At 41.2% G+C, this 65914-nt stretch overlaps 1 protein-coding gene across 1 annotated transcript; it reads left to right on the top strand.

The window, feature by feature from the left end:
- Window positions 1–5233: 5233 nt before the first annotated feature.
- Window positions 5234–46619, top strand: SPATA18 (spermatogenesis associated 18). Its single transcript, XM_064285818.1, has 12 exons — window positions 5234–5547; window positions 18379–18484; window positions 18618–18733; window positions 23404–23507; window positions 28988–29083; window positions 31621–31688; window positions 31863–32040; window positions 33903–34173; window positions 36212–36370; window positions 37197–37372; window positions 42851–42974; window positions 46081–46619. Exons 1-12 carry the CDS (start codon window positions 5461–5463, stop codon window positions 46240–46242), a joined length of 1647 nt encoding a protein of 548 aa, XP_064141888.1. The 5' UTR covers window positions 5234–5460; the 3' UTR covers window positions 46243–46619.
- The last annotated feature ends 19295 nt before the right edge of the window (window positions 46620–65914 follow it).

The following is a 65914-nucleotide window of genomic DNA, read 5'->3' as shown; positions in this document are numbered from 1 at the left end:
AATAGCCTGGCACACGCAGAAGAGGATTAAGGCGTCTGAAAAGGAATCCAGGCCAGAGCAGAGCACAGACTATTCCTTTAGCTACGCTGGCTAAGGGTTTGCAACTGTCCTGAGTGAGGATGGCCTGGAAATGACAATGAGGATCCCACCATATATCCTCATAGCTTATCGCGTATATTTTTGTTTAGTGTAATGTGAACTACATACATACTTCACTGAGTGGATTTGCTCAATCTTTGTTGGCTTCTTAAAATCCCAAATGAAAAAAAAAATCTCTCCCTTGACTGATATAGGTAAAATTTAGAGGGGGCAAAATTAAGCAATTCAGAAAGCCTATTCCATCTGGAATTGCACTTTTCTAGAACAAAGGGCTCCTGGCTGGTTGGTAGAATTATAACACCAAGAGAACAACTAACTGGCTGTTAAATTTGCTTTCTTTTACTTCAGTGGATTATGACATCAGATATAAAGCAGCCAGTCATTCCCTTCCTCCCTTCCCCCTCCCTCTCTTACTCCCTCCCTTTCTTACTCCCTCTCTCTTTCCCTTCCTTCATCTCTTTCTTTTTAACAATTCAGTTTAGCTAACTTTTATAGAAGGCCTAGTATGTGTCAGGTGCTGTGCTGAAAGTATAAAACCAAATAAACCTCTGTCCTTTCCTTCGAGAAGCTCACAAGCTTATAAAGGGGGCAGATACGTATGTATAATGTAGTGTGATAACTGCAACAATAGTATGTATAATATAGTGTGATATCTGCAAAAACCCACTGCAGAAGAGTCGATTCTGACTCATAGCAACCCCATAGGGTTTAGAAAGCTGTAAATCTCTACGGAAGCCGGCTGCCACATCTTTCTCCCTGAAAGCCACTGGTGGTTTAGAACTGCCAGCCTTTCGGTTAACCACTTCGCCACCAGGAGCAACAATGTTAACGTGTCCAAAAGTTAAAGAGAGAGATTGAGAACATGAAGAGTGTGAAGAGCTGTGAGGGGTTAGGAGAGTTAGGGAAAGTTTGTCAGTTTAAGCTAAGTTTAATGTATTTAAAGTGCAATTGCAGAGAAGTCCTTGTTTATTGACTGGAAGTTAGGAATATTAGTTATTCCAGCAATACTTAGGAAAAATTGTACTCAAGAAAGGTGCTGGAATTTTGTTGTTGTGTGCCAACAAGTCGATTCCGACTCAAAGTGACCCTTTAGGACAGAGGAGAACTGCCCCACAGGGTTTCCAAGGAGTGGCTGGTGGATTCAAATCGCTGACCTTTTGATTAAGAACCTGAGCTCTTAACCACTTCACCACCAGGGCTCTAATCACTTGGAATCAGGTCTTGACCTGAACTGAACTGTGAGCCAGAAATGGAAACAAAGGGCAAGATTTGCTCAACCCTGAACCTAGTCGTGTTTAAAAACAGTATTAAGGAATGTCAGAACTGCAAGAGACCTTAGAGGCTGATCTAGCACACATTTTTTGTTTTATAGATGGAAAAAATGAGGCTCAGAGGGATTAAAGACTCATGTAATATCATGAGAAAATACAAACTGCAGAGTGTGAGATAAAGCAATGGTGTTCCCATCCCAAGTTTAGTGTTCTTTCAGCTTATCCAAGAATACCTGATGGTGTAGCACAAATGAAAGGTTTTATTTTTATTTTTTTCTTTCCAAAAAATCATCTAGTTGAGAGTATCCTAAAATCATCATATTGGGACAAAATTGTTGTTGTTGTTAGCTGCCATTGAGTTGGTCTCTGACTCATGGCGATCCCAAGCACAACAGGATCAGACCGTTAGTGATCTGTAGGGTTTTCATTGGCTGATTTTCAGAAGTAGATCATCAGGCCTTTCTTGTTAGTCTGCAAGCCCCACTAAAGCTCGCTCAGCATCATAGCTACACGCAAGCCTCCAATGACAGACGGGTGGTGGCTGAGCACGAGGCCAGGAATTGAATCAGGGTCTCCTGCATGGAAGGTGAGAATTCAACCACTGAACTGCCACTGCCCCCGGGACAAAATTAGAACATCGAAATATCCTCTAAACAGAATCTTTACTTATTTAATATCTTCCAAAGAACTGACATGTGTACTTCTAAAATCTAATGAAAAATAATAATCATAAAACTCCTTTTCCTTTCTGCCTTGGCTTCCACAAAGCCCAAAAACAAGTGTAAAAGGAAGTTCACTCTTAGTACATACACACAAGCTTAAATTTGGGGCTTATTTGTGTTGTCTCTCTCTCTCAAAAAAAAAAAAAATCCTATTCTAACAAATCTTTTACTCCAAGCCATCTCAGATCCTTTCTTAGAAGTTGGTGTTGTTAGCTGCCCTCACTGGCCCCCTACTCATGGCGACCCTGTGCACAACTGATCGAAAATGCTGCCTGGTCCTGCACCATCCCCAGAATGGTTTGTGACGTATAGAGTTTTCATTAGTTGATTTTCAGGAGTGCCAGGCCTTTCTTCCTAGGTGATCTTCCTACTACTTTTTGGAAGTAGTGGGGATACATAATGAATAAATACATAAAACATTTGCTTTGTTTTTAGTCACTGAGTAGACACCCAATGCTTCTTTGTTATCAATCAACACAAAGTTGCTGCTATGAAGAAGACTGGCTCCTGGTTTCTACAGAAACTAAGAGGTTTACGAAATGACTAGAGGCCTGAAGGGTCTTGGATGTAATTGTAGGGTTAGGACATATGTAGACATATCAGATGTTACAGTCTAAGGTGATTTCAAAGGCCCATTCTACCCTAAGACTATGAGTCTAATTACTAAATTAGTAGTGTAGAAATTTGGTCAGAGCATAGTGTTTTTGATCAGCAGTTTAAATATTGATATTTTGGCAAACGCTTTTCTAAGGTGGTAAAGTTTTTGGGTTTGCCATTTTTGTCACTTTTTTTTCTGAATGAATTTGTATAAATGCAATTCATGTTCATGGTAGAAATTTAGAAAATCAGGCAAGTGTAAAGGGGCAAATTAAAATCATCAATAATTATGCCTTGGATTCATATAGTACAACATAACACAATATACACAACTTAGTGTCCTATTTTTTTCACCTAACATTATATGAGAATTTCTATAGCCTAGATATTCTTCAGTAACAAGAATTTCATTGTGCAACATTTCCTTGAATGATTTGCTCACCCCTGTTGTTGGAGATTTAGACTGTTTCCAAGTTTTCTCTATTAAATATAATACCGCGATCGACATTCTTAGTAATGGTGATCATAGTATTCTTCAGGCACTGTGTTAAGTACTTTACATGAAGTATCTTATTTATTCTCACAATATTTCTATGAAGTAGGAACTATTGTCTCTAACAGATGAGGAAACCAAGGCTTAGAAGCTAACTAAGGTGTCTACAGCTAAGAATAAGCACTAACCTAAACAAATCCTGTTGTTATCGAATTGATCTGGATTCATAGTGACCCTATAGGACAGAGTAGCACTACCCCACAGGGTCCAAGGCTGTAAATCTTTATAGAAGTAGACTGCCACATCTTTCTCCACAGAGTGGCTGGTAGGTTCAAACAGCTGACCTTTCAGTTAGCAGCTGAGTGCTTAACTACTGTGCCACCATGGCTCCTAGAATAAGCACTGGGAGACATTAATCAAGATTTAACCTCAAATTTTTGTAACATAAACAAATGCTCCAATTTGTTTTCCACGAGTAAGTAAATTAGCACTGTTGGAAGATCACAATTGTTGTAGGCACTTGTTGGCTCCAAATTAAGAAATCTGTGAGGTTTTTCCCCCTCCCATTTCTTCTTCCCTTTCTTTTTTTAAGAGGAAGAAGACATCTAATGATTGTTTAGCAGATTTTTTTTTTTTGATAAATCCATTACTGTAAAAAATCCATTGCCCTCAAGTCGATTCCAGAGTAGAGCTGCCCCTTAGGGTTTCCAAGGAGCAGTTGGTGAATTCAAACTGCTGACCTTTTGATAAACAGCAGCAGCTTTTAACCACTGTGCCACCAGGGCTCCTTTTCTTTTTTTTACTTTAGTAATCTTTTACTATGACAATAACAATTATGTATCCTTATAGCCCTTATTTTGTGATCTATAAAAAAAATAGCAGAAACGCAGGCTTTAGAAATGAACCTTTTGTTTTCATAAAAGGACAATAAAACCACTGTAATTCAGAGAAATAAAGAGTTGAAAATTCTAAACTTTACAGTACTCACATATATGCAATGTTCATATATCTTCAAGTACCCCCCAAAATAAACCTGAGTTAAACGAGCTAACCAGATAAACCAGACTCTGTTCCACCCACAATGGTTTAATGAGTAGATAGCAATGATTTGCAATCAGGGTATCAATCAAGGTATTCAAAACAAGGGCTTCTAAAGTTCTTAAGGATGGTTGAAATGGTTTCATTTTAATTCAGGTTATCACTGTGCTTTAATACACCCTTTTTAAACAGTGACAAACCGGGCTGGAACTTTCAGTTTTAATTACAGAATTGAAAATTTAATGAAGCTTTATAAAAAAAAAAGCTTTATAGAGCTCAATAATTTAAAAAATGTACCATCAAGTCCTGCCAAAAGAATTGACATTCATCTGTGAACATCCTGGAGCTAAAATCCACTTGTTCCCACCCAGGACCAAGGAACAAAGCAAAAGATAGAAGCTGGAAGAACTGAAATTTTTAGTTAAATAAGTTTCATACAAGTAAGCCCTTGGGTGCTACAAATGAAGATTTAATTAAAAGTGTGAGAGAGGAAAGAATAAAGAAAGGATCCAAACAGGAACTTTCCTAAGAGCCCAACCAAAAACTTCTGTGGAGAAATAACTCTTGCTTTTCTAGAGGCGAGTTGTCGCCCTGAACTCCGGGTGGGGAGGAGGGTTCTGGGCCTCCGGCTCCCCCAGACCCGCTGCGGCTCAGCGAGCCGTCCTGCCGCCGGCGTCTGGGGTCTCGGCACCCTCCAGCCCCCACCCAGCCCAGAGTCTCAGTGGCTTCGGGCGCCCTCGCCTTCAATCACCAGCAGTACCAACAGCAGCAGGAGGAAGAGGAGCAGCGGCAGCAGCAGCAACCACATGGCACGCTCGGGCGGGTGCCCGGGGCAGGGGAGGCCGTGGGAGGGCTCCGGGAGGGCCCGCGGGAGGGGGGGGCGCGAGCGTTGCTAGGACGCGGCACTCGGGACGCGCGCGTCCCTGGCAGCCGCCGCCCACGTCAGGGTTTGTTTAATCATCGCGGGGTATTTATGGCCGGGGCTAGCGGGCTGCCGCCGGGGAGCACAGTGAGCGCGCGGGGCAGCGGATGAGGCGCGGCGGCTGCGGCCCAGGGCACCTCCCCCCGGCTTCCCGAACCCTGCCCCGTCCGACCCGAGGGGGAGGATGCAAACAGCAGCCGCGCTCTGAGCCTCCCAGGAAGATAACACCCTTCCCGCCATTCCACCCTGCGCTCCCGCGGAAGCCCCCGGCTCGGCCCCTCCCAGTCTCTCAGAGCCGGGCCAGCGGAAAAGCGAGCGATGGCAGAAAATCTGAGGAAAATAGTCTCCAACGAATTTTTACGATCACTGCCGGAGAAGCTCGACTCCTGGCTGAGGGAGTACAACGTGAGTTTGGGTGGGGGATCCCCCGGGCCCGCCTTCTGTCCAGTTTCCCGCGCAGTCCTGGGCGGCGGTTTCTTTTTATTATTATTTTTAAGAAAAAGAAACTTGTTGTGAAATATCTATAACAAAACGTTTCAGCCATTTTTACGTGTACAATTCAGTGCCATTAACTACATTCACCATGTTGTGCAACAATCACTACTACGTTTCCAATTTTTTTTTTATCACCCTTAAGCAAAAACTCTGTACAGCTTAAGCAATAACCCCCTTCCCCATTTTCTCTTCCTAGGCGGGATTTTTTTAGGGCTGGCGTGGGGTGGCTGCTTTGCAAAGCCCGGGCGGTTGTGATTCCTAAAGGGGATCGCGGCCTCCGACGCTGGTCGCCGGGACGCTACCTCACGTGTCAGTCTGTGCGCTCTTCTCTCCGCTGGGCTGGGCGGGGCTGGAACTCCTCCGCTAGGAGAGAACGCGTTTGCTGGAGCGGTAACCAAGGACGCTGGCGGTCCTAGCAACAAGGCGCCCGGCAGTCCGCTTAGGATCTGAGATCTAGTCCGCCGTTCATTCCCCACCTCCGTGTGTTCATTCCACGCCTTCCCGCTACACCCCTGCCCCTTCCTTTCTGCAAGTGTAGCACTCTGAGGGTACCCAGGAGTTGCCGGTAAACCTCAGAGTAGATTTTTATAAAAATACATCCAAGTGTCAGTGAAACACACTTGTCAGCGTTGCGGGTTTCACATATGTACTGATTAGCGTGGAAAGTAAGGCAGTGTTTCAATACCAAGGCTGATTACGTCTGTAATAAACCAATATTCTGTCATCAAATTTCAAGTTCCATTAATCCCCACCCTCGCCTCTGCTCCCAGTAACCTCCTACACACGAAAAGTAGAATCTGAGTGTCAAATTTACTTTACATTCCATCCACCTTAAAAAGGAGGTTCCCATTCTTACATAGCAAATAAAGAGGGCAGGTGAAAGACCTATGGACTAGGAGTCAGGTCCTCCCTCCCTCGTTCTTGGTCTGGCTCCGCACAGGACCAGCTGTATGACCTTGGGCAATACATTTAACCTCTCTGGGTCTCAGTCACCTCGTTTGTAAAATGGGAGGGATTGGACTAGATGATATGGAAAGTTCCTTTTCAGATACCAGTTTTTTTAAAATCTAGATCAGCTTCGTTTCTGAAACCCTACTGGAAGAATCCAGTGGTTAAGTGTTTGGCTGCTAACCAAAAAGTTGGCAGTTGGAATCTACCAGCTGCTTCTTGGAAACCGTATGGGGCAGTTCTGCTCTGATCTATAGGGTCGCTATAAGTTGCAATCCACTCGACAGCAACAGTTTACTAGGAAGAGTGCAACTTTCTGGTGTCGTGAGTCCGGTGGGCTTCCTCTTCACCCTTTAATCTGGGTTCCTGAGGTGGAGGGGAGCTCAAGGACAGCTGCAGCTTTCTCCTCAGCCTTCACTTCTAGTGTTTAATGTGTACCCCCCAGCCCACCCCTTTTATACCATTAGCATTGACTCTTCCTCATCAAGATTGCAGGAAAATTAATCTCTTTATCACAAAAAAGACTGGGTCTTACCACCATCCTTACCAACAGTTGCCATCCGATTCAGACTCATGGCAACACCATGTCTGTCAGAGTATTACTGTGCTCCATAGTGGCTGATTTTCCAGAAGTAGATCACCAGGCCTTTTTTCTGAGGTGCCTCTGGGTACACTTGAACCTCCAACTTTTCAGTTAGCAGTTGGGCACCTTAACCATTTGCACTGTCCAGGAACTCCTCATCACCCTTGAAACTTCATAATTACTACTCAGTCTCAGAAGGCTGAGAACAACAAATGCTAATATATGTATTCACCCTTCTTAAAACTACCTCACACCAAAAAAAAAAAAAAAAAAAGCAAAAAAAAATTTGTTTTTACTACCCTGGGTCTTACCTAAACTTTGAACTAAAAAATATATGTATATATGTTCAAATGGTCACAGGATAACATTTAATAAAAATGACATTAGCTTTTGATGGGACCAAATTTCAATGATAGTTTTAGAAAATACCGGTAAGCCTTGAGAAATGCCACAGTTTATTACACTTTTACTTCTCAGTACCTGTGGTCCCTCTGTACTCACTGTCTTCTCTCCTCGCCACTCAACAGTAGGGACTTCACTTTCCAAATCTTGTGGCCATTTCCCAGGCAACATCAATCTTCTTGAGCTCTTGGGCATTCTGTTGCTTTTGGCTATCGACACCCCATTTCTCCTAAGGCTCTGATACTTTTTGTCTCCCTGCCCGACCCACCCTTCTCTTGTGACTGTTCTTCAAGGTCCAGACATTAGCAGTCTTCTCCTCTACCTCCACTCTTGTTTCGACTCTTACACGTATGCTGATGAATCTCAAATCCATATTCAGGGCCTGATTTTTTCTTAGCTCTCATTTCTCCCATTGCCCCACTGGACATTTTCAGTTGCGAGTGCTGTTGTGATCTCAAAGTCAAATCAGTCTAAAATCGAACTCATCGTTTCCCACACTCAACCACAGACCTCTTTTAATTGTCTTTCACCCTCTCCCACACCCAACCACAGACCTCTTTTAATTGTCTTCCTGATGATATACTCCATATCCTTTTCATCAGCCTAGTCTATTGGTGCCAACTTCAAAATTCACATAGAATCTGAACAGTTTATACACCTCCACTGCTATCACCCTTGTCAACCTTCCTCCTAGATTATTTAAAAAAAAAAAAATCCAAAGTAATTCTTTTAATTGTAAAATTGCATCGAGTTACTCTCCTGCCAAAACCCTCTGCTTCCTTAGAATAAAAGCCAGAGTTTCTACAATGGTCTTCAAGATCCTACACAACCGTGCCCCTTTAACCTCTCTAACCTCATCTGTTACTCTGTCCATTACTTGCTCAGTCTGCTCCGGTAACACTGGCTTCCTTGCTCTTTCTAGAAGAATGCTGTCAATAGAGCTTTCTATGACGATGGCCATGTTCTATATCTACTCTGTCCAATATGGTAGCTACTGAGCATTTGAAATGTGGCAAGTGCAACCGCAGAACTGAGTTTTTAATTTTATTTAAGTTTAATTAATTTACATTGAAATAATCACATGTGGTTGGTGGCTGCTATACTGGACAGCATAGTTTTAGAGCATGCCAGACAAGCTCTTGCTTCAGGACACTTGCACTCATTGCACCCTCTGCCTGGGAAGGCTTTTCCTCGCTTCCTCACCTCCTTCAAGTCTTTGCTTAAATGTCATCCTTTTAGAGAGTCCCACCTTGACCATCCTATTTACAATCTCCTACCCTCATCCCTAAGGAGCCCTGGGTGGTACAATGGTTAAGAGCTTGTATGCTAACCAGAAGGCCATCGGTTTGAACCCACCAGCCACTCGAAGGGAGAAAAGACCTGGCAATTTGCTACCATAAAGATTACAGCCTAGGAAACCCTATGGGGCAGTTCTACTCTGCAAGACAGTATGGGGTTGCCATGAGTTGGCATCGATGGCATACCAAACAACACCCTCATCCCTAGTACTCACTGTCTCGTTCCCTGCTCTATTTCTTCCCTAATACCCACACCTAATTTTTACTTACTCATCTATTTTTACTGTCAGCATCTCTCCACCCTTACCCCACTAGAATGTAAATTCCAGAGGGCAGGGATTTCTGTCTTGTTCTGCTCACCACTGTATTCCTAGCACTTAGAACAAAGCTTAACACCTAGTAATTGCTCAACAAATATTGATTGAATGATTGCCACCACCTTTTCCCAGACACACAGTTTCTTTGATTCATGTATCTTCTTTAACCTTTATATCCAGTCTAGAATTTCAAATCCCCAAGATAGCTTCAGTCTTTATTATAATTGAAAATGGAAATTGCAGTTTCCAATTAGGGCCACAAGTGAGAGGATGCAAATGCTTTTGATTTACAATTAGTATTGTTCTCTCTAAAAAGATGAGAAAATATCTATATGCCATCTACTGTAAAAGTTAACTTAAATCTAAATTTATTATGTATCTTCTTACCTATTGTTTGGTTTCAACTGAATTGCTGAGAGCTTTCCTGTAATACTACAAGGTTCGTTTTATTAGTTCTAAGGACTTTCGACTTGAAACCATAAGAGGAAGACTATTCGTTGTAGCAAAATGAATTTGTAAAAATGTTGTAAAGAACTATTAAAAGCCGTAAATCATGTTTGCCACAGAAGGTTGATTTTACTCGACAATCCTAGAATGGTTAACCTGCTGGCTGTGACTACACTGATTTAGTTCTAATTAATTCAAGTAGAATAAACTGGTTGCCTTTGAATGGACTCCAATGCGATGGCGACCCCATGTATGTTAGAATAGAACTGTGCTCCATAGGGTTTTCAGTGGCTGATTTTTCAGAAGTAGATTGCCAGGCCTTTCTTCCTAGTTCAAGTCTCTGGGTGGACTTGAACCTCCAATCTTTCAGTTAGTAGCCTAGTGCTTAACCATATGTGCCACCCAGGAACTCCCTCCTGGGTCCTAAGCCCTCAGAAACACTCCTTGCTTGATTATTTTTAAATTTCCAAGAAGGGATATTTTCTAAAAACCCCTAGAGAAACAAATAATAAAATAGTAGCAGACATTGCTGGCTCAATTTCTTGCACTCAAGTGCAAGACCGTCCCAAGTTTTGATGAGGGCTTTCCCTTAAACTTTAGTTTTACTGGATTTAAGGGACAGCTTGGTTTGAACACATACTTTCAGAATTTGTTTTCTTCTTTTGTGGTTGAGACTGTGGGTGAAAGCACCATAGAGCATCCCCTCTTTTTCAACCAGGAATCAAGCCAACTATCAAGAGCTTAACAATCCATTCAACAAATGATTATTAAGCTTCTACTCTGTATAAAACCCTGGATTAGGCACTCTGCCTTTATTGACAGTTTTTAGCTTTCTGCATTTATTCATTCAAAAAAATTTTTTTCAGAGCTTACTGTATGCCTATGTCTGTGCTAGCTGCTGAGAATAGCTCTTGCTTTTCTAGAGGCGAGTTGTCGCCCTGACCTCTGGGTGGGGAGGAGGGTTCTGGGCCTCTTAAAGCTGAATTTCCAACTGGGGGAGATAGAGGAAACAGCATATTCCAAAAAAAAAAAAAGCAGGGTGGCATGAAAAAGCTGTCATATTTGGGAGGGCCTGTAAATGGTTCAGGAGCCCTGGTGGCACAGTGGTTAAGAGCTCGGCTGCTAAGCAAGGGATCAGTAGTTCAAATCCACCAGCTGCTCCTTGGAAACCCTATGGGGCAGTTCCACTGTCCCATAGGGTTGCTATGAGTCAAAATTGACTCGGCAGCAACAGGTTTTGGGTTTTTGTGAATGGTTCAGTGCAGGGAGTGGAAGTGAGATTAGGTTGGGTGCTTAGGGCCAGATGGCGATGGGCCTTGGGAATGGTGTGTTAAGGAGTTTGGACTTTATCCTGAGTGCAAGGGGGAGAAACTAAAAGCATTATGCAGGGAAGAGACATGTTTGGATTACATTTTAGAAAGTTTACCTTAGCTGTGTCATGTTGAATTGTGGTATTGGCAAAGAGTATTGAATATACCAAAGAATACTAAAAGAATGAACAAATCTGTCTTGGAAGAAGTACAACCAGAATGCTCTTTAGAAGCAAGTTTGGACATGTTGTCAGGAGGGATCAGTCTCTTTAGAAGGACATCATGCTTGGTAAAGTAGAGGGTCAGTAAAAAGAGGAAGACCCTCAATGAGATGGATTGACACGGTGGCTGCAACAATGGGATCAAGCATAACAACGATTGTGCATATGGCACAGGACCGGGCAGTGTTTTCTTCTGTTGTACATAGGGTTGCTATGAGTCAGAACCCACTCGACAGTACCTGACAACAACAACAACAACGACATTAGCTGTAGCATAACCAGGAAACTGGAGAACAGACAAGGTTGGACCATACTTTAGCCAAAAGACTATGTCAACCTCTTGTAAGCTACTCTGGCACATTTGGTAAACAAAGTCAAAAACTTTGAGGTTTATGTAAGATCATGCTGCCCCAGATTCTTAAATTTATCAGGCAACATCCGTATGACTTTGTTGATCAACAAAGGGGTGTAAAGGGGTCAAATAACCTTCTTGGAGCTTGGTTATTTGCAGAACTGGATTCTGATCACCTAGTAACTCCACAGAGATGTTAAGATGTTAACATGTTGGCAATGCCTGGAGTAGTTCAACTCTGGCCAAAACTCTCCTCCCTCTGAGATGCTTTTGTGTGCCCTCAGGGCCGTGTGGAGTAGGGAGTTAACCTGGGTCAGGTGCGCTGAGATTTTTTTTTAAATGTATACTCTGTGTAGTTACAGTTGTTGTTGTTGTTAGGTGTTGTTGAGTCAGTTCTGACTTGTAGCAACCCTATAGGACAAAGTAGAATTGCCCCATAGGATATCCAAGGAGCGGCTGGTGGATTTGAATTGCCAGCCTTTTGGTTAGCAGCCGAGCTCTTAACCGCTGCGCCACCAGGGCTCCATAGTTACAGTAGTAAATGGTATGAATTTTCTATACCCTTAAAATTCTATCCTCAACCTAGGATAAGATTGCATTTCTTAAGGTAAAATAATAGACGCCAGGACATTACAATCTCGAAGCTTTTGATTGCTCAGTATGCGAGTGGGCATGGTAGGAAGGACTGGTACTGCTTCCTCTTGCATTATTCTGCTCTTGTGTTACAGAAATTTGCACTAACAAGTGAAAACAACGTATTAAAACCAACACATAAAATGAGACCCTAAAGAGGTATCTCTTCTGTTTGTCTTAGGAAATCTTTGTGGCTGAAGTAAACGCTACCTCTATGCCAAAATATATCTGATTCCAAAGGGTTGTTGTAGTTGCTATGGTGTGTTCAAACAGACTCTCTGCCCACCTTCACTCCTCCCTTCGTCAACGTACTTCTACATTCTTGAGGGTTTAATCTAACTAGTAAATTTATAGAGAATGGTTTTCTTTATCTCTTTACTAGGCAGGCTATGCTGCAGTAATGAATTAAACCCAAATCTCAATATCTTAACATAACAAGTTCTTTCTCATTCATGTAAAGTCTGACGGCAGCTCTCATTCAGCGACTTGCTTCCAGGTGCCCTCTGTGGAGCAGCTATCTCATCACTTGAGCTTTAAGGGCTTAGCTGCAGAGGAAGACAGAGAAAGAGCAAAGAATTTGTACTGCTCTTAAAATACACATATCACTTCCATTCATTTTCCATTGGCCAGAATTTGTTACACAGCACCTATCTAACTTTAAGGAGTCCCTGGGTGGTGGCAAAGGTTCAACGTTAAACTACTAGCTTAGAAGTTGGAACTCATGACAATGAAAGAAATTGACAAGTGATTAAGGGGAGTTGTTTTCTTTTTAAGAGAGAGACTACCAACTTTTTAAATTTGACTTTTCTTATTTTTATATTAATGTAAACAACATCATTGTTTTCTATTTAAGGAGAATAGGCAATGAGCTATGGAAAAAGGAAGTCTAATAGGAATTTTAATTAAGGGTCAAGATCCTTAATTAAAGGGTCAATCCAGTGGAGAAGACTCAAGGTAAGAATAGAATGATACGAATAAGAGAACCATTGGGTGGAGCGTTTTGGTTGATCAGGCTCTCATGAGGGGAAAGAGCCTGTTAATAAGGTGGAGAATGCTCAGAAGTAACAGGAAATGAAAGGGTCCAAAGGATTGGTGTTCACTCTGGATAGGCGCCCCAAGAGTACAAAGCAGAGCAGAATAGTGACTGGTGTGGAGAGAGTCACTCTAGCAGAGCAGAGGGGAAAACAGATCAGGAGCTTTGGTGTGGGCAAGTGAGTGGTGACATTGAGGGGATGGGAACAAGGCCACTATCCTGTTGCTTTCCTTACTTAAACTACTAAACTTCTTGAAAGAGTTGTCTGTCTTCATTGCCTTTGCTTCAACTCCCATTTGTTCCTCAACCCAGCGCAATCTGGAGATGCCTCAAGTTCTCTCCACACCATTCTGTTATAACTGCTCCTGTAATGATCACTAGAGGCCACCTGGTAGTAGGTCACATCTTTCTTTCTTTGTTTTTCCAGTTCTTATCTGCTTGATTTCTCTGCAGCAATACGGTCAAATTTTATGGTTTCAGCTACTTTCCAGATGCTGGTGACTCCCAAATCTGTCTCCAGCTTGGGCTTTCTCCAGAGCTCCTGACATGTGGCTGTTCCAAGACCCTTTTAACCCAGAGAATGGAACTGGTTATCACTTCTACAGTCTTGTTCTTCTACTGTGGCTCCTGGCTGGGCAACTGCATCACAATCCACCCTGCAGCCCAAGTCAGAGATCTGGGACTCCTTCTTTTCCATCTCTGTCACACCTCACGATGGGTTCATTAAGCCTTGAGGATTCAACCTTTTAAATCTTTCTCAAATCTCTCCTCTCCATAGAGATTTGTTGAGACCATAATGCATGAGCAAAGCCGAGAGTAAACCATTCTCTCCTGCTTCTTAAAACCATCTTTCTTTGGCTTCCTGATTCTTTGTCTTTCTTCCTGGTTGCCCTCTCACTTCTTGCTGCTCTTGTTTTAATGTTTTGTTTTTCATTCCTTGGCCCTTCATCCTCAGCCCACTTCTGGAACAGCAAGATTGCCTTCCACTCTGCCTTCAGCCCTCTCCCTATTCTACTCTACACTCTCTCTGATGACCTCATCTACACATACGATGTCTATTCTTTCCCATCTGCTGAAGACCTCCAAAGCCACACCTTCAATCCCATCTTTCTTCTGAGCTCCAACTTATTTTCCATTTGCTTTTGGGTATAGCATGTTTCAGAGCTCCGGCTCCAGTGCTGGAGGCTGCGGGAATGGGTTTAGGTCCCAGTTCAACCTTCGTCTCTTCCCAATTACTTAACCTAGCAGCAGTAGGAGCTTGGCTGACACAGGTGTGATTTGGGGCTGGGAAGGAGCTTTAATGGACCCTTCATGTCTGCACAGCCCTTAACATCTCTATGACAGACTGTTAGCAACCCTGTACCTCCCAACCAGACTCGCCCTCTAATCCAAACCGTATCTGATCTGCTCCTGCCAGAGTGATTTTTATAAAAAGCAAATCAAGTCTGACCATGTCATAGCCATGCTCCCCCATCTGCCCTGTTAAATCCTTTGATGATGAGGTAATAAAGCCTGAAATCTTTAATGTGGCAAATAAAGTACTTCATTATTTGATATCTGAACCTTGTACTCACTTTGCCCTGATATGCCTTGTTGCTTCTTGCCCTTGGTACTTGCTGTTCTTGCCTCTTGAAATGTCCTTCATCAGAGGGTTTTTGCTGCCTCTACAGCACACTGGAGCCCTGGTAGTGTAGTGGCTAAGAGCTACGGCTGCTAACCAAAAGTCTGGGAGTTCGAATCCACCAGCCACTCCTTGGAAACCCTATGGGGCAGTTCTACTCTGTCCTATAGGGTCGCTATAGGGTGGCTATGAGTTGGAACTGACTTGATGGCAACAGGTTTGACAGCACACTATCCGAACAGAACACTTAATACACTCTAAGGTAATTAGTCATTACCCACTGTTTCCCATTCTCTGTCCTACTTCCCCAGCACTGAGCTCATTGACAGCAGGCAGCTGTTTTTTGTTTTTTTTTTTCATGTAGCTTTGTTTCCAGGGCCACCGGAAATAAGAATTCAGTGTTTCCTGAATGAATGAATCTGGAGAATCTGTGCTTTGGAACTAAGAGACGGTATAGTTAATTCCTATCTTTGATGTATCTGTCTTGTGTTTAGTAGAACAATGTGACCTTGTTGCAATTTGAGTATCTGGTACAGTGCTTTGTGTTGGAAGTTTCAGCATGTTGTGACATTTCCTGGGAAAAGGAACTATGTGACACAGTATATCCTCTACTGTCATTTAAATTATATACACTTTCTTGTTTGACAGACATTACTTTAGGCCCCCAATATGTACCAAGCATTGGGCAAGACACGGGAGCAGATAGCAATAATACTACAATAATATTGTACGTCTAATTACTGTGTGCCTCTTCTATGCTAGTCTTTGCACCTGAGTTAGCTCGTGAAACAGGTGCTAACCACATCCTACATAAGAGGAAACAAACACTCTTTTTGAGTTAATACATGGCAAAACCAGATTTGAACCAAGGGCTATCTCATGCCTAAGCCCCTTGCTTCTTTCAGTACTGCATACCACCTCATAAAAAAAAAAACAAAACTCGTAAGTATCAATTATTGTATGCCTTTTGTCTCTGAGGTGATACCCATACATTATTTTGACTTAATTCTCCTAATACCCTACAAGGCATTATTATCCTCATTTTACTAGAGAGGAAATGGGCTCAGAGAGGTTAAGTAACTTGTACAGGATCACACAGAACTGTGGCAAGTAGCTGAGCAAAGATAACTCACTCTTTCATCTAAAACACAATAAAATAAATTAAAAAAAAAAAAAAAAGATCGCTCACTCAGGGCTGATTGACTCCCAAGCCCTTCTATCCACTTAGCACTTGACATGATCTAGCCAGAGGGCAAAAGTCTGAGGATCGAAGTTCAACATGATAAGTGCCCCTGGGTGGTACAAATGATTAATACACTCAGCTGCTAACGTAAGGATTGGAGGTTTGAGTCCACCCAGAGGTGCCTCTGAAGAAAGGCCTGGAGATTTACGTCTGAAAAACCAGCCATTGAAAATTCCATAGAACACAGTTCTACTCTGTCACACGTGGGGTTGCCATGAGTTGGAATCGGCTTGACAGCAACTGTTTTATTTTGTTTTGTTTTTTGGTGATAAGGGCAGGAATAAAACGGCAGGGGCAAAGGGCTACTGGTTCAGTGAGGAAGGAGTGCAGATGCCTGTTAAGGCTCTGGGTTTCCAAATGTTGGACCATATAAGCATTATGCTATTAAACTACTCATTCATTCATCAATGTTCGGACCCTTTAATTTGTTATGGATACTACTGAGAATAGATACAAACATGAGAAAGGCAGTCCTTTGGCCTTTTTTGGGAGGAGGGAATAGAAGGGTGATGCATAGAAACAAATGGCTACAGCAGAGCAGTAAGCACCTACTATTTGCCAAGCATGGAGAGCAAATAGCTGTCCTCTCCGTGGCAACAAGGCCATCCCATCCAGACCCCTTTCCAGGCCAGTCCTGCCAACCTCTCTGCTACACTGACCTACTTTTAGTCCTCAAGGACGCCAGACTTGTTTCTGCCTCAGAGCTTTTGCCCTTGCTCTTCCCCTGCAGCCAGCCCTTCCCCTAGTACTTTGCATTACTGAATCCTATCATCCAGGACTTAGCTCAAATATCACCTCCTCAGAGAAGCCTTCCGTGACTGCCCTCATGGTTCACTATCACATCATCCAGCTCTCCCTCTGCTCCCTGCACTAATCTGAAATCAGTGTAGTTCAGTAGTTAGGAACATCGGCTCTGGAACCAGGCCATGAGTTCAAATTTCAGGTGACATTTTCTAGCTGGGTAACTGTGGGCAAGTTACTTAATCTTTGTGTGCCTCAGTTTTCTCATCTGAAAATGGAGATGAGAATGCTAGTACTCCTATCTCATAGTGCTTTACATATATAAGCTCATTTCATCCTCATGTATTACATAAGGATTAATCCTCACATATATATAAGGATTAAATGAGTTTCTATATGTAAAGCACTGACAATACCTCGTGCACGTTATTGTTGTTGTTGTGTGCCCTTGAGTTGATTCCAACTCATAGCAACTGTCTAGGACAGAGTAGAACTGCCCCATAGGGTTTCCAAGGAGCGGCTGGTGGATTTGAACTCCTGACCTTTTGGTTAGCAGCTGAACTCTTAACCACTACGCCACTGGACTTACTATTTCACTGCAGGTTAACTGTCTACTTGCCTGTCTTCTCTAAGAGTCTGAAAGTTCCATAAATTCCTAGGCCCTGTCTTTTTTTGTCTGATTTTCCATTGTATTCTCAACCCTGCAATGCCTTATTACTGTTAACAAGTAGTATTCTTTATGCACATGTAATGTAAACATTGAACTTATGTAAAGAATGAGAACTAATAAAACAGATAAATTAGTATGCAGTGTATCGTATTACACAGTCCCTGGGTGGTATAAATGGCTAACGATCAACTACTAGCCAAAAAGTTTGTGGTTTGAACCCAGGCAGCGGCAGCTAGGAAGGCAATCCTGGTGTGCTTCTCAAAGTTCACAGCCATCAAAACCCTATGGCGTGCAGCTCTACTCTGCAACACATAGACTTGACAGCAACTTATTTCTTTGTTTGGTTTGGTATTGTATTACAAAACATCTATTCACTTAAAAAAAGAATTTTTTGCAGAGTTCCATTGAGTAGGGAGTCAGGGTTGTTGCTATAACAAACAACTCCAAAATCTCAGTGGCTTAGCACACACACACTTTAGTTCTCAACAAACAGTTCAACGCAGGTGTTCAGTGAGTAGCCTTCCAATTCTTGTGGTCCCACCAACTTTATATCCTCGGGCCCTCTGCTGGATCGTCTGCATTTAGCAGGCAGATGGGGAAAGACAAAGAGGAGACTGTCTCAAGAAGCTTTCTTCTAGGCCAGGCCTGGAAGTGGCACACCTCACTTCCCATCCCATTGACAGGAACTCAGTTACATGGCCACATGAACTCCTGGGAAAACAGGGAAGTAGTCTAGTGCTGTGCCCAGGAGGGCAGGGACCTAGGTTTTGGTGAACACATAGCAGGGTCTGCCACTGGGGGCATACTGGAGCCAGTCAGTCCTTGTAAGGCCCTTGCCTGTCTGCGTTGGGTCATAAAAAAAAAAAAAAAAAAACAGTTTAGTGAAGGAATTGCTTTAATGCCTGCTATTTTGGCTTTGCAGGCAAACTCATGTGACCAAAATCTAAATATTTGCCTTGAACTCATTGAGCAAGTTGCCAAGCTGCAGGGACAACTCTTTGGAATCCTGTCTACAGCAGCCCAAGAGGGTGAGCATGGCCTGTGCTTTCGCATCTGGCTCTCTCCCTTCTTTTTTTCCCCCTTTCTTTTAGCCTCTGTGCTCTGTGACTCAGTTGGTGTGGTTGGATTTCTCCTGCTGACCTGATTTATGTATTCTTTTAGGAGGACATTATGCTGGTGTGGAAATAATCAAATCGCGCCTTTTGCCTTGGCTGGAGGCTTCTTTTACAGCTGCTTCCATGGGAAAGCCTGTTGACAGCACAGTCCCCTCTCTACAGGTATGATGTTAAGGGATAACCCTTGGCTTTCAGCATCCTAACCCGGCTCTGGGAACTCAAACACATGTAACATATGGCTTCGAACTAATGAAGGACTCAACTCTAGTTGGGGAATTGGGGCACAGGTATGACAGGTGAGTTTCTGTATAATGTAGCATAATGGGTTGAGTTTGCTCTTAAGACAGCTGCATTCACATCTCTGCTTTGCCTACTTATTAGTGGTGTGACTTCAGGCAAATCAGTGAGCCTCTGCCTCCTTAGCTGTAAAATGGACATGGTAGTGATCTACATCTGGGACACTGCTTGGCACACAATAGACACTAAATAGTAACTTCTAAGTGACGGATTAGTTACCCAGAAAATTAGAGCTTCAGAAAAAGCGTGCCAGAGTTGTATCCTTTCACCTTACTTATCCAATTTGTGTGCTGAACAAATAAGGTGTGAAACCGGACGATATGAAGATTGCAGCATCAGGTTTGGGAGAAAACTCATTAACAACCTGTGACACGCAGGTGGTACAACCTTGCTTGCCAGAAATGAGGATGACTTGAAGTGCTTACTGATGAAGGTAAAAGACCACAGCCTTTGGTATGGATTATACTGGAACTCGAAGAAAATGAAAAATTTTACAACTGGACCCATAAACAACATCATGGTAAATGGAGAAAAAAATTGAAGTTGTCAAGGATTTCATTCTGTTTGGATCCACAGTCAGTGCCCATGGAAGCAGCAATCAAGAAATAAAGTGACATCTTTGCTTTTCAGAACTTTAAAGAGATCTTTTACAGCAGATTTCCCCATAAGCATGTGAGAGCTGGACAATGAAAAAAAAAAAAGAAGAATTGATGTATTTGAATTGTGGTGTTGGCGAAGAATATTGACTATGCCATGGACAATGAAAAATCAGTCTACGAAGAAATACAACCAGAATGCTCCTTAAAAGTGAGGGTGGTGAAACTCTGTCTTGCTTACTTTAGACACACCATCAAGAAAGACCAATAGCTAGAAAAGGCATCATATTGGTAAGTTAGAGGGTCAGTGAAAATAAGGGAAACCCTCGAAGAGATGGGTTGACATAATAGACACAACAATGGGCTCTAGCATATCAAAGACTCTGAAGATCCCATAGGACTGGGCAACGTTTCATTCTGTTGTATATAAGGTCACCAAGAGTAGAGCTGACTTGACAGCAGCTAACAACAATGACAACAACAACAAGGGCCTCAGTAGAGGATAGTATCCATATGCCTATAAAAAAGACACGTTAATAGGTCTATTATCCAAATTTATGGACCAAGCATTAATGTGTATTATTCAAATTTATACAGCAAACATTAATGCCAAAGATGAAGAAGTTGAAGATTTTTACCAACTTCTGCAGTCTGAAATTGATCAAACGTGCAATCAGGATGCATTGATAGTTACTGGTGATTGGAATGCAAAAGTGAGAAACAAAGAAGAAGGATTAGTAGTTGGAAAATATGGTCTTGGTGATAGAGATGATGCCAGATATCGCACGGTAGAATTTTGTAAGACCAATGACTTGTTCGTTGCAAATACCTTTCATCAATAAAATATACAGGAACTATACACGTGGACCCCGCCAAATGGAAAACACAGAAATGAAATCAAAGAGATGATAGAGAAGCTCAAAATCATCAGTCAGAACAAGGCCAAGGGCTGACTGTGGAACAGACAATCAATTGCTCATATTCCAGTTCAAGTTCAGGCTGAAGAAAGTTTAAACAAGCCTTGGGAGCCACAGTATGACCTTGAGTATATCCCACCTGAATTTAGAGACCATCTCAAGAATAGATTTGATGCACTGACCAAAGACCAGATGAGTTGTAGAATGACACCAAGGACATCATACATGAAGAAAGCAAGAGGTCATTAAAAAGACAGGAAAGAAATAAATGACTAAAATGGACGTCAGAAAAGACTCTGAAACTTGCTCTTGAACACAGAGTAGCTAAAGTGGATGGAAGAAATGGTGAAGTAAAAGAGCTGAACAGAAGATTTCAAAGGGTGGCTTGAGAAGACAAAGTAAATTGTTAGAAAGCTAAAAGGGAGGAACACGCTCAGCGTTCCTCAAGCTGAGGGAACTGAAGAAAAATTCAAACCTCGAGTTGCAATTTTGAAGGATTCGATGGGCAAAATATGGAACAAAGCAGGAAGCATCAAAAGAAGATGGAAGCAATACACAGAATCACCGTACCAAAAAGAAGTGGTCGATGTTCAACCATTTCAGGAGGTAGCATGTGATCAAGAACCAGTGGTACTGAAGAAAGAAGGTCAAGCTGCACTGAAGGCATCGGTGAGAAACGAGCCTCCAGTAATTAACCATATACCAACTGAGATATTTTAACAAATGAATGCAATGCTGGAAGCACCCACTTGTCTATGCCAAGAAATTTGGAAGACAGCTACCTGGTCAGCTGACTGGAAGAGATCCATATTTGTGCCCATTCCAAAGAAAGGTGACCCAACAGAATGTGGAAATTGTCAAACAATATCATTCATATCACATGGAAGTAAAATTTTGCTTAATATTAATTAAAAAATGGTTGTAGCAGTGTATCAGCAGGGAACTGCTAGAAATTCAAGCCAGATTCAGAAGAGAGTGTGGAATGAGCGGTATCATTGCTGATGTCAGATGGATCATGGCTGAAAGCACAGAGTACCAGAAAGATGTTTACCTGTGTTTTATTGACTATGCAAAGGCATTCAACTGTGTGGCTCCCAACAAAGTGTGGATAACATTGTGAAGAATGGGAATTCCAGAACACTTAATTGTGCTCATGTGGAACCTGTACATAGACCAACTGAACAGAACAAGGGGATACTTTGTGGTTTAAAATCAGGAAAGATGTGTGTCAGGGTTGTATCCTTTCACCATACTTACTCAATCTGTATGCTGAGCAAATAGTCCAAGAAGCTGGACTATATGAAGAACAGGGCATCAGGATTGGAGGAAGACTCATTAATGACCTGCATTATGCAGATGACATAACCTTGCCTGCTGAAAGTGAAGAGGACTTGAGGCACTTACTGATGAAAATCAAAGACTACAGCCTTCAGTATGGGTTATAAAAAAATACCTCAACATAAAACAAAAACCCTCGTAACTGGACCAATGAGCCACATTATAATGAACAGAGAAAATATTGAAGTTGTCAAGGATTTCGTTTTGTTTGGATCCTGCAAAAGACCTCTTTAAAGTGTTAAAAAGCAAAGATATCACTTTGAGGTCTAAGGTGCACCTGACCCAAGGCATGGTATTTTTAATCGCCTCACATGCATTCGAAAGCTGCACAATGAATAACAAAGACTGAAGAGGAACTGATGCCCTTGAATTATTGAAAGTACCGTGGATTGCCAGAAGAACAAACAAATCTGTCTTGGAAGAAGTACAGCCAGAATGCTCCTTAGAAGTGAAGATGGTGAGACTTCGACTCATGTACTTTGGACATGCTATCAGGAGAGACCAGTCCCTGGAGAAGGACATCATGCTTGGTAGAGGGTCAGCAAAAAAGAGGAAGACCCTCAATGACATGGATTTACACAGTGGTTTCAACCAATGGACTGGGCAGCGTTTCATTCTGTTGTACACAGGGTCGTTATGAGTCAGAACTGACTTGACAACACCTAACAACAATATACAGTATTTGAAAAATTTCTACATGTCCAATCAATGACATTGATTACATTCCTGAAGTTGTGCACACATTCTCACCGTCCTCCTCCAAATTGTTCACCCACCATTGACTGAAACTCACTGCTCCCTAAGCTTCTCATCTTACATTGCAAGTTGCTGTTGTCAGTTTTATCTCACTAGGTAATTCTTTAAAAGAGCACACTGCTCAAGGCTGACATACTAGTAATCTCACTTTTAAACATTTTTATGGATACATAAATTCCTTTCTAAAGTTGAAGCATTTAGAAAATGCTGTTCTAAGCAAGAGGGCCGTCTGAGATAGTGGTTGAAGGCTTCCTGGTTGGAGATCACGGGGAAGAATTCCAGTCTCTCTTGTGTGGCCCTGGGTAAATTATCTAACATCTTATGTCTCCGTTTCCTCACATGCTGAATGGGGACAATGATTTTATTGACCTAATAGGGTCCTTGTGACAATTAGACATGATAAGCACTCGAGACTATTTGCACGGGGCCTAGCACATTAGGTAAGTACTCAATGGATGTCAGCCATAATTAAGCAATATTTTTTCCTGAAGATTTTCGTATACTTCTCAGATTACCCCCCGACCCCAGTGGGTGTTATTGTGGGTAAAGAGATGTAAAATGATGTCTCAAAGTCTTTATGTGTGTGTGTAATTGAGATACAATTTGCACACAGTGAAATGAACGGGTTGATGAGTTTTGATACATGCGTATACCCATGTGACTTATGCCCTTATCAAGATAGAGAACATTTCCATCACTCCAGATCATTCCCCTCTGCCACTTCCCAGGCACCCCCTCTCACCCCCAGGGCAACCACTCTTCAGATTTTCATCACCGTAGACTAATTTGCCAGGATCAGGATGTCATATAAATGGAGCCAGCACTATGTGTTCTTTTGTGCCTGGCTTCATTAGTTCAGCATAATATTTTTGCAATTCATCCATGTTGTTTTCATGTATTCTGACTTTTTTTTTTTTTTAAATTTCAGGACACATTTGATAAGGAGAGAAATTCTCTTTTTCGGGATCAGGACCTACAATTAGATTCTGAATTGGGCTCAATTCGTAATCAACCCAAACAGGTTCAAGACGAGTAAGAGGAATGCAAGTTATCTTTTTCCAAAAAGAATTATTTGCTCTCAATTAAGTTTGAAAAAGGAATAACGGCTTTTGTACAATGTGGACATTTGCAAATAAGTCATATGATTTTGTGTCTATGGGTGTGGGATGGAGTTGAGAGTCTATGTCTCTCAATTTGGGGACAGGATATCTATATTATGGTCCCCGAGACTGGAGTCCCCTCAGCTTCAGTCCTGGAGTACCTTCTTCTCCATAGGCCCATTATTGTTAGATGAGAGGAAAACAGAAAAAGACACAGAAAGGGAAGGGTGCAAGATCAGGTAAAATGGAAAATTACAAGTGAGGGCAAAAGTAAAAGGGAGCCGGCTGCATTCATCTGCCAGTTGTACTCGTTGGGGTTGGTGGAGGCATATATGCCTGACTAAGTCAGAGTCTTAAAGAATGAACAACTCAAGATTTTGGAATAACTAGTAAGTATAAAAATACGTTGTAAAAAAGTTAAGCAATGCTAAGCAAAAACATTTCTCAGATATATGCTTTGTGCACAGCCAGGGTGGGCTCAGGAATCCCTGCAAAGAACATTGCAGACTTTGGGTTTGTACTCGAGGAAGATGGACAGATGTGTATGAAACTGTATTCAGCATACCTAACAAACACCCGTCAATGAGGTGTTTCTCCTACTACCGCTTTGCTCCGTGGCTGACGTGTTTGCAATAGGAAGGAATCCTATTTTTAACTAGTTAAGGCTGCTGATGGCATAGTCTCTGACCCTGCCTTTTTCTCTGGTGAGATTTCCTTCTTTCTACCCTAAGGGAAAATACCCCTACTGATTTAATTTTGTCATTCAGTAACTCAAGCCTCCCTCTCAGTATAAACATGAAAGTGAAAAATTACCTTATATTCCAATCCTGTTAACATTTTGGTATATGTTACTCTGTATACATGTTTGTATGCATGTGCGTGCACACATGCGTGCACACACACACACCCTTCCACGCATACCTACTCATTTTTGCAATTGAAATCATAGTGAGCCGTTTTATAGCGGTAGCAATCAAAATTTACAAATGTGCAAAAACCATGATTTCCCTAAATTTCTACAACTTATTTCAGTTAATGTCAACTGATGATGATGGAGTGAGGGGGATCTTAAATTTGTAGTTTTAAGGTAACTCAGGATTTGCTGGTTTATTGTAGTCCCTTTTATTTATTTTATTTATTTATTTATTTATTTTTGTGCAAATATTCAGTTAATTCCAAGTTCAAGCTGCCTGTTAAGGGCCAGCTCTGCCCCCTCAAGGGATCTCTTCCTTTCTCCTTTTTAGATTGGCATCTAGGGGCAGAGGGACGCTTGCATGCTTTCCTGGTGCTGGAGGAGAGAAGCTTGTGGTCCTGTACTGCCTTGTGGGCTCTGGCTGGCCTTGATTCCCTCTGGGCACTAGTGTCTTGAGCGGATGAATGCTGAGTTGTGGCTGGTCAGAGTTAGGTCTCCTGGGGCATTAGCAGGCAATCACTGCTGATGACCAGGCCCCTCCTTTTGCCCCTGATGGTGAGTCAGTGCTTCAAGACTCCAGGCTCTGCCTGGTTCAGCACCAGTGAATGCCAGGGTTTCCCACTTCCCCATCTTGCTACTAAAGGTCCTGGGTGGCATAATGTTTTGCTTTCAACTACTAACCTAAAAGTTGGCAGTTCGGATCCACCCAGAAGTGCCACAGAAGAAAGGCCTGGTGATCTGCTTCCATAAAAAGATTACATCCAAGAAAACCCTATTCCATAACACACAGGATTGCCATGAGTCAGAGCTGACTTGATAGCGATGGGTTTTGCTTTGTTTTTTGGTTTTCTTGCTTCTGCGGTTCTGTTGTTACCCATGAGAGGCATCATGGACTGCAAAACTTTATGGGTTCCTACTTTTTTCACCTTATTTGGAAATAATATCAAACTGAGGATAGTACCATGAACACCCACATACTGTTTCACATACCCTTTGCCCTATTTGTGCTCTTTCCCTCTTTCTTCCCTCTGTATACATGCTTCTCCCTAACCCCCAGAACCATTTGAAAGTTGTATAAATGAAGCTGCTTTCTGCTTTCCATTGGATTTCCTAATTTTTTTTAACCTACCCGTGTCTTATTCTATTTTGTTTAATTTAAGGCACTAAAAAATAATGTAGTATATTTCCTGTATTCTATGGCTTGGTAAAAGTAGAGAGTCAGCAAAAAAGAGGAAGACCCTCAACTAGATGGATTGACACAGTGACTGCAGCGATGGGCTCAAACATAGCAACGATTGTCAGGATGGTGCAGGACCCAGCAGTGTTTGGTTCTGTTATACACCAGGGTCATTATGAGTCGGAACTGACTCGATGGCACCTAATGGCAACAACAATAATGATAACAACAACATGGTAGCCAGCTCTCTTCTTCCTTCACTTAGTCTGCCTACGTGTCTCTAGGGCCAGGGTGTTATATACCATAGAATGAATGGCTCACCCCAGGATGTTCCCCATTTCTAATCTCGTGGAGGCTGGTTTGATTCAGTTCCAGAGTCGCAAGTTGAGGGAAACCTAGACAAAGGAAAACCATTAGATTTTATGCCTGGATTCTGGTCATGAATCTCTTTCCCTCATCTATATCCAGTCTATTAGTGTGTCCTGTTAAATCTACCTCCTAAACATCTTACACTTGTTCTTTTCTTTCTGTTCCACTACCACTGCCCTAGTTCATGCCTCTGACATCTCTTGCCTGGACCAGTTGCCTTCCAACTGGCTTCCTTCCATCTTTTCTTGTGCTACTACAATCCATTTCCCACATAACACCAATTTTTGTTTTTATTGTATCAAGTCATCTCCCTGCTTAAAAACAGCTAAGTAGCCTCTTTTTATTCTGAGAGAAAAATTCCAGATGAATCACCAAGACTTTCAAGGCTCTGAGTGGTCTAGCCCTCCCTCTCTCTCTACCCTCATTTTATGCTAGTCTCCGCTCACCTAGCCTCCTCCAGCCACAGTGGGCTTCTTTCAGTTTTACTGTCCTACTGTCCACTTCTCATCTTGCAGCCTTTGCCTCTGCTTTTCCATTTCCTTGGAACAGCCTTCCACTGGTTCTTTGCTTGCCTGCATCTTTAGTCTCCTTCATACTTCGGCTTAAATGTCACCTTCTCAGAATCCTTCTCTGACTGCCATTTGGTGAAAGCTCTTCCCTTAATACTTTTTCACCATGATTTGTTTATTCTCATAATAGCACTTATGAGATTTTTAGAATTTGATTTGTTTGCATATTGAGGATCTACCTCCTCCACTAGACTGGAACTCCAAAGGGTTATTCTCTTGTATTGCTATTTTGACACTATTGTATCTCCAGCACCCAGTACCGTGCTTGGTACATATTAAGTGCTCAACAATTTGCTCAATAAATGAATAAAGCCCTAACAAAATGTTAAATAAAATATGCTAACCTGCTGAAAACAATGCTTGGTATGTGAATGTCCCTCCCATCCTTCTCTCTGCGTGTCATCCACGCTTGCCAAATTAGCATGTGTTCTCTTTTATGTGCATGTCTCACACATGCATGCTGTGTTGAGAAAAAAAAAATAGCCCCTTCTTTATTCTTTTTTATACTCCCCTTCCTTTCTTTGTCCATTTTCTTCTTTTAACCTTCTCCAGTGTTCTTTTGATTACAATGCTTGTTTTCCCATATATTCTTTTTAAAACAGTTAACATATTCACAGTAATTTCTTTTCAACCTCCAGTAACCCCATTGAGAAGTTATTGCAACTTTTGCTTTCTTAAAGCATTTCATTCATGAATGCATTCCTTGTTGTTGTTGTTTTTTTTTAATGTCCACTATGTGACAGGCATTACTTTAGGTGCTAGGGACAAAGAGAGGAATAGACAAAATCCATGTCCTCGAGTGGTTCACAGTGTGTTTCTAATGAAATTATAAATGTGAACCATGTGCTGGAGGAGCTCAGGAGAAGGTGAGGCAAATGTTGCTTGAGAGAGTCAGGGGGGATCATTTGGAATGCCACTTTGGTGAGTGAGCATTTGTTAGAGGAGGAGGAGGGGACGGGATGGAACTTTGGGTAACTTTCACCACCTCCTGTAAGTATCTGATTAGTTGGCATTTGTTGTTGGGATTTGATAGAAGTCTTGTTAGCTCGTTATATCTTGGAGTCCTGGTAGTGCAGCGGTCAAACTGCACGGCTGCTAACCGAAAGATCGACAGTTTGAACTCACCAGCTGCACTGTGGGATAAAGCTGTGGCAGTCTGCTCCCATAAAGATTTGCAGCCTTGGAAACCATATGGGGCAGTTCTCTCCTGTCCTGTAGGGTCGCTATGAGTTGGAATCAACTCAACTGCAATGGGTTTATCTCGCTATTCCTTAGTCTGCTTCACTGTCTAGGTGAGGATCCCAGTGTCCTACCCTCAGTTCCTCCATCTAAAGGTAAAGAAGAAGACTGGCGTGAGTCTCAATAGCAATTGCACTCTTAGCCTCAGGACTACTGTGATGAAAGCAAAAAGCAATTTTTTTTTTTTTTTTTAAAGCGTCTGGATATTTCAGGGAGGCAGAGTCGGAGAAGTCATGACACCTTTGCCAATCCATGATCTCTCATGGTACTAAAAAAAAAAAACTAGGGGAACTTAATTCTGAACCATTGCTCTTCATCCAGTTTCATCCATCCCATTCTCATTTCTTTTAAAATTTAGATAGACCTAAAGAAAGAGCATGATTTGTTACAATTTGCCTACGATGAAGAGAGCCCTTGAAACTGATGGTGACTGAGCTTTGTTGAAAATTCAGGAAAATTGTGCTCAAGAGGTGGTGGAAGTCAGAGACAAGACACGAACTACCTGGTAAAAAAACCTGGTAGTCGAGTGTAATTGTGGAGGACTTTCTTTATAGGTGGAAAAATAAGCTTTTTATGTTTAGGAAGTCTTGGAAAATTAAATGCAGCCCCACAGTGCAAAGTCATGAGAACAGATATAGGTATGTTGCAGAAAAATGTAGATTTTATAGAGAGAGACAATCTGGGATTTGGTGTAATTAGAGTGGATGAATTTAGAGGGTGAAAAGAAAGACAAGCTTCGTTGTTCTTTACTTTCTAATAGTAATGATTTTTATAGTCTATTAGGGATAGTAATTCTGTAATTTCTTGTAAGAGTTTGAGACCGAGCAAAGGATGCTAGCATGTTTTTGCATTCAAGTCCTCTGTTATATTTGCAATATCATCCGATTGAATACAGATGTCTAATGATTTGATCTTGTTTATGTTGAATCCTTGCCCTCAAGCGGCTCACAGTGTGTTTCTAATGAGACTAAAAATGTGAGCCAAGTGCTGGAGGAACTCAGGAGAAGGGGAGGCAGATGTTGCTTTTATATCATGTGTCAATATATCATGTCATATGCCACAAGTGCCTTAGAGAGCCTGTGCCTTGATTTAGAAAGCCTGCCAATTTTGAAAAATCTGTCTTTAGTTACTGATTTCTCTTACAGTCTGACTGAAACTGAAAAGACTCTTGAAGAAACCAAGAACAGATCGGCCATATCCCTTTTGGCTGCAGAGGAGGAAATAAATCAGCTAAGAAAGCAGTAAGGAAAAAAAAATGGCAAAATTATTGCAGCCTGCTGATTAATCTTTGAATTTAGCTTTTTTGGTGCTCCATTGCAATACAAAAGATCCTGTTCACGTGCAAAAAGGAAAGGCAGCAGTATTTTTATTAATGTTTTTTAATATTTATTTTCTTACTATAAAAACATTACCTAGGTTGTACAAAATTTTCAAAGTACAACATAGTATAAAGGAATCCAAAAGCCGTCTCAAAATTCCAGAACCAGTTGCCATGTTGATATTTCTTCCAATACATATATTAAAAATAAAGTTCAGACAGACTACCTTTCAGCCAAATAATAGACGGGCCTATAAAATAAACAATAATACCTGTGAGGAAAGTGCTCCTTAGAATGACCAACTATACGAAACCAAAAGGGCAACAGTTGCCCAAAAGCAAAGATGAGAAGGCAGAAAGGGGCAGAAAAACCAGACAAATGGAAACAGAGAACTCAGAGTAGAAATGGGGAGAGTGCCGATACTTTGCGGGGATTGCAACTAATGTCACAGAGCACTTTGTGTATTAATTATTGGAGGCGAAACTAATTTTCTCTGTAAACTTTCACCTAAAGCACAATAAAAAAAAAAGTTAAGACTACAGAATGAAGTATATAAGGATGCAGTTTTGGGCCCTACTTTTTCACTTAACATTGTTTTCTTCTATCACTAAGGAAAAATACTGCAGAGCTTAGTTTTAAATAGGTGCATAATATGCCATCACTTAGGGATTTCCCTAATGATGAATATTTAGTTTGATACTCATTTTAAACATTAAAATAACACTGTGATAATTATTTTTGTGGCAAATCTTAGTTCAAATGTCAGATTATGCCCTAAAGATAAATTTCTAGAAGGTGAAAGAAGCAGGTTATAATTTATTTTTTCTTAATTTTGATTGTTTCTCCAAAAAAAAGAGCAGGTGGAGGTGTATTTTTTGGCAAAAAAAAATCACCTGAAAATGCCTTTCTGTTGCCTTCGTACATGTTCCCCTTGTTCTGATATCTTTAGGGAACAACTGTAAATCTTAGCTTACAGCTCTGTTCTGTTTTCCGCGTCTGTCCTCCCTCTCATCATTTTAATTTCTTATTTCCTTTTTGGTGTATCTTTTCAAATTCATTGTTCGTTCATATTACTTATTGATTTCCTATAGCACCGATCCTGTTCTTTACTGTTTCTAGTGCCACTTTTAATTCTGCTATTGCATTTTTAGCTTCTGTACATTCTTCTTAATTTTACCCTTTACCTTTTCATCTTACACCGTTGTTATTTTCATTGCAGCATATTCTCCTCTTAAAACTTTTTGCTCCTGTTTTATGGTGGCCATGCCTTCTTTTTCTTTTTTTTTTAAATCATAGATGAAGATGCCAACTTTATTTCTAAAGTTATTTTTGCTTGTTTATTTGTACTACATTATTTTCAGAGGTCCACACTTTCATCTAGTCTTGTGGATATTATTCAGTTTCCATTGTAATTTTCCCCATATTCCATTTGTTTAGAGAATCAAAGAGCTAGCGAGGGTAGAAGACCATATCTTAGGCCAGCTTCTGGACTGAGTTTTGGAGGCCAATTGCTTTTAGTTTTTTGGGCAGTTACCATCAGTACAATAGACTAGACTATTATGACTAGAGGCCTACTCTGCTTTTTCTAGAAGATCTGCATGAGCATTCTTTTTTCAGGAACTATTTTCCATGAAAGCTGCTGACCTGCAGGGCACCCTAACCTTCTGGCATTTTTTTTTTTTTAATTTATTTACTTTTTTTTTTCAGTGAAATATACACAGCAAAAGGTACAGCATTTCAGCAATTTCTACATGTACAATTCAGTGACACTGATTACATTCTTCAAGTTGTGTAACCATTCTGGCTATCCTTTTCTACATTATTCTACCACCATTAACATAAACTCACTGCCCTCTAAGCTTTTCATCTAACTTTTCAAGTTGCTGTTGTCAGTTTAATTCCATGTAGATAATTCTTTAAAAAAGCTCAATCCTCAAGGACGATGTACTTTACTAATTAAGCTGAACAATTGATTGGTTCAAAGAAGACTTCAGGGTATAGTTTTGGTTTAAAATTTAAAGATTATTTCAGGGCAATATTTTTGGGGGTTTATCCATCCTCAATGGCTCCAGAAAGTCTGAATTCCATGAGAACTGGAAATTCTGTTCTGCATTCCCCCCACCCCCTTTTGATCATGATTCGTCTATAGAATCTTTGATCAAAACATTCAGTAATGGTAGCTGGGCACCATCCAATTTTGGTCTCATGGCAGTCTGTCAGTTCTGTTTTGCTAATTTGCATTTGTTCATGTGTATCCCCATCAGAGTTTTCCAATTCAATAATGGCATAGTAGAGTGGTCTTTGTTGTTAAACAAACATGCCAATTGTTGCTTATTTATCTCCTTCTTTCTTCTCTCCCTCCTGTCCTTTTTCTCCCTCCCTCCTTCCTTTCTTTCCCTCCTTCCTTCCTTCTTTTTCCCTCCCTCCTTCTCTCTCTCCCTCTGTCTTTTACTGTTCAGTCTTAAATCTCTTCAATCCCAAGAGGAGTCCCGCCACAGGAACTCAGACTACTACTCAGACTACCGGGGTGGAGAGCGGGGTAGGAGCATAGACCACAAGAGTGTGGACCTGCGGAGTGTGGACCTACGGAGTGTGGACTTGCGGAGTGTAGACCTGAGGGGAGCAGAGCTACGGGGCTCGGAGCCACGGGGCTCGGAGCCACGGGGGTCGGAGCCACGGGGCTCGGAGCCACGGGGCTTAGAATTACGGGGCTCAGAACCCCGAGGCTCAGAGCCACGGTCCATAGACCTGAAGAACTTAGACAGACGGAGCACGGACCAGCGGAACCCAGAAGTGATATCTGACTATGAGAAACAACTCCGAACGCTCAAGGATGAGATAGCTGTTCTGTCTGCTGAAAAGAATGTGCTCCAAGGAAGGTCTGACAAACTCTCAAATCTTTTTATTTAAGCTCCTTTTGATGCCTAATTGGTTGAGTTAGTGGTAAAAGCCTGGCTTGGAGAAAAAAAGTAAAATGATACCTAGAACCAAAACCCAAACAATTGAATTGTAAAGGGATTGTTTTCTCTGACTGCACCATCCCAGAGAGAGAAAACACCTCCTAGATTGTCAATACTTGGGCACTTACTAATTTTGGGCTTACACTGAAGTGAAAGGAATGAATCAGATTAATTAAAACCGGATTTGGGTGGGTATACAATGCAAATGGCGGTAGCCATCTTGCAAGAATGTTTTATAATAGTAGGCTCCTTTTCTCTGAGACCTAAGGGTCCTCTCTCCAGGGTGACTATATTACTGGTCCATATTACTGTAAGGCATTTGTTTTTAGATCTGACTTTGTTTGGTGGAATGTGCAAGTAAGTGTACTTGTGAAGAGAGGTCATTAAGAGAGTTTAGTGAGGACAAAGTAAGATGTTTGTCTTTAGAGTCTCCATTTTCCCTGCTCTAGCACCGCCCCCCACATGCTCTGATTCAGTCTATCAAAGCCACCGTCCTCCACTTCCTCCCCTTCCCATTCCCCTAAGTGTCACCTTAGTCTTGCATTTTTGGGAATCACTCCATTCATGTTGTGTTGGTGCCGGCTTGCACTCCCAAGAGCTGATTCTGTGCATCTCCTCCAGTGACATCACATCAGTAGCTTGACATTAGCCATGGTGGGGTGGGGGGGGTGTGGGGAGGATTTTCACCATGAAGATTGGCAAACTGCATATCAGGGCTCCCCCTATTCAGAGAGTCTGCTTATCAGCATACCACTGCACTCAGTGCTATCTACTTTTTGCCGCATAGTTTCTTCTATAAAACTTCTTTTTTTGTGACCTATTTCTTTTGAATTAGCCAGTCCGATCATTTACTTTGTACTTGGTAGTAATATACTTTGACTGATACAGTGGTTTATAGTTTACCGAGTACTTTCACATGTATTACCTTATCTGGTTTTCCAGACCTTATTCCCACTCCCAAGGAGCCCTGGTGGCACAGTGGTTAAGTGTTGGCCACTAACTAGAAGGTTTGTAGTTCAAATCCCCCAGCTACTCCGAGGGAGAAAGATGTGGTAGTCAGCTTCTGTAAAGATTACAGCTTTGGAAACCTATGGGGCCAGTCCTACTCAGCCCTATAGGGTTGCTCTGAGTCAGAATCAACTTGATGGCAATGGTTTTTTTTTTTTTTTTTTTTTATTCCCACTCCTGAGAAAGGTTAAAAATTATGTAGGTGATAACTGAAGCTTTGGAGAGGAGAAATTACTGCAAAGGTCCAACTGAGATGAGATGGTGTTGCTGGATGAGAACACAGATCTTTCTCATTGCTCCATAGGTGTTCATTCCATTTTATACCATAAGGCATGTATGAGGTGTTAGCTCTTTTATGAAGCAAATTTGGGGTAAAAAATCCTGAAAATCTGACTTCTGTAACTCTGGCTCTTGCTAGCTGTGTTACTGTAAGGATGGTCCTGTTAACTTTGGTAAGCTTCCCGTTCCTCATCTGTAAAATGGCTAACAATCATGACCAAACATGGCTGTTTAAAGGATAAATTGAGGCGCTGAATGAGTGAAAGTGCTCTATAAAGTCTATCTCCTTATGCAAATACAGAGTATTGTTTCTTGGCTGTGGTAGTATTGAAGGTCTACTGGAAAGGTCATGAAAGCAGCTGCTTACCCTATCTAAAAAGCCCGTGGTTCCTGGGTATCATTGGCAGTTTATGAGGAGAGAAGAACCAGAGTCTAGGAACAACGGGGGGAGGTCAATAAAGGTGTTTCCTTGGCTGATTCTTACTTCCCAACAGGTCCCTAAGGAGCCGGTCTCCTAGCCCTGCCCCTCGAAGCCGGCCGGCCAGCCGGGCTGCCAGCCGGTCTGCCAGCCCCTCGACTGCAGTTGCAAAAATTAGAACCCCGTCCCCGAATCGCTCCAAGCTGTCCAGCGTGGCGCGCAAAGCTGCCCTCCTGTCCCGGTTCAGTGACGCCTATTCCCAGGCCCGCCTGGATGCACAGTGCCTGCTCCGGCGCTGCATAGACAAAGCTGAGATGGTGCAGCGGATCGTATACATCGCCACGGTGGTATGTGCACGCATGTGGGCTGGACTTCAGAGGAGGTCCTTGGGGCAGTAGTTTCGTCAACAGAAGGGCACAGCTTTAAAAGACTTGTGGATCCTGAGGTTACTGAAGGGGGCGCTCCTTTATCTCCCCATCTGTCCCTCCTTCCCTCTGTTTCTTCTTTCCTTCCTTTCATTACAAATATTTAGAATGAAGCATTTTCACAGTCAGCTATTCATACATGTTAATGTTTATGTTGTCCAGATGTTTGTTGAAGAAGTATTCCTAACTGCAGGGCTGTCTCAAATGGGTCTATGCTAAGTTGATTTGCACTGTATTTTCTGCCTAATGTGGGTCTGTGCACACACGGTGTGGATATGGTAGTGCTAATGGCAATCATTCTGTTGGTTTCCATCAGAAGGTTGTGATTGTGTTGACTACTATTTAAGCCCCCAATTATTAGCTGAAAGGTTGGTGGTTCGAACTTACCCAGAGACACCTTGGGAGACAGGCCTGGCAGTCTGCTCTCGAAAGCTCACAGCCTTGAAAACCCTATGGGGCAATTTTATTCTGCAACACATGGGTTTGCCATGAGTTGGAATTCAGCCAACAGCGACTGAGAACAACAGTTACTGAACCTACTAACAAATGAGCTACCGAGTATGAAAACTTTAAAAAGGCACATATATATAATCCTTAATTCCCAAAGCAAATAGGTTTGTTCTATGGCTACCATTCTGAGACACATTTTGAGAGTAGTTAAATTAAAAAAAAAAAAAATTAGTTAATCTACTGAACTTTTGACCTGTGGGTCATATCTAACCCCAGCCTGTTTTTCTACCATCTGAGAACTAAGAATGTAAGAATGCTTTTGCATTTTGAAGAACTGTAAAAACCAAAAAAGAGTCTGTGACAGAAACTGTATATGGCCTGCACAACCTAAAATATTTTCTGCCTGGCTCTTTACAGAAAAAGTTTTCCAACTCTTCTGATTTAGATAATTGAGAATCACTTACTGAGGTGGTTAAAGCTCTGGAAGGGTAGAGACCATTTCTCTTTTGCATAACTGAGTTTTCCTAGTCCCAGCTACATAGCAGACATTCAGTAAATATTTATGTAATTAATACATGCCAGGAAACATGACTGTTGCTCTGTGGTAAACACTAAACTGATAATTTTCTCTTATTTCTTTACCAGTAATATAATATAGTATAGTATAGTATTTTTTTTTTAGTATAGTATAGTATAGTATAGTATAGTATAGTATAGTATAGTATAGTATAGTATAATTAATATAATATAATATAATATAATATAATATAATATAATATAATATAATATAATATAATATAATATAATATAATATAATATAATATAATATAATATAATATAATATAATATAATATAATATAATATAATATAATATAATATAATATAATATAATTAATGTAATGTAATATAATATAATGTAATATAATATAATAATATTGCTACGGGTTCATAAGGAGCCCTGGTGGCACAGTGGTTAAAGTGCTAAGCTACTAACTGAAAGGTTGGCCATTTGGACCCACCAGCTGCTCCGCGGGAGGGAGGAAAGATGTGCCCATCTGCTCTTGTAAAGATTTACAGCCTTGGAAACCCTATGGGGCAGTTCCACTCTGTCCTGTAGGGTCTCTGTAAGTTGGAATTGACTGGATGGCAGTGGGTTTGGGTTTTTTTATGGCTTCATAGCATCAATGAGCACTTTTCAAGTATTTGTGTGACCGCAGATGGCTTATTTCCTTGAGCCTCTGTATTTTTCTGCTTCCTGCTCTCAAGATTACCAGAACAAGGATCGACTGTCTTGGAATTCATGGACATGGATAGTCATATAAATATTTATGTACTTTTCAAAATTTTATAGAGATGTGTTTTCTCCCAGATTAGAAATACTTTTGATCAATGTTTATTTATCAGAAGATGGATAAGGTGCTGAATTTTTGGACATCTTGCTAATTCCTTGCTTTGGATTTCTTTACCCCTCTCCTTCCATCAAATAAATTTGCTGCATTTTTATGTGCAGGAGGCATTCCATGTAGCTAAAATGGCATTCAGACACTTCAAGATCCGTGTGAGGAAAACGTTGACACCGTCTCACTCAGGGTCAAATAACTTTGAAGATGTGGTCTCGGATTATATCATTTGTCATCTCGATCTCTACGATGCCCAAAGCAGTGTTAACGTAAGTGCTGGAGTCCTTCTATGGGGACTGGTTCGCTGATGATACTCTTTACATTGAATACTGGTAACTCAGAAATCCATCCAGTGCTGAGTATTGCTTCAGAAATGCACAGTATCCAGTTGACTTTGTAGCACCAGTCTTTATTGGCTGTTTATTTTTTGGACATTTTATGGGAAATAAAGGTTCTGAGCTTTGTCATTCTATTCTTTAGATAGGCCTTTAAGGTAGGGAGATATAATATCATGGTGCTTCAGAGCGACGGCTTTGGGAAATGTAGGTACGGATTTGCCACCTGGCTGTGCCACTGCCTAGCTGTGTAACTTTGCACATTTACTTAGCCTCTCTGTGCTTTAGTTTCCTCATCTTTAAATGGGAGCTACAGTGGTCATTAACCCATACAGTTACTGAGAGGATTAAATGAAAGAAGGCACGTAATTTGCTTAATACGAAACTTGGCACGTAGTGAACACTCAATAAAAGCAAGCTATTAGAATAATTATTATAGACTATGAACAAGTTAATTCTGTGTTGGCACATCACACAAATAGAAAAATAACAGAAACAATAAATAAAAGTCACTGAAGTTTCTTTCCTTAGATTTTTGGGGCACTCTCTTGGCCTCGAGTATATATCATTTGTACTTGGTGTCATCTTTCCTCCTCTATTATGAGTGATACGGTCTTTCTCCTTTTAGCCCATGTTTTAGCTTTTCTGATTTAGCCGACTTTCACTTACCTGCCCTTTTCCCACCTCTCATCAGTCACAACGCTCTTAGGATGTCAGAGTTGAGTTGGTAATAAGGTGACGCTATCTTTTTGTTTTTCAGGATGTGATCCGAGCCATGAACGTCAACCCCAAGATCTCGTTCCCTCCCGAAGTTGACTTTTGCCTCCTCAGTGACTTCATCCAGGAGATATGCTGCATTGCCTTTGCAATGCAAACCTTAGACCCACCTCTAGATATTGCATTTGGGGCTGATGGAGAAATTTTCAATGATTGCAAGTAAGAGACACAGGAGCAGAAGTTTAGGGATTCCATGTTTGCTGGGAACAATTTAGGAGAAAGTGTACTAGTGGCAAAAGAATCCTGGGTGGGGAAATCAACAGACACTATCTGATTTCCAGGCCCTGCCGTATGCTTCTCCATGCTACAGGGCAGAGCTGTCTCCCAGAGTCATTTTCCTTCTAGGCAAAGTGTAAATCAGAGGTCACATTATGATTTCCATTGGGCATATTGGTCTTTGGAAGGGATTAATGAGTGCCTGAAGCCTGCCTGGAGTACTTTTAAAGAAAGGTACTATATAAATACAAATGCATATGACTTTTTTTTTTTGGTTTGTATCACATTATCCAGGCCAGTTTTCTCAAAGTAAGGTGTGTGGATCACCTGCATCAGAATTACTCAGAGTGCTTGTTAAAAATGCAGATTTCTGGACCCCACTCCATGGTATTTTATGTAGTAGGTCTCTGACATTGATAATTTAACAAACTCCCAGGTGTTCCTTATGCAAGCTAATGGTTGGTAACTACTGCTCTACTCTTCTGTCTAGGACCATTGGTTTCTACCAAGTTTTAAGTGGTAAATATTTCTCTTATTAATTAGAGGAAATTAATTTTAAACATTTTATTGAGAATTTCATGGGACCCTATGTATAGCTGGAGATTTTCCGGGAAGAGGCCAAGCTAGTGATTAAGAACACAGACTCTGGTGTCAAGCTGCCTAGGTTTGATTCGTGACTCCATCACTGTTAGCTGTATAATCTTGGGCATGTTAATATTTTTGTGCCTTGGTTTTTTCCCTCTTATACTACTTCCTAGGACTGTAGGAGGTTAGATAATTCAGATAAAGCACTTAAAATGCTGTCTGGTGTGTTGTGAGTGTTCAGAAAACATTAGCTTCAGGTCTTTGTTCAGGCTGTAGAGTTATGGGTTGGTGGTGGCCCAATACCCCTGCAAACTTGTTGATAACAGAGACCGTATATCGTTCACTTATGCAAGTCAAAGCAGTGATGGGGTTTCAAATTGCCTTATGTTGTTGTTAGTTGATTTCAAGTTGGCTATGATTCACGGTGACCCCATCTACAACAGAGTAAAATGTTGCCTGGTCCTATGCCATTTTCATGATCATTGGTATGGTCAAGCCCATTATTGTGACCACTTTGTATTTTGAGTGTCTTCCAACCTAGGGACTCATCCTCCAGCACTGTATCAGACAATATTCTATTGTGATTCATTGGGTTTCCACTGGTTAATTTTTGCAGGTAGATTGCCAGGCCTTTCTTCTTTGTCTTACTCTGGAAGCTCTGCTAAAACCTGTCCACCATGAGTGACCCTGCTGGATTTGAAATACTGGTGGCATATCTTCCAGCATCATAGCAAAACACAAGCCACCACTATATGACAAACCGACAGACTTGGTGGTGGAATTGCCTTTTAATGTGTTGTATTTTCTTGTCCTTGCTCTAGTTTTAGTTTCTTTCAAATCACTGCTCACAGCATGTGTCCACTCATGGAAAAGTTGGGTATTAGGACATTACACTCCAGTTGGGTCTTTTTGATTCCCTTATAGAATATATTATATTCATACCTCTTCCTTTATTCCTTTTTCCATTAGAGGAGTCATAGTAACACTCAGAAATGTTCACCTGTTTTACTGTTATAGAATCTGTACATTTCACAGTAGGAAGGGACCCATGGAGGGAGATCTCTGGCAAGTCTGCTGTTTACATGCCTTTAATCAGAGGGAACCTTCTGCTTCTTGGGGCATCCTATGGCCTGCACTCCTGAATGGCTGTGGAGCTAAAACCAGAATGCCTAATAATGATCAAATTTGGTTCTACTTCCAGGATGTCACAGAACAAGTGTAACCTTCTTTTACCGTGGCAGTCTTTCAAAGGCAGTTGCACAGTGGTTAAGAGCTTGGCTACTAACCCAAAGGTCAGCAGTTCAAATCCGCCATCTGCTCCTTGGAAACTCTATGGAGCAGTTCTACTCTATTGTGTGGGGTCGCTATGAGTTGGAATTGGTTCGACAGCAGCACATTTTTTATTTGAATCCTCCTTCTTCTGGTCTGATGACCTTACATTATTTCCATATGAAGGTAGTCTGAGACTTAGCAACAAGTGGCTCCTTTCCCCTGACCTGTGCTCCATGTTCTTCTGAATATTCTTTTTAAAGAAAGTATCTAGAACTGAATGTAGGTCTCTGGTTTGAACTGACCTGCCTAGAGAGACTAACACCCTTTTTTCATTCTTATTCTCTATTAATTCATCTAATTTGTAGTAATTTTTTCCCCCCAGCCTTATAACATTGTTGACTCATTTTGAGTTCAACTAACACCTGTTGTTATTTTTTCATATATCGCCTCTCTTTGTGCAGTTAAATTGAGTTTTTAGACTAATTTGCAGGATATATGTATATACATTGCATTTTATCTTATTAAATTCAGCTTATCATTCCAACCTCCTGAGTTATTTTTTTTTATTAATCAATTTTCTTTATCTTAGAGGAACTCTTTTTCTACCACATCATGTGCTGTTTGGCTTTAGCTCAAGCTTTTTATCTAATGAGCAATTGAAATTTGGCCAAGAGGAATTGAATCTCTTCTTGTGGCTGCAATTTAATTAACCAGATTATACATTTCTTTTTTCATTTATGCTAGCCAGTTTTGATTTGTTCTGGAAAAAAAACCAAAAACCTGTTACAGTTGTATAATACAGTTATCCAACATTTTAATATATATATATATATATATTTTAAGTATTATATTGTATTTTTGGTGAAAGTATACACAGCAAAACAGGTTCCTACTCAATAATTTCTACACATAATATTCGGTGATATTGGTTACATTCTTCACATTGTGTCAACACTGTCATTATTTCTGTTCTAGTTCATCCATTCCCGTTGACTTAGTCTTACTGCCCCCCAACTATGCTTCGGAGTAACTGTTATCCATTGGATCTCGTATAGATAATTTTTTAAGAGCGCTGTACTCAAGGGTGGCATTCTTTACTTTTTGTGCTAACCTGCTATTTAGTTAAAGGTGACTTCAGGTAATAGTTTTGATTCAAGGTTTAAAGAGTTTCTCAGGACAATAGTCTCAGGGATTCCTGTAGTCTCAATGGGTCCAGTAAGTCTAGATTCTTTGAGAATTTGAATTTCTGTTGCTCATTTTTCTCTTTTTATCAGGGTCCATCTATTGTGACCCTGATAAAAATGTTCAGTAGCGGTAGCCTGGCACCATTTAGTTCTTCTGGTCTCAAAGTACAGGAGGCCATGGTTCATGGAAATAATTATTCCTGTAGTCCAGTTGCTTCTCTGATTCTTGGGTTTTCTTCTTTATCTTTTGCTCCAGATGAATGGAGACAAATAGTTGTGTCTTAGATGGCCACTTGCAAAAGACACTTCTCACCGAACTAGGATATAGAACATAAGCTTTATGAACTATACTATACTCATTGACTGAATTGTCCCTTGAGACTAGGGTCCTAAGTCTTCAAACCAAGAAAACTAATCCCATGAGGTGATTGGTTATGCCTAAGAAGTATCCTGAGTTATTTTAAATATCGTCATCTAGTGCTTTTTTTTCACTACTCACCCCATACCTTTGAGCATGTTTCCTATATTTCTTATAAGTCATTGATAAAAATCATGACTTATCACAAGATCGAGAGAGAGCCCTCAGCACGTAAATTCAGCTTCTCATTGATCCATTAATTACCTCCTCCATCCTGACTTTGGATATGGTCATTCAACAAGTTTCCAGTTCACCTAATTAAGTTATCATCCATCTATAACCAGTTGCTGTCAAGCCAACATTGACTCACAAAGACCCCCTGTGTATGTGAGAGTAGAACTGTGCTCCATAGGGTTTTCAATGGCCGATTTTTCAGAAGTAGACTGTTAGGCTTTTTTTCTGAGGCCCCTCTTGGTAAACCTCAACCTCCAGCCTTTGGTTAGCAGCCTAACCTGTTAACCTTGGAGTTCCTGGGTGATGCAAATAGTTAAAGCCCTTTGCTGCTAACTAGAAGGTTGGAAGTTCGAGGGTACCCAGAGGTGCCTTGGAAGAGCGATGTGGTGATCTACTTCTTTTTCTTTTTAATATTTTATTGTGTTTTAGGTGAAAGTTTACCCAGGAAATTAGGTTCCCCTTTAAGGATTTTTATACAAATTGTCCTGTGCCATTGGTTACAATTTTTACAATATGTCAGATTTCTCAATATTTCCATTCTGTTTGTTCTGTTTCCATTGATCTAGCTTCCCTTCCTTGCCTTCTCATCTTTGCTTTTGGGTAAATGTTGACTGTTTGGTCTCATATAGTTAATCGTTTAAAGAAGCACATTGCCTACATGTGATATTGCTTATTTTAGAAGTCAATCTATGATTTGGCTGAAGGGTGACCTGCAGAAATAGCTTCAATTCCAAGTTTCAAGTTCAAAGGGTATCTTAGGGCAATAGTCTTGGGGTTTCCTCCAGTATCTATTGGTCTAGTAGGTCTAGTCTTTTTTAGGAATTTGAGTTTTGTTCTACATTTTTCTTCCATTCTACCTGGGACCTTCTATCTAGTTCTGGTCGCAGGTTAGAAGAGGCTGTGGTTTGTGCAGGCTATTAGTCCTGTGGGCTAGTTTCTTCTTCAAGCCTTTGATTTCCTTCATTCTCTTTTGCTCCCTGTGAGTAGAGACCAATAGTTGTATCTTAGATGGCTGCTTGCAAGCTTTTAAGATCCCAGATGCTACTCAAACTAGGATGTAGAACATTATTATCTTTGTGAACTGTGTGATGCCAATTGACTAAGTTGTCCTCTGAGACTACGGTCCTAAACCTTTTAACCCAGTAAACCAATCCCTTGAGTTGTTTGGATATGTCTAGGAAGCCTCCATAACTCTCCCCATGTGGTTTGTTATATATGTAGATATATATGCAACACACACCAACATGTATATAGATATGCCTGCAGATACACCTATACTTGCATGTGCATTTACTCGCATGTGCGTTTACTCACATACCACACCCGTATTTTTGGGTTGTGTGGTGATTTACTTCTGAAAAATTAGCCATTGAAAACCCTATGAAGCATGGCTCTACTCTTACACACTGGGGGTCCCCATGAATCTGTGTAAACTCAATGGCAGCTGGCTATTGGTCATAGTTCTCTTACTTTGTCCACAAAAATATGATGAGAAATCTCATAAGAAGCTATATGTGACACATCTCTAGCATTTTCCTGAATTTTAACTCTTGTAATCCTGAGCAGAAAGGAAACAGGATTAGCCTGACATGACTTATTCTTCGTGAGCCTGTGCTAGGTCCAAGTTATCGATGGCTCCTGTTTTAAGAGCCACAATCGTCTCTTTAATAACAGAATCAGGATTGCTCTTTGTCCAGATAAGAAATGTTACCCACCCCGCCCCCCGCCGCAGAGATGCTACAGAATGGCGTAACTTCTCTTTCTCGTTCTTTTGTGTGTTTAAAATAGGTACCGTCGCAGCTATGACTCCGATTTCACCGCTCCCTTGGTCTTCTACCACGTGTGGCCTGCTCTCATGGAGAATGATTGTGTCATTATGAAGGGAGAAGCTGTCACCAAGAGAGGGGCTTTTGTACGGTGGCCTTGCATAGTGACCATTCATCCCAAGTGTTTGCTTCACAAGTTCGAGAACATTTATAAACCCAAAGATTCTGTAAAAGAAGTCTATAAAGAGTTGTTTGTTAAGATTCCATACAAAGGGGAGGAAGTGTGTTGTACATGGGCCTGGCTGGGAAAGAACAGGCCTTCTTTTTTTTTTTTTCTGTTTGATATTTTATAATTTCCTGGCAGTGGTGTCTTTGCCTGTTTCTTCATTTATAAGATGGAACTAGTCATATTTGCCTCCTCCATCTTAGAAAACTTGCAATATTATAAGGGCAAAGCCCTTTGAACTCATTTTATTGGTGGCCCTCCATAGTTCTAAGCATTTCAAAATGATCGATTAACTTTCTGGAAACATTTTGGAAAATTTTTTACTGAAAATTCTCCATTTTTGGAAACTATGAATGTACCCTGTGTTTCTCTCCTTTGTATGTGTGGGGGAGGGGAGGAATGGAGAAACGAAGGACAGAGGAGGTGGGGAGAGAGGAGCCAACAAGTTTGGAAGGTTGCTTCCTATGTACACTGGTGGTAGGATTTTTTTTTTTTAAATATTTATTGTGCTTTAAGTGAAAGTTTACAAATCAAGTCAGACTGTCATACAAAAATTTATAAACACCTTGCTGTATACTCCTAATTGCTCTCGCACTAATGAGACAGCACACTCCTTCCCTCCACTCTCTCTTTTCGTGTCCACTCGGCCAGCTTCTGACCCCCTCTACCCTCTCATCTCCGCTTCAGATAGGAGATGCCAACATTATCTCATGTGTCTACTTGATCCAAAAAGCTCACTCTTCACCAGTATCATTGTCTATCCCATAGACCAGTCCAATCCCTGTCTGAAGAGTTGGCTTTGGGAATGGCTCTGTCTTGGGCTAACAGAAGGTCTGGGGACCATGACCTCCAGGGTCATTCTAGTCTCAATCAGACCATTAAGTCTGGTCTTTTTACAAGAATTTGGGGTCTGCATCCAACTGCTCTCCTGCTCCCTCAGGGATTCTCTGTTGTGTTGCCTGCCAGGACAGTCATCAGTTGTAGCGGGGATATCATCTAGTTCTTCTGGCCTCAAACTAATATAGTCTCTGCTTTATGTGGCCCTTTCTGCCTCTTGGGCTCAAAATTACCTTGTGTCTTTGGTGCTCTTCATTCTCCTTTGCTCCAGGTGGGTTGAGACCAACTGATACATCTTAGATGGCTGTTTGCCAGCAATTAAGACCCCAGATGCCACTCTCCAAAGTGGGATGCAGAATGTTTTTGTAATAGATTTTATCATGCCAGTTGACTTAGATGTCCCTTGAAACCATCATCCCCAAGCCCCCTAACCCCTGCTACGCTGGCCTTCGAAGTGTTCAGTTTATTCAGGAAACTTCTTTGCTTTTGGTTTAGTCCAGTTGTGCTGACCTCTCCTGTATTGGGTGTTGTCTTTCCCTTCCCTAAAATACTAAAATAGCTCTTATCTACTATCTAGTTAGTGAGAACCCTTCTTCCTCCTTCCCTCCCTCCCCCTTCTCATAACCATCAAAGAATATTTTCTTCTCTGTTTAAACTATTTCTTGAGTTCTTATAATAGTGGTCTTATACCACTATTTGTCATTTTACAGCTAACTAATTTCACTAAGCGTAATGCCTTCCAGATTCCTGCATGTTATGAAATGTTTCACGGATTCATCATTGTTCTTTATCAATGCATAATATTCCATTGTGTGAATATACCATAATTTATTTATCCATTCGTCCGTTGATGGGCACCTTGGTTGCTTTCATCTTTTTGCTATTGTAAACAGTGCTGCAGTGAAAATGGGTGTGCATATATCTGTTCATGTAAAGGCTCTTATTTCTCTGGGATATAGGTGGTAGGATGTTTTAAACATGTGCTTAGTTTTAGGAGTTGGGCAGCCTTCAAATTGGAATCTTAGGTACACAAGGAAGTGTGTGTGTGTGTGTGCACACGTGTACTGAGGTGGGGATCGGGTGTTGGAACTGGTGGCTGCAGGTGCTTCGATATTCTTTATAGTTCACATTACGTAGTTTTTACCCCTTCCCTTTTCCTAGAAAGCGTTAAGCAAATTGTGAGGTGAAACTCTTCAGAGCAAAGCCACCATCTGGGTGGTCTCTGTTCCTGTTCTCTTTCACCAAGAGAATAGGGGAAGTGCTTTGTGGCAGCTTTTTGCACATAAAGAAGGGGGGGAGTAGTTTATTTTAAAAGACCTTAAGGGGTTTTTGCAGGTCAAAAATCCCATTAGAGTGAGCACTATCTCAATAAAGTGTTTTGTGCTGTGGAAGTTGAGCTCGTAGAAACTGGGTTTTGTTGTTCTGACAATAACAGACGCTCTATAGTGAATGATCTTATAAAACATCCTTCTTGCCGCTACAACAGCCAATCCCTGTTAAGGAAAACTATTTTATACTGTCTGAAGTGCAGTTTTGGAGGGAGAGAGAAGAAATAGCCATTATTCCAACGTTCTAACATCAAATAACAATAGCCTTTTAACTTCCTTTTCCTCTCCCATCAAGTATAGCACCAACGTTTGCCCAAGCTTAAACACTTAAAATAACATACCCTAAAAAGAGGAGCTTGGAAAAGGAAAGGGGCAAATGAAGGGGAATTTATAAGAAGGGTTTTACTGGTAAAATCTCATTATAGTGAGTATGGTTTAATTGTATATTAGTTTTGTTGGAGTAGATGAGCAGCTGCAGTTTCATTCATTGGTTCACTTACTAAGGTGCTGGGAATTCCTCACTGAACAAAACAGACACAAATGCCTACCCTCATTAAACTTACTATGTTTTCCAACTCTTGGCAAATTCGGAATGTAATTTCCAACAGCTTGCTCATCAAAACAAAATTAAAATAGCACCAAGGATTTTTATGTCCCAAAGTTCATTGTAATGGGATTTTGAGAAATACTCTAAAGTTATTGTCAAATATGGGGCAAGTATGAAATGAAAGGAGGGTACCTCATTCCGATATAATGGCCAGGGGTAATCATATTAGTAAAACTTCTCTTTATATGAGATATACGCTTTGTTTTTAGCCATGATAACTTTCACAAATGACTATTTATTTCTCTTTTGTTTAGTGGAATTCGGTGCGGCCTGTAACTCGATGTCGAAGCCGGAGTTTAAGTCCTGTTTACCCTCGTAGCCGTATTTGTTTAAGCACGGTACATATCTGTCTAATCATTTATTACACAAAATCATCCTATGGTTGGCGCTTTCTTTGTTTCAAAATTCGCCTATAAAAGAGGTGGTTACAAGTATATAGGTAGAAAGAGAACCTGTTGCAACAACACTAACCGCAAATTAATTTTTATACTACTGTGGGCCAAGGGAAGCCCTGGTGGTGCAGTGGTTAAGAGCTGGGCTGCTAACCAAAAGGCTGGCAGTTTGAATCCACCATCTCCTCCTTGGAAACCCTATGGGGCAGTTTTCTACTCTGTTCTATAGGGTCACTATGAGTGGGAATCGATTCTATGGCAACAGGGTTTTTTTTTTGGTGGGCCAAGGAATTCATCATTTCAGAAAGAAGGAAGCATAGATTCTTTTTTAAATCTTACACTTTTATTTACTTCATAGTTTAATTTTTATCTTTCAATGAAAACAGACTGCTAGAGATCAGATAGTCCCCTGAACAGAGAAAGGGACAATTTAGTCAACAAACCTGGGACCAGGTCCTTGGTTCCTCTAGAACTTCTTGTATGCGTTTGGAGAGATTGCTCAGATGGTCTAGGTTTCCGTACTTTATAAAGGACATTGCGGGTATCAATTTTTCCCCAACTTCAAAGCACGAAGAAAAAGGCTAATCTGTTTGTTTATTAGCTCTTGGGAGGTTTACTAATAATTCTGTTAAAGAAAAAATTAACAACAGGGAAAATATCTCTGAAAACTATGGAGACGACATCCCTAAAAAACATCATATGATTTACCACTGTTCATTGATTCAATCAATATTTGGTCAATGACTTTTGAATACAGGGTTGGACCAAGACACGTGAATGCCAGAGAGACTAGTAATTTGCTGTTTCTTCAAGTCAATATCCTTTAAATATTTTCTCCAACCTTGTTTTAGAAGAGAGGCAGAGTGGTGGAGAAGGAGAACCACGTCAGGCAATGCTCCACTTCTCCAAAATTATTTCTAGGAAAGCAGCCTTAGCCCTAAACTTGCAAAACCCCTCAGCAAAACAAAAAAGCAAACAAAAAACCCTGCAGTTAACAAGACACCCTTCTTACTGAGTTTGTTGTTGTTAGCTGCCTCGGAGTTGGCCCCTGGCTGATGGTGACCCCATGTGCAACTGAACAAGTGAACTAAATGCTGTCTGGTACTGTGCCATCCCTATAATTGGTTTGCAGGTTGGACCATTGTGGTTTTCATGGGCTCATTTTCAGAAATATATCGCCAGAACTTTCTTTCTCCTTTGTCTTAGTCTGGAAGCTCCACTGAAAACTGTTTAGCACCATAGCAACACACAAACCTCTACTGACAGATGGGCTGTGGCTGCACATAAAGTGCATTGGCTGGGACTTGAACCCAGGTCTCCCACATGGAAGGCGAGAATACATGTTGCTGTAAAAAAAAAAAAATAGCATAGCATGCTTATGAAAATACCTTGTGCAGGGGTGGCAGGGATGGCGTGGCTGGCAAACAGATATAGAAGATGCGTGTTATTTGCATAAAAATATGGTACTACCACTGAACCACCAATGTCTTATTGAGATTAGTGAGCTCAATTGTTACTCCAAGTGGCTAAGCGCTTGGCGGCTAACTGAAAGGTTGGCAGTTTGAACCCACCAGCTGCTCTGAGGGAGAAGTGGCAGTCTGCTTCTGTAAAGATTACAGCCTTGGAAACCCTACGGAGCAGTTCTACTCTGTCCTATAAGGTTGCTGTAAGTCGGAATGGACTTGACGGCAATGGGTTTATTGTTACTCCAGCATGTTCCTTATCAAGTATTCCTTTTGGCTCTGATGGGTGCTAGATTTGGGATGAAAACAAAAATGACTAAAATATTGCCTCCTCCCTAAATGGATTTCAATAAAGCAAAATCAATATGATTTAAATAGATTGACGGTATGTGGCTTATGCTACAGTCCATAAAAGAAGCACAAAGGGCTAGAGCCAGCAGAGGAGATAGGGATTACTTCTAAATTTGGTGGTGAGGAGGAGCTTCATGGGAGAGGTGGTATTTGATCTGGCCTTTTAGAATGGGTGAAATTTCAGTGGGCTGGGAAATTCAGGGGGAATATTCCAGGTAAAGGAAATGGCCTGAGAGATATTGGGGAAGTGGAAAATAAAGAACTGTCTGGTAAAGGCAGCTAGCTATCTGACACCGTCCCTTCACTTTTGGAGATTTAATATGACTCAGTTATCCTTTTTCATGAATAAATATTTACAATAGGTAAAAGCAAAAGGGTAGTGCATTTAGTGGACTGATAAATAAAAAGGAAATCTTGAGCGTTTTATACTAGGAGAATCACAGTTCTTCCCATTCCAAGGGGAGACAGCATATCAGAAGGAAGAGCCATGTTATCAGTTATTTCTGAGCCCTGACAGAATTGTGGTTATGCTGTGGTCGCTTTTGTTCAGTGAAAGTAAAGGTGACAATTGGACAATGATTCTTCTCTGGCTGCCTCGTGGCCCTCCTTAATAGGATGGGGTTTGGGACTCATGAGATAATGCATACAGAAAATGTCTGCCAGAGAGTATTTTATAATTTTAGCATTTATTATTATAATAATTATAATTAGTTTCTGGAAGGCATTGAATTCAACATGGCTGCTCTTAGGCCACTGAGCCCAACTTTTAATTAATAATATAATTTAAACCATATTGAATTCCTGTTTATTTCAGGAAGTATCAAAGGCATCACATCTGACGACTTGGGGGTGGCGGCAGGGGGCGGGGGGAGGGAGCATAGTTCTAAAGCGCCTAAGAGAAACCATTTAGCTGGTATTAGGACAAAAAACCATGCTGGAAGGATTCAGCCCCTGAGCTCCATCTACTGTGTAACTCGTTTTACATTTTTATATTTTACAGCTGTCTCGAAGTCGCAGCCCTTCTCCAATAAGGTGTGGATTGCCAAGTAAGTGAAATGTTTTAAATGGATCACAAAAACACTTTCTGCTTTTTAATGCTCTTTTTAGTACTCAGCATTGTGCAGCAAAATGATTGTTTTGCTTCCTAAAAACGAAAAAACCCAAACCCACTGCTGTGGAGTCGATTCCGACTCATAGCAACCCTAGAGAACAGGGTGAAACTGCCTGGTAGGGTTTCCAAAGAGCTCCTGGTGGATTCAAACTGCCGACGTTTTGGTTAGCGGCGGAACTCTTAACCACTACACCACTGGGGTTTCCCGAGGAACATTTTTTCCCTCCACCTCTAGCCTCTTGTTTCTGGGCCCTCTGACTGATGGTACCCTAGCAGACAGTTATTTGCCAGGCCCCATGGATTCCATAGGAGGTGCCTCCAATAGAGAGGTCATATTGCTACAAACCTAGACGAACCCCCTGCTTTGATTTAGGCCCTTCCAAAACACATTCTAAGAAAGTGACTATATTAACGGAGTGTTTTTCTCCCTAGGGTTTTAAAACGACCAGACAAGCTCCTCTGCCACAGAACATCTGCAAGAGCCAACTTCCCCAGTGCTTCCATCTGCCTCCTGTGTCTGCCTCCCTCAGACCTCACTTAAGATAATGTGAAAAGGCAATTCTGTGTATCACTCCACACAGAGTTAAATGTTTTGGCTGAGCGCATTTGTAACTTTAGATGTACTGCATTTTACTTTATTTTATAGATACAGATTCTATTAATTTGATAAAAACGATTACATAGGCATTTAGGATCATATTCATTCAAAGCAAAGTCCATTATACAGGTTCAGGATTTCCATTCTGAAATACTAGGCTGTTTTACAGCAAACTATATGAACAGAAGTGGAAAATCTTTACTACACAGAGTCCAAAAGATAAAACAGGTCAATTTAGTTTGAAGATTGATCATCAGTGTTGGTATTAGCTTAATTTTGAAAACAATATTGGATGTTTTCACTTTTTCTTTTTTTAAGATTTGAAAGATAGCCCTAATCTCAGGTTGGGGAACTCATAAACCAGTAGCAGTGGTTTAAGGCTAAATGTAGAAAGATGATGACTTAAGAGAAGGTAGTTGGCTTGCTTCTGTGTTCCCATTTTCAGAGTCCCCAGTTTGGCTTAGTTGAGTACCATATGTTGAAGCCAGTAGGTGAGCCTAGAGCCATAGGTGAGAGAATTTTCTTGCTTCTTGAATGCAGAGCAATGTTTTAGGTAGAATCCAGCTTTGAGATAAATGTTAATTACCTCATGTTTATCTTTTGCAAGTGTTCCATATTGTTTTAATGCACATGTTAAATATAAACCTACCTGGATATGCCCTTTACCTAGTCTACCTGGAATCCAGGTGGCACAGTGGTTAAGTGTTCGGTTACTAACCGAAAGATCGGCAGTTCAAATCTACTGGATGCTCCTTGGAAACCCAATGGGGCAATTCTACTCTATCCTATAGGGTCGCTGTGAGTCAGAATCAACTCAACGGCAATGAGTTTTGGTTTTTGGTTTTATTCCACCTAGTTGTTTGCAAATCCAGACTTCCTATAAACTCCATCTAACTAGTAATAACTAAGCTCAAGGCCTAAAACTAGGGGCACCATTTATTGATTTGAAGTGGAGTGCATATCCCTTGATTTATTCACTGTGAAGTACTGTTGGAAGTTCAAGTTCAGGATAATAATGGAATGGTGCTTTCTTAATGCAGCTCTTTCTGCCCATTCTTACTTTAAAGTCAGCCTTAACACACAAGCCTCAGAAATGACTGATCTATCCATGTACCTTTCCGAGAAAAGCTCTGAATTGGCTGTAGCTCAAGTTACATAAGCTCAGTGCTAACACCAGCACCTGGTGCTTTTCAGGTGAAAAAAATACTTCCCTCAAGTGTCTCGCCCCTTGTGGTAGGCGGCAGAGATGGAAAGAAAGACCTCATCAGTCCTTGCCCCTGGAATCTAACGTTCACCAACTCATTCTGAAGTGTAAAGTTAATTTTTCTCCTCTTTGCACATTTATTTAGTCATCACTTTGAGGCAAGGCTGTGTGCTGGAAGGAACACTAGGTGACCACTTCTAGCGGTTACTTCTAGCCCTGGCTCTGTCATCAGCTTGCTTTGTGGCCTTGAGCAAGTTACTTCACCTCTCTGAGCCTGTTTCCTCACTAGAGAGTGAGGAGTTTGAATGAGATTAACGGTTCTCTCAACCCTACCTGACTCAATATGCCTTTTTATAATAAATATATTATTCTGGATAATCTGAAATGAAATTCAAAGTTAATATAACCTATATGCACATGTAATTTTAAATAATGAGTATAGTGCCATATCTCTAATAGAAAGCTGAAAAAAAGAGCAATTTTTAATAAAATAAAATGTATTTAAGTAAAAAAGCTTGAGCATAACCACCCTAGAAGATAAACTTAAGTAATTAGATGTTTATGCTTGTGTGTAGAATCACCAGCTGCAAATACAAATCAACATGTGTTGTATTGGCAACATAAAATCGCAAACAGTGTTGTCATTGGATATGTTTTTCGGAAATGATGGATAATGCCTGGTAAAGTTTCAAGCAAAAAACTTAGTCTTGCCTCGATTTACACAGTAATGGCGCTCCTGGAAAATTCAGCATATATTGAAACCATGCAACAATTACTTTGTGTTACATGTTAGATGGTGTTAGGTTCTAGGCTCAGATAATTATCCATAGTTTTTGTTTTTTTAAACCTATATGAAAGTCCCATGATAGAAGTGAACATTCATCACTGTGCAAGTCTGTCCTGAGCCTTGTAGGATGTCTGGCAACCGTGGCCCTTGCCTTCTAAGTGCCAGAAGGACCTCTGAACCTGTGAGACTGAAAGACACCCTCACAGATTTCCAAAATGCTCTCTAGGAGTATAGTACCACTCCCATTGAGACACACTGAACTAGATCTCCTTAGCTCTAAAATTCTGACAATTAGCAACTGAAATAGGCCTTTTCTGCGTCTCACTGAGTAATGAGAAAGCCTTCCTATCAGAATTTCTTGAATCAGGGCTAAATGCATGCCCTGATTTGGGGAAAGGTCACACGTACCTCAGTTCATCTGCTCTGTACCCTGTTTGACTGCTTGTCATTTTTTGAGTTTTGGAGTGAACCACACAGGGAAAGCTCAATCATCTAGAATAATTTTTGGAAAGAATCCATGCAACCAAAGGAGGCTGGCCTATAATTATTTTATCTGGGCATATATCTTAACTTTAGAGACTTTGAAAAATGAAAAGCTCTTACTTTGTAACTTGGATAAATGTTAGTTTCTGTATTATTGAATTTAACATCTAATAATAAAATCAAGAAAAAGAGTGCTTCTGTAACCGTTGGTTCTTTCAGATTCCCAAGTTCAATGATGTCCTTCACCCATTTTGATTCTGTGAGGCCTGAACCAGGACCACACATTCATGCAGTGAATATTGACTGTGTCCTGCTCTGGACTTGACCTTGTGATTGCTGCAATTCCATGCTCTAACTTAATGGGTTAGCTTTAATTTGTCTGCAATTCATTGTCATCACATTCAAGATGCTTTCTCTGAGTAGCGCTTTACCGTTTTCAAGGAGCTTTCATTTCTTTTGTTTCAGTTGCTCCTAATGGCAAATCTAGAAAGAGTCTCCCGTGTTATATTGGTAAAGGACCTATTTGTCTAATACATTGTACAGTCTTCTATTTCACAATAATATTCTATCCTTCGTGGCATATAGCACCAGTTGCCTTTGAGTTGATTCTGACTCATAGCGACACGATCTGTGTCAGAGTAGATCTTTGCCCCAGAGTGTTTTCAATGGCTGATTTTTTAGAAGTAGTTCACCAGGCCTTTCTTCTGAGGTGCCTCTGGGTGGACTCAAACCTCCAACCTTTTGGTTAGCAGCCGAGCACATTAACCATTTTCATCACCCAGGGACTCCCCAGTTCTTTTGTTTATTTATTTATTTATTTATTCCTGAGTTCATTCATTTGTTCATATACTAAGTAATTACTTAGTAAGGACCTCTTCTGTGCTAGACACAGTACACACTCCTAGGGGTATAGTAGTAAACAGGGTTCCAGCTCTTGAGGAGTTTAATGTCATGTCCACTTGCACTCCTTAGCGATTTTCCTGTCGTACAGAGAAGATATGACGAAGAAAGAGGAAAAAATGGAGTACGGCCAATTTAAAAAGAGAATATCACATACAGTCGAAGAATTTACGTACATTGATTTATGGGGCAAATATCTGTATATAAGAAAGCTATGAAAGTCGATAGAGGAAGTGTACTGAACTACACATGAGAATGTAATTCAGTTATCTCAGTCGCCGGTGAACTACTCAGTCCTTTCACAAATATCTGCTGAGCTTGTAATCCAAGGGTCACTAATAATAAAAGGAGTGCAGGGGAAATGCTCCTGAGATCAATTCTAACAGGTACCATTCCCACAGCCGTGTGTTCTACCTGCTATGTTCCTAAGTGACAGGGTAATTTTCAGACCATTCTACTCTTTTAGGCACCCCACAAATTCTTTTTCATAAGGCAGGGATTGCTGCCAATAGCATTCTGTAAAGTCTGGGTTAAATAGTACCCAAGTAGTATTAGAAGTATTTCTTTGAGCAAATTTATGCCTGTAATTAGGGGTAAAGTGTTTTGGAGCTGTTAAGAAGCTGGTGTTATTACAAACTGCATTAGGTCATGGAAATGTGAGTCCAGGAACCATATGAATAAATGACATTTAAATACCAAAGCTGTGAAGTGTGTTGACCTTGGAAAATGAGTGAGCTGGGGCCTTGAAAATGAACCATGAATTACTTTTCTATTTTCAAAACAAAACGTGACGAGACAATTTTGCTCTTTAAAAAATGTCCGCTGGGTGCCAGCATGAACGTCATAGTTTCCATAGTATCACAGGTGTTGCATATCAAAATTGGATGGCTATTTCTATTTTTTGTTGAGTGAGCAATAAATGAATATGACAAGTGGGTAAATTACAAGCTGATTTCTGTATAGTTTTAGCCATGAATTTAGTAATAGAACTGAAATAATGCATTAAAATCTGTGAACTGTATTTTTAAAAAGTGGAGCAATTGGACAGTTGTCAGAGAGCTTGGAGCACCATTTGATGAGTTAGACCCTTGGCAATTGATTTCTGCTGTTGAGATGCTGGGGATGGGACATGGTGCTCCCCTCCTACTTCTCATCTTCATAGACCAGGGAGCAAGTTTCAAAGCCATCCCTTAAAATGATAAACTTCAGGATTGGCCCAGCTCTGTGGGTCACAAGTTGAAGTGAGAATGGAAGAAAGCTATTTGTCCATTCATTCATTCATCTAACAAGCATTTATTAATGCTTTTAAAATGATGTTCCAGGCACTGGGTTAGGTGGTGGGGATGCAAAATTTTCAATTTGGCAAGAAAACTCTCAGCACTCCTTGGCAGTGTCTATCTGTGAGTCTGTGATCTCTCTGAAAGATGGGGTAGTGATTAATGGTTACCGAGCTCTTGTTAAGGAGATAATTTTAAGTCCATCTGGTTAATGGTAGGTTGAACCAGGTCTCCCACAGCACTGTCACCCAGACTTAGCATCCCGTGATAACTCATTTGGGGTTTCATACAGTTTTCTCAGCTCAGTGTAACATACAATGGGAATGAATCAGAGAAAACACAAAAACAACCCAGTATGCAGCTTAAATACTGGGCTGAAAACGGAAAGCAAGGCACAAGGGACTTTACATTCACCTTTAGAAAACCAAAAACAAACTGCAGTCAAGTTGATTTTAACTCATGGTGACCCCATGTGCGTCAGAATAGAACTCTGCTCCATAGGTTTTCTTTCAGGGGCTGATTTTTCAGAAGTTGATTGCCAGATTATATTTACATCTTAAGCCACTTCAGTAGGATACCTAGACAAGTATTTCCCCAAATTGTTTGGTGATGAAAATCAGTTGGCATGTTTATCAGAGATAGATTCTTGGACCCCCCCACCCCAAGTGTACTGAGTCAGAACCTCCAGGAGGATCTATATTTTTAACTCATCAGACAAACCTGGAAAATACTGGCCTAGACCGTGGACATAAAGACCCACAAAAAGAATATCAAAGAAATAATTGATTACTTCTATAATCATTCCCCTAAATTTCTGAATGGAAAATGATGTATTAATTTTAAAACCTCTGGAAATATTAAATTATCTTCTACAATCCAAACACGGCTGAATTACTGAAAATTTAGTATATTTAGTATACGTAGTCTTTATCTGCATACATACATATAAATATCTGGCTGATGGTGGGTTATGCCATTAAATTGTTAATGTAAGAAACAGAAAGATGAAAAACTAAAGAATAACAATTTTATTTCTTTTCTGTAGAGATTAATATTTTTCTCTTGTGTATCTATCTTATTTAGAGCCCCGGTGGCCTGCTAATCAAAAGGTTGGGAGTTTGAATCCCCTAGCCGATCCTTGGAAACCCTATTGGGCAGGTCTACTTTGTCCTATAGGATCGTCATGAGTTGAAATCAAGTCAACATCAAGGGGTTTGGTTTGGTTTCGTATTTGGACGGTTTGGTTTCGTATTTGGACAGCTTCTTTATCGAGCTGTCAAATATGTATTTCTTACTAAACTCATAAGTCATTTTTCTTCCACTCTGTAGATCTTTGTTCACTGTGTATGACTGAAAGATGGAGTGATAGTTAGACTCAGGAATAATGAATCCCCACCGGCCATAGTTTGCATAGTCACTGTCATCCGCCAAAGGGAGATGGAGTCACCTGGATGATTTGGAAACGTCTTATGATTATGAGTCTCTAGAGAAAATTCTAGAGTGAAGCTGACATCCAAATATTAGACCTCACAGGTAGCCTGTTTCCACTGGAATTTTCCCAAATGTTGGAATACAGGAGAAAAATTGGGCTTTTTTTGTTTACCTGGCCAAGTACCAAATGTCCCAAAGAGAAGACTGGAAATGAACCTGTTTCAATTTCCATTCAGGAAACCTGAAGCTGTTTTCGTCCTCCTTCTCCTTTCCCTTCTCTTTCCCCTTTTCCTTCCTCTTCTTTTTTTTTTTTTTTAAGAGAAAGAGCCAAATATAATCTCTCACCACTGCAGTCTAAGTGTTGAAAAAAAGGTTCCATCTGAAAATCTCTAGGAAAGAAATATTGCTAGAGAAAGGCCAAATGTAATCCATGGTTGAGTGTGCAGAATTTGAAATACAAGGCTAAAAAAAAAAAAAAAAAAAATAGTTCTAATAAAGATCATTTCATTGGTGGAAATGACAGATTTTTTTTCGTACTGTTTTCCTACCCTGAAATCAGCTTTTCTTCATTGAATAGCCAAAGCAGTAATGTAAGAGGAACTGATATTGAGTATTGGAGAGCAAAATTATAATATGATTTCCTGGGATGACCTCTCCCTCCCTAAGCAACTTGATCCAGAATTGGAGGAAAGTCTAGACATAAGTGAATTCCAATCTTTGGTGCTATTGGGGATCTTTTTTTTTTTTTTTTAGTTCCTGTGGAGCCCTGGTGACACAGTGGTTAGGAGCTTGGCTGCTAACCATAAAGGTCAGCAGTTCAAATCCACCAGCTGCATCTTGGAAAACCTATGGGTCAGTTTACTCTGTCCTATAGAATCGTTATGAATCGGAATCAACTTGACAGCACCGGCTTTGGCTTGTTTTTTGGTTTTAATTCCTGTAGGCCTGGAGTTTTCCTGGGAACTGTATGAATTTGGCCACGAGATGGCAATATTGCTTAAGAAATAAGAGGATACTTTTCTAGCAGTAATACGATTGAAATTGGGAAATAACAATTCCACAGATAAAACCTTAAACCTATTTACTAGTTTTACTGCTCTTCATAAATTTGGAGAATAACTTAAATTTCTGGAGGATGGCTAGGCATAAAATACAAAGACTGTGACACAAAATGTAAAATGTTAAATAAATGTGTCATTATACCTAATAAAGAACTTATACATTTGATCACTTTAAGGCTCAAGAAGCAATTTCTATGCTAGATCCTAATTTTTTCTCAATTTTTAAATCCTGTTTTGCACCCAAGCACCACCATCTTGTCAACTTAGAGTTCTCAGTGCGATACAATGCAGTTTGTTAATTAATGTTGTGAACATTTGCTCTTAAGCATGAAAGAGAAGCAACTGATGGTTTCTTTCACGATCCGCTAAGATTGCCAGGATTTTTCAGATTGATTAGCATTTTGTGTGACCAAACTCAGTTTCAGAAACGCTAAGGGTTATTTCGAGCAAGTGCTTTTGTTTTCGCTTGGAAGATGGAATGCTATCATTTAAGCGGCTAAGAAATGGCAGGAACTGGCCAGAGTGATGTTCCTAGAGTGTTTGAAAATTCAGAATTCTGTATGAGGGGAAGAGAGATTTATAGCGTTAATAATAACAGCTCTCCTTTTCGTGTTTAAAAACCATCTCTGCAGAAGCAGAAATGTTTCCTGTCAAAAATATAGATTTCCACATGGACTCCTCTGGACCTGCTTTGCCATTTTTGGGGGGAGTATTTTTTTTTTGTTTTTGATGGGATTTTTTTTTTTTTTTTCAGAGCAGACTGATCTTAAAATTTCTATCTTTATAGTCAGTGAAAGATCAATTAAATATGCCTTCAGCGAATGACCACAGATCAAATTTAAGTTAAAATAATAGTCTCCAAGAAAAATTTTACAAAGGACTTTCTGTTTCTTCCTTCACCCAGGCTGCATCTCCACTTCATTAGTTAGTTTATATTCTAACACAAGCATCTTATTCAACGGTGCACCTATGACCAACAGCTGTGGACTGGCAGTAGCCCTGATAAAGACTGTGGTGAGAATGTTATTCCCTGGACCTGTGCAGTGCACAACAGTGTGCAATGGACCTGGGTGCAAGGAAAAGCTTCCGTATTGGTTTAATGGCATTTTCCAAGTTTTCGGAAAGCCTTACATAAGAAAGTCTCAGAATCAGTTTTGCCTGGTAAAGAGGATTAGTTAAGTAATGAATGAAATTTGGTTGTCCCTTCTTGGATAGAGCTTCCTAAAATGGGCGTCTTGCTTGGTTTTTATTCTCTCTAACCTGGAGAGTTGCCTTAGAAAGAGTTAACCTTCTAGCAGTTGCAGGATGATATTTTTTTTTTTCCATAGTGTGCACTAGCATGTGAGTGACCTTTGAAGAACAGTGAGTAATGAAACCTGGTAAAGACCTTCCATTTGGAGATAGTCCTGAGGTCCCACCAAACCTCCACTCTTGGAACATCCCTTTCTTAAAAGCAGTAAATACATTTAAGTGAAGTCGTTAGTTATATCTAAAATTTCTGATTTGTGATAAAGTTATTGAAACCAAAGGAAGGCTCCTTTCTTCCCGTGAATCTGCAGATCTATGGATACTTGTCATCCAAAGGACCAGAAACAATATTCTGTTTAAATTTTCAAAGTTGGTAAAAGAGGATCAGGACTGATCTTGGGCTGCCCACACGTCAGGCTTAACAGGCTTAACACGAACTACGGTATCAGCAAAGCAAGTTTACTCCCAAAGGTTCTTAAAACAATTTAGTGTTTAAATTTTTTAAAAGTGCTATGAGTAGCTCTAGGGAAAATGAGAGGTTTGTTGGACTTCCTTAAACTTTTAGTTTAGACTTAAAAAAAAAAAATTGAATTATAAATGAGTATATGGGTGCGGTGCACCATAATTATCTCTTCAAGGCTCAAGATCTCTAAAGGCAAAATAACATGCTGCAAGAGCAAAACATGAAGCCAGTCTCTTGACTGAGACGTTTAGAGAAAATAGCCTGCACTGTCCCCACAGCCTCTTCTGACCGTCTCCCTTCAGGATTTCCTGTGGGCCAGAGCCCTGCTTTTTACTACCAGAAACTGTGACCAGAAAAAGAGGCCCTTGGTGTCTCAAGAAATCCCTTTACTCCTGCTCCTTATTGCCCACGTAAATGATAATCCTGGTGGATGTCAGAAGCCCCCCGCCCCCCCCATAGAGCCCTTGAGATGTATCAGGCAGATGGTCCCGATCAGTGCCAGTCCAACGCTAGTGCATCTGCCTGGTATGGAACTTCTAGCCTCAGAGTCAGCTTTGCACACAGTGTCTGAGAGCCCTGAGGAGACCATGACGAAGAATGTGGAAACAGAACCCGGCACTGTATCCAGAAATAGAATATATTTTATTTTGGGTGTTCTCTACTTCACTTTTCCTCTGGCTAAGGTGTTGGCACAGAATATTGAATACACCACAGACTGCCCAAAGAACAAATAAGTCCATCTTGGAAGAAATACAGCCGGAGTGCTCCTTGGAAGTGAGGATGGACAGACTTCGTTTCATGTACTTTTGACATGTTATCAGGAGGGACCAGTCCCTGGAGAAAGGCATCGTGCTTGGTACAGTAAGAGGGTCAGCAAAAAAGAGGAAGACGCTCAGGGAGATGGATTGACACAATAGCTGCAACAGTGGCTCAAACATACCTGCTATCGTGAGAATGGCGCAGGACGGGGCAATGTTTGTTCTTTTATACCTGGGGTTGCTATGAGTCAGAGCCGACTCAACAGCACCTAACAACGACAGCAAAGCTTTGAGAGCGCCAGACTGTGTTTGCTCTGTGCAGACACTCAGGGCTGGAGGGAATGAGGCAGACTGGGAGGTAGAGCTGAGACTCCGATACACTTTCATGGAGTTGGTTCTCCTCCCAGTTTACGGCAAATGGACCTCCTAGAGTCAACCCAATGCATGAGGGATTCTGTGCATTCTGCGTAAGTGTGTGCACATGTGCACTCATGCATGTGCACACACACACACACTAAACCACACGCGCTGTTACTGTGTCGTTAGGTGCCGTTGGGTCTCACAGTGACCCCATGTGACTGAGTAGAACTGCCCCCACAGGCAATCTTTATGGGAGCAGATCTCCAGGTCTTTCTCCCATGAAGATCCTGGGTGGGTTCCGACTGCCAATCTTTTGGTTAGAAGCCTAGCAGCTTGACCAAAGTACTGATAAAGGATGGAGATTTGGCTGTGGGCAATTTTATTTTAAATGAGTATGCCGGCTATAAAAGCCTGCCTGAGAGAAGGAGGATCCAGGGAATGTGCCCAGGTTGGCAATCTTGGAGAAAAAAACAAAACAAAAAAACCCCTCATGCTCATGGAGTAAAGTATTTGCCCCTTTTTAAGTAGAAAAGATCCCTGGTGGTGCAGTGGTTAAAGCACTCGGCTGCAAACCAAAAGGTCGGTGGTTCGAACCCACCAGCCGCTCTGTGGGAGAAAGATGTGGCAGATTGCTTCCATAAAGATTTATAGCCTGGGAAACCCTATGGGGTAGGTCTACTCCGTCCTATAGGGTCACTGTGCGTCAGAATCGACTCAGCAGCCGTGGGTTTCTGGTTGTTTAAGTAGAACTAAAGCTGATTCCAGGTCTGAAATAACCCTTATGCCAGAAACTTCCGAAGTGGGATACAATGTTTCCTGTGAGAGGAAAAATCCTCCCCAGGGTTTGCCCCTGGAAATCAACTGAAGTGTTAGGAGATGCTCGTCTTAGTTACCTAGTGCTGCAATAGCTGAAATACCACAAGTGGGTGGCTTTAACAAACAGAAATTTATTTTCTCACAGGTTAGGAGGGCAGAAGTCTGAATTCAGGGCACTGGCTCTAGAGGAATGCTTTCTCTCTCTGTTGGCTCCGGAAGAAGGTCCTTGTCTCTTTGTAGCTTCTGTTTCTTGGTTCCTTGGAGATCTCATGTGGCAGCTGGCATCTACCTTTCCCCATCTGTGCCAATCTGCTCATTTTATATCTTGTATCTTAAGACACACCCTACACTGATAAGGCTTCCTTAACATACCAAAGAAGACCCACTCCCAAACGGGATTACAACCATAAGTATAAGGGTTAGGATTTAAAACATACACTTTTGGGAGACACAATTCAATCCTTAACAGTATTCTAGCATTCCCTGTGGTGACTTGGTCATTCTCTTCCTTACAGAGGGAGAGAAGAAGTAAGCCTAGGTCTCACACACCTGCCAGAACAAGTAGACTTGGGGGCCATTTTGTACTCAGGCAGCCTTGTACAGAGTTTGGGAGGTTTCTGGTTGGCTTTAAGCTTGTCCCACATCTCAGGTAGTGGGAGATGTCACCCTTAGCCTCTGAAACTCCACCATGAAAATGCTCAGGTGGGCAATAACTTACACCCTTGCCCCATAGGGAGTATCCTCCGAGTTAGAGGAATAGCCTCATCCACAGGACTATTCATTTACGTTGCTAGTTGCAGAGCCACTGACGTCCCTAGAGTGACACGAGAGCCTTGTAAGAAAACTTGTGCCAGGAACAAGAGGGTAAAGGAGGGAGACTGGAAACCACTTTCTGAAATTGACCCTCGTTAAAGCACCATCTTGAAGATAAATGGCTTCAGTGTAGGTTCTCTTCTCTTCCTTCTCTTTTTCTCTCTTCTGGGATTTCTGCCCTAGCTAGGAAAAATCCTTCACTGCAACCAAACTTTCTTATCAGTAGGTGGGAATTTCCTTTGGGCAGGAAGAAGGAAAGCATGATTTGGACGGGGGAAATAGAAGACTGTGGAGTCAGTGTGATGAGTGCATTTCAAATGGGGATAAGAGAGAGATTGGTAGGAGTGAAAAATAGGTGGAAAAGAGGAATGATAGATAACTAGATAGGCCTAGGGGTCTCAACATTTGCTTATTCTTCCTCTTCCTCCTTCTTCCCCCGCCCCATGCTGGGACCTGCTAAGCCCTGTCAAAGAGCTCCAGTCAAAGCCAAAACTCTAAAACGGTGGGTAACTCACTGAGAACCAACTCTCGACAGAACAGGTGCTAAATAAATTTGTGGAGAGCCCAAATCTCCATAGAGCATCACAGAAACAGCTGTAAAGGCTTCCAGTTGTTTCTAGCTTAAGAAGCTGAACGTGTGATGAGTACAGCAATCTATTGACAAGATCTCCTGTGTTTGCCTCTACAGCTGATCTCTGAGGGACGTTCAACCAGCTGCTGTCGAGTCAGCTCCAGCCCATGGTGACCCCATGTATTGTCAGAGTAGAACTGTGCTCCATAGGGCTAAGTTTTTGGAAATGGATTGCCAGGCCTTTCTTTCAAGGTGCCTCTTGGTGGACTTGAACCTCCAGCCATTCGGGTAATATTTGAATACGTTAAGTGTTTGCACCACCCAGGGGCTCCCCTGAGGTGTGAAGAACTGCATAAAAAGGCATAATATGACACAATGGTTGTAAATGATTTGGGTTGCTTTGACTGGAGAAATTTTCCACTTCCATGTGTGAGTTAGTACCTTCCCATCACCCACACTAATGTTTGTTTTCTCTTACCATTTTTTCTCTATCCTTCTGCCCTATCCCTTTCTCCATCTTGCAGAGCGTGGTGGATCCCATTTATTTCCTCTTACCCTCCTTTCTCTCCTGCCCCCTCACTTCTCTGCATATTCCCCCCAGCTCTATCTCTTCCTCCCACAGTACCCCTGCACACAGTGTCCACAGGGAAATTCCTGACTCAGAGCCCCGTGTTTTCTGGGCTACTGTTCCTGGGCATAGGCTGTTGTAGGACCTTCTAGGAATCCTGGGACTTGACTTGGAAGAAGTTGTTAGTGAAAGCAGGACACAAAGTTAGTCAAGGAAAACCAAGTGTAGAGTGTCCAGGTTAGCAGATCAGAACTGGTTCTCCTATGATCCGCTATGGAAACACATTGTGCCATTTCATTAAAAGGAATTAATATTTTTGAAAAGTGGTAATTAAGAATTGTGCATTACGGAAAGGGTGTCCCGGGGTGGTACCAAAAAAAAAAAAAAAAAAAACCAAACCCAGTGCCATTGAGTCAATTCCGATTCATAGCGACCCTATAGGACACAGTAGAACTGCTCCATAGAGTTTCCGAGCAGCGCCTGGCTGATTCGAGCTGCCGACCGTTTCGTTAGCAGCCATAGCACTTAACCACTACGCCATCAGGGTTTCTGTCCCCGGCTGGTGCAAATGGTTAATGTGTTCCACTGCTAACTGAAAGTTCAGAGGTCCAAGAGGTACCTTGGAGAAAAGCCTTGATGATCTACTTTGAAAAAAAACCTTATGGAGCACAGTTCTTCTCTGACACACCTGGGGTCACCATGAGCCAGAGTCGACTCGATGACAACTGGTTATTAGAGAAAGGATGAAGTAGTACATTGCTTTAACAGGAAAGGAAGCAGGTATCTTAAAAACAAAAACAAAAACAGGAGCACCCTGATGTAATATTATCGTTCTATTTTGAAGTATTTTGCACTATTCTAATAAAAAAGTAAAAATTTATGAAGTGGGGGATCTTTACCTCTAAAGCTCTTCTCCTACTGTATAAAGAACTCCTGAGCATTCAGGAGAAAGCTCTTGCTTCAGTTCCTTCTGTAACGAGACCTCTGCAAAGACTCTCCCCATTTAGTATACGTGTACAAGCAACTGGTGTAATTTCTGGTCTGGTCTGGAGCTCTGACAACAGAAGAGAGGCTCCATTTCCACTTTGTATTGCCGGTTCTTACAGTGAATGGCAGTGTTTCCTAGAAGTGTTTTGTCTAGTCCTAACAGAATTCAAAAGCTAAAGGCAGTATCCTTCCCACTCTGCAGATGCCAAAGTTAAGAAAATGTGAATGGTCACAGCTCTACCCCCTCCTTTCCTGTTAAAATACACAACAGCAAAGAGCCCCCGCGCTAATCATGTTGGGGGACTTGGGAGAAAACTGGCCTCGATGATGTGTTACTTTAATACTCAGTTCACTAAATCCCTTGCCTGGCTGGACGCACTTTTAATAATTAAAAACTCAATTAACTCAAATATATAAACACAAGCAGTACGCAAGCTCGGATTTCACTGGGAGCCCAGCTTGAATGAATGGCAGACGGTTTATGGATTCTTGCTTTTTTTGGTGTGAACCTGCAGGGGCTTGTTAACCAGGCTAAGCGTCTCTGACTGCCATATGCTCTCCTCTGCAACTTTAATCAAGACCAGGCTTCGGCCGATGTGAAATAAGATCTGAAGGTCCCGAGAAGTCATCCTAATGACACTCGAGCAGCTAGAGCCCACAGACTCTGAAAGAACCCGACTCTGAAACAGCATTTCAAGTCTAGGCTTCCAGTACAGCTTAAAGGGAGCACGTCACACTTCTCTGGACCCTGGATAAGTTGCATCAGGGTTTGGGGCTTTTTGTGAACCCGAACCTGTCTATGTAACGAGTGTTGGGTGCCGTTGAGTCGATTCCGACTCATAGCAACCCCATGTTGACAGAGAAGGACTGCCCCATAGAGTTTTCTTGGCTGTAATCTCTGGTAATCTTTATGAGAGCGGATCTCCTGGTCTTTCCCCCACAGAGCCGCTGGGTGGATTCAAACAGTCAACCTTTCTGTTAGCAGCTGACCGCTTAACAGTTGCACCACCAGGGCTCCTTTGTAACTAGTATTCCAAACCATGCCTGTTGCCTTTGAGTCGATTCCAACTCATAGTGTAACTAGTGTAGGAGGTGAGAAATTAATTCTGGCTGATCGTATGGTTGGGTCTGCTGTTTGAATCAGGTTCAGCGGGGTTTATGTGTGGTTCTCCAGTAAATTAGCAAGGGAGAACACAATAAACATTGTTATAGGTCAAGTCCTGTATATAAGTTTTTTTCAAGACTTGATTTTAATTAAATCAGACCAACAGAGCTACAGTGAGTCCTTGTGGGAGTTGGGAAAGCTGCAAATAAAGTGACCCCAATGCATAATGAAGTGAGAAATGGAGTCTGAGCTTTAGCAGAGCTTTGTGGACGCGTGGGGGAACAGAACGCTGGGACACAGGGCAGCTGAATGGTCTGGCTGTTTCTCTCAGGCCTTGGTCTGTGGGGTCTTTTCTGTCCAAAGACCTACTCTTTGACTAGAGTGAGAAACCTCAGTATGACCTGAGAACAGTGTCCACAAGGTGGTCCACTGTCCAGGACAGGCTGTTTTTCCCAGTCTTTGCTAGCAAGTCTGGAACCTTCCACACTCATTTTCTTGGTGGAAAGAGAACTAGCTGGGGAAACTGGATACCTTCCCTCTAGGCCTGCCCAGACGTATGCTTTTATTTTTCATGATTGGTACAATGGAGGTAATAATGTCTTCCAGACTTATCTCAAGTGAGACCCAAAGGAGACAACAGTGATGGAAGGAAGCAGAACATTTTGACAAAAATCACAAATTAGCTCTCTTTATTGGACCTGCAAAGACAGCAGTGGTTCAGTGGTAGAATTCTCGCCTTCCATGCAGGAGACCCAAGTTGATTCCTGAACGCACCTCATGCACAGCCACCACTCACTTGTGATTGAGGCTGGACAAGTGTCCGTGGGGCTTCCAGACTAAGACAGACTAGGAAGAAGTCCCTGGTGATCCACTTTGGAAAATCAGCCAATGAAAATACTATGAATCACAACCATCTTATCGTGTTGTGCATGAGGTCGCCAGGAGTTGGGTGCTGATTCAATGGCAGCTACAACAAGAACAACTGGATGTGCAAAAAAAGTGTTGCTCTTATATTTATATGTTGTTAGTTGTCGCTGAGTCAAATTCAACTCATGGCAACCCTGTGTGTGTCAGAGTAGAATTGTGCTGTACAGGGTTTTCAGGGTTGTGACCTTTTGAAAGCAGATCACAGGAGGTGCCTCTGGGTGGGTTTGAACTGCCAACCTTTCAGCTTGTAGTCAAGTGCTTAACCATTACACCACCCAGGGACTCTCTCTGTATTTACATATAATTGATAAATTCTACCTCTTCTCATTCCCACCCTTCTGGAAATAGAGAGTAAGAACCAATTTGTTCAAATGCAGTTTAAAATTTGGTCTGGCCTCATGATTTGTAGTCTTT

This window comes from Loxodonta africana, chromosome 5, assembly GCF_030014295.1.
Source record: "Loxodonta africana isolate mLoxAfr1 chromosome 5, mLoxAfr1.hap2, whole genome shotgun sequence".
Classification (NCBI taxonomy): Eukaryota; Metazoa; Chordata; class Mammalia; order Proboscidea; family Elephantidae; genus Loxodonta; species Loxodonta africana.
The sequence above is the reverse complement of the archived record's forward strand: the minus strand, read 5'-3'. Positions and strand labels throughout refer to the sequence as shown.

What these genes read in the sequence shown, in the direction of transcription:
- SPATA18 (XM_064285818.1), top strand. Translation starts at nt 5,461, where the DNA reads ATGGCAGAAAATCTGAGGAAAATAGTCTCCAACGAATTTTTACGATCA. An exon ending in ATAAATCAGCTAAGAAAGCA is followed by an intron (nt 29,084 to 31,620) that starts GTAAGGAAAAAA and finishes TTTACTGTTCAG; the next exon opens with TCTTAAATCTCTTCAATCCC. An exon ending in AAGAATGTGCTCCAAGGAAG is followed by an intron (nt 32,041 to 33,902) that starts GTCTGACAAACT and finishes ACTTCCCAACAG; the next exon opens with GTCCCTAAGGAGCCGGTCTC.